This window comes from Micrasema longulum, unplaced genomic scaffold (genome assembly GCF_059751315.1).
Source record: "Micrasema longulum isolate JH-2025_06_02 unplaced genomic scaffold, ASM5975131v1 h1tg000831l, whole genome shotgun sequence".
NCBI lineage: Eukaryota > Metazoa > Arthropoda > Insecta > Trichoptera > Brachycentridae > Micrasema > Micrasema longulum.
Window position 1 is genome coordinate 843,280 of NW_028278023.1, and position 60,948 is coordinate 904,227.

General features: G+C 30.4%; 1 protein-coding gene across 2 annotated transcripts; it reads right to left on the bottom strand.

Moving 5' to 3' along the window:
* Nucleotides 1-20,920: 20,920 nt before the first annotated feature.
* Nucleotides 20,921-59,828, bottom strand: LOC148278755 (aldehyde dehydrogenase, dimeric NADP-preferring-like). 2 transcript variants are annotated; one of them, XM_088230913.1, is made up of 11 exons: nt 59,579-59,810; nt 48,379-48,416; nt 44,961-45,200; nt 41,639-41,860; nt 39,707-39,870; nt 36,427-36,657; nt 35,532-35,729; nt 30,838-30,953; nt 29,910-30,045; nt 29,020-29,170; nt 20,921-21,177 (listed from the first exon to the last, which is right to left on the bottom strand). In XM_088230913.1, exons 1-11 carry the CDS (start codon nt 59,580-59,582, stop codon nt 21,151-21,153), a joined length of 1,527 nt encoding a protein of 508 aa, XP_088087039.1. In that variant the 5' UTR covers nt 59,583-59,810; the 3' UTR covers nt 20,921-21,150. The 2 variants fall into 2 exon arrangements, with proteins under 2 accessions (XP_088087039.1, XP_088087038.1); XM_088230912.1 differs by lacking the exon at nt 20,921-21,177 and adding an exon at nt 24,747-25,064 and having other exon boundaries at nt 59,579-59,828.
* Nucleotides 59,829-60,948: the final 1,120 nt, after the last annotated feature.

Consider the following 60,948-nt stretch of genomic DNA (forward strand, 5'->3'; position numbering starts at 1 on the left):
AAAAACTGTTCGTACGCAATTAAAAAGCGGTTTATCTAGGACTAACGGAGAGAAGGTCGTTAACGTCACGTGATGTGCAGACTATGCAACCATAGTGGCATATTCAGAAGATAGTTTACAACGCATGTTGTTACACAAGTTTCATCTATCATCTCGGAAATTTAAGATGGACATTTATCCCGGTAAGTTTTTTATTTTACCTTTTTGTCTCGTAGATATCGCTTGATATTGTAATAATAGTGGATTGTTGAAGATTATACTCTCATGTAATTTTAAATGCCTAAATAAGGATGAAATGGCCAAAGCATAACAAGTCACTGAAAAAAAATATGTTTGTAAACTGACGAAAAAGGACAGGAAAATATAAAGAATGGAAGGTGTTGCAGGAAATAGAGTATCTTAAAAGTCTTTTAGAAGAGAAATATGAAAACTGTTTAAGGCTGTCGCAGGCTACAATCTTACTTCACTTATACTACATTTATCTACTTATCAGAAAGTAAGGAAATTATAAGATTTTATCATTTTAAATCGCCGTTCTTTCAAAATCGTACCGAATATAAAAGCGATAAAGTAAATAAACATTATTTTTAAAAATCCAAATTTAAGTTAGTTTATTTAACATCTTTCCTGTTCAATTCGGTGGTCTTTAAATCATTAAATCAAATTTTGCTTCAATACTTTGTCATTATATGAGTACCAATCGATGAAAAAAAAACCATTTATTTCCAAAGAACGCTTCATTATACAATTCCAAAAATGTTCAATAAGATTCCTAAGCAGACCTGAAAAAAAAATGTTGACAAAACATTTAAGAAAAAAATAACTCAATGGCTAATATGTAACAAGTCTTATTATTATAAGGCAATATTGATCATTAATTTATGTAAACATTCTACTATTTATATTATTATATATATATTGTGTGTGAAAAATACGTATGTTTATCCTTTAGTTCTTAATAATGTTTATATTACTTTTTAAATTTACATAATTTCTTTAACTTTTTTCTTTGTAAAAGAAAAGAAAAAAAACCTGCTTAGTAGCAGTATAGCGGTTTAATGGGTTTCATTATTTTTCCTTTTATATTTTCTGTTCATGTATATATCTTCTTAAATGAAAAAAAAAAACAAAATGCTACTTAACGTAATAAGATAGATAAAAAGGAATTAGATTTTAGTATATAAAACGGGTTTTTTTAGAAATACCTTAGAAACTGTTTTTATGTAAAGTTTATTAACTTGATTTTTTTAATGGCAAGATTTTGAAACGACTTTGAAAAAATGCAAAATCGTGTGATTTCCTTACTTTTTATCAGCCTACAGTCGACATAGAATAGGCCGAAATGGCGTTTATTCGTTCAGTATTTTCCGGAGGCAAAAACGCAGAATAATATTTACTATTGCAATCTTCAATAGGTTTCTTAAAAATGGCGCCTCTTCATTTTGGTTGATTTGATGAGCGATAATAATTAACAATAAGTATTTATGTAGTTTTCAACCAGTCTTATCCAAAGTGCATCATGACTTTTACTTTTATGTCAAGTTCCTGCTGTCAATAGACGATAATGGACGAAAAACCGGACTCTCGAAGATGGTATCGAGCGGGACAAGACGAAGTAAACTTTGGCCTACATACTCAAATAAACACTACCTGGAAATATGACATAACACTAACAGTAGGTACGAGAGGTTTCTTCGAATCTTCATCTCTGCGTATTAAAACTGTTGGTAAAATGTCAAGTGTCAGTGTTTGTGTGTTTGTGTGCCTGTGCATGCATTGCAGATTTCCTCTACTGTGCAATATAATACGATTGACCTCCGATCCCGTGTATTTAAATGGGTAGGCACTTGGATTTAGTGTTTTCTTAGAGTTTAACAATTTTACGTGAAGAAAATTGATTAGTCTTGCAGTGCCGAACTTTCGTTTTTATATTTAATATCTTCTAAGCATAAGTAGCTACGCATAAGAATAAAAAGATTTAAAAACGAGGCTTCCCACGCAAATCATAACATTAAGAGGAAACGAAGTCTGAATTTTCTTTATACAAACATATTCTCGTATTCTCTTCCTACCTAGAGCAGTGATTTTTTTAATCGAAATTCATTGGCGTGTCTCTATGGTTTTGTTTTTTTGATAAATTTATTTATTTATTTCGACGGGTTACGCCTTTAAAGTATAAAATAATATTGAAAAACAATTGTAATAAAACAGAACACCTGCACACAGTATACAAAATATAGATACATGAAATAAAATCAGCAGAAAATAAGGAAACAATAAAGAAAAATTAAATAAGAAATTATAACAAAGGTATGCAGCAAATGAACAATAAATAAAGGGTTTAAATAAAAAATCATTAAAGTAACAGAAGCAATGTATCATAGCATAAACAATAAAACAAGTGTAACACATTTTTATAATTTAGCAAAGAAGTGATTAAAAAGTAATGATTTTAATTGGTATAAAGATAAATAAAATAAATCTAAGTTTCCATGTTTGTTTGCTAACATGTGGAACCGTGGAATAGGAATAGAGTATTTGGCATAGTTTGAACTATGCAAATCAACAGCAAAAGAAGTATTTTGTCTCGTCCCACGCTGTCTCACATAAAAATTCACCCAATGTAAAAGCTCAGGAAATAGTTTCTTATGGCAGCTATAGAGCTCCCAGTTTTGTCTGCCGTCTTCAGACGTATGGCATACAATTGAAATTTTGAATAACGGTAATAACGAGTACCGACACAGAAAACTTCATCCGATTAACTAAGGTCCGTAGGGCCGAATTAATAAGGCCAAGAGGCCATATTCAATAAGGCTTTTGGGCCGATTTCAGTAGGCTTCAGTAGAATCTTAAGGCCCGCAGAGCAGATAAGAAGAGGCCCAAGGGGCCGAATTTACTAGCATGTTACAGTCGTCAACAGCTGATTGTTATTTTTTCAAATTACATATTCTTCAATACTCAATTTTATTCGCTTACTAACCGAACTTTTTACGTACATTTTCATACACAGGATGTTCTTTAAACCCTGTCACATCCGAAACCACGATGATCAGTATGGGCAAGAAGACACATAAGCATATTTTAAAAAGTATTTAGAACAAGGAAAAATTTGAAAAATAAAATATTAAAAAAAAAACAAATAGTTGCTTACTTCTGCAGGGGAGAAGTTAGGGAAGCGCGGCGCAGTATCAGACTCTCCCCTCCCCCCTCCTCGTTTCACCCCTGCAGAAGTAAGCAACCATTTGCTTTTTATGATATTTTATTTTTTTAAATTTAATTCGTTCTAAAAAAATATTTTAATGCGCCAATATGTCTTCTTGCTCATACTGATCATCGTGGTTTCGGATGTGACAGGGTTTACTGAACACCTGTATATATTTTTTTTATTAGTTATTTATTTTTTTATTGGCATTTTCACCTCCCAATGTTCATTTTATGTGGTGCGGTAGCATTATTTTGAGTGTTAGATTCTTCTTCATTACGATTGCTTAGAACAAAAAATTGTGAGGCCCACAGGGGCAAAATTTCCAGGTGGCTGAGATCTTAAACAACCGAAGACCGATGCAACATGGCCCGAAAATCCGTTTCAAATTTACTAGCACGTAACTGTTGCCTGCATATTCATCATCATCATCATAATTCACTTTTCGCACTTAATGGTGCATAGGGCACTGCATAGGTACACCAATGGCAGCCTATCTTGATCATTTTTGTTACACGAAGGTAAAATAATCAGTCTTACGCTTCAGGTACCAGTCCAGGGACTATGAAATATTCTAGTGTGAAAACACCCTTTTAAATAAATATTTCAGATCAACCACGTCGGGAATCGCATTCGAGACCTCTTGCATGGTAGGCAAACGCGTTAACCATTACACCACGAGGTCGACATATATTTGCCGATTTATATTACCTCTTCTTGATCACTGTAATCAAGGGTAATCGGTTTATTCAACTGGGTTTTCCAAACGGATACTAGATTTCGTGTACCATGATTTACAGTTTTGGTAGTTTTCATTTTAAAAGATATGTATCTACATTATTTTATGTGATGTAATGGACTCCCTAGACGTTTTTATAACTGTTCTTTTATTGATCACGTATTCATAAAATTAGCTGAGACTTTATCGATAGAGTGTAATTCAAAGATATCGGAAACAGAATCACGAAATAAAACCAAAATCTTATTTCAATTACGTAATACAATTGCCATAAAAGTTAATATTGTTATATAATTCCTTACACAATTTCTGATCTACATAAACATAAATAACGCATTCCATTTTATCGTGATACCTAAATTACACCTGCCGTGCCATTATTGATGTCTATCGGCGAACAATTCGATATTAACTCGGTTTTATAAAAAGCTTTAATTCTCATGATAACATGTTCCCGTATTCCCGAACGTGTTTCCGTATTCCCAAACGTGTTCCCGTATCCTGGCAGGATGAAAAACATAGATCTGTGGGTGAAATAGATCCAGAATCGTAAACAAGGTTTTTTTTTACTCAATGGCTTTTGTAAAAATCCTGAAGAAAGAGGAGAGATTATTCCGCCTTGTGATGTGTTGATGAATGCATTTGCATACCGTGTTTGAGGACCTGGGTTCGATTTTAAGCGAGATTTACGTTAAATATTTATTTCGAAGGCGTTTATTCTCTAGGTCATTGTTTCATAATGCATGTGGGGGCGCCTGAAGCGTAAGCCTTCGTGTATATTTCAAATGATCGCTGATCGCTGAATATAAATGTAATACCTTATGCACCATCAGTACAGATAAGGAATGATGATACTACAAAATGTCATATGAGTAAATCAATTTTGTCCAATGAAAAAATCGAATTGACTTTTTGATTCGTTTGTGATTAATGGCTATTTAGAGTAGCATAGTAACACAACACATAACACACAACACATTATGGGAGTCGAGATATTATGTGTGTACTATTTTCTGCATTGTTTTAAATCATGGAAAATATTTTATTTTATGGTTTTGTACTTTTTAAACCTCAACTGTTTGTGGCTTTTTTATAGCATTTATATTTCTATGGTGGGCGGACATCAGATTATAACGGCAAAAGTGAAACTTTTCAGGAGAGCAAAAAAACGTTATCATGAATTTAATTACTTAGCTGCAGAACTCATATTTTGCGAAACGGGTTATTATTTACAGATCATACGATCTGTGTTACCACATTAAAGTAATTTGTACAAATAAAATCGATATTCTAGATTTACTATTTGAACTATTAAAGACGGGACAGAAATGAGTCTACTTATACTACTAAAACTAACGTGTACTATTTGTACCAATCAATGAATGATAGAAATGGGTCTTATTATTGATCTCAGTAATATTACTGAGATCATCTTGCACTATTTGTGTCACTGAAAATATGATACCAATGCGCATACTTATTTGACATATTTTGAACGTTAATTAGGCACGTTGTTTATTTATTGTTTGAGTAGTCGTATAAGGGTCAGTTGTGTCATAAAAAGTAGAGTTAAACAAAATTTATCGTTTAATAATTGTTGCGTTTCCGTCAAAATGGACAAGATAAGTTACTTGAAAAAAGTGAGATAAAGCAGCTCATTTTTGCCCATTTCGAAGAAAATGCAATAATTGTTTGAACTACAACATTATGTTACTCAACTTTTTACAATGCAACTTATCTTAAGTGTACTGGTAAATACCATTGATGCGGGCATACACGAGAAACATTTTCTCATATAAATCGCGAAATAAACAAAAATGCAGTAATACTCTTATGTGCATCGTCCACCCATCAAAGATTTAAGTATTGCCACATTATAATGTTGATATACTTATTTTTTCATTTTACATCGATCCATTGTCCTGGGTTAAAATGAAATAATTGCCTTTTGGTAGATATTTTAAAACAGCAAAAAAAACATATTTAGGTATATGTTTCCATATCATCATAGCCCGGTCTCACATTTGATGGTGCATAGGGTACTGCATTGGTAAACCAAATGCAGCGTATTTCGATCATGTTACATGAAGGTAAGGTCAAGTCTTACGCTTCAGGTTCTAGAACAAGAACAATGAAATATTGGAGAGAAAACCTTTAAAATAAATTTTTCATGTCCTCCCTGCCAGGAATCTAACTAAGGGCCTGAAGAACGGTAGGCGAATGCGACAACCACTGCACAACGAGGCGGACTTATCTTCACTCAATTTCCTTATTCGGGACTTTTAACTGAGAGCAGCCATCGAGTCAAAAACACGGTTCTATTTTACACGCAGGAGTGTATCTGTTTCCAAGCGGATAAAGAATACCGCTTTGTGTATATTATTATAAATGTTCAAATATATAAAAAATAGTTTGTACAATGTTTTTTTGATACTTTATATTGCGTAGTTTATTAACAACGACCGGATTTATCGCTCTCACAACATCGTCAGTGTCAGCCTGACTTTACTTTACTTTATGTAACACATAAAAATACAAAAAACATAGCCGTTTCAAAATGGAACACAGAATATCAATTTTTATTCTTCCAAATACTACTGAATAGTATTTTTTTTTAAATTATGTTTTTTTTTTTTTAAAAAACGTAATAAAATAAATATGCATAAAAAGCAAAATGTAAAATTAAAAATCAAAATTCACTCCAAGTTTGGCTCTGAGTGTCGAAACGATCATCACCTTGGAACACAATAAATTAATTTTTGTTATTGAATTTTCAAAACGTGCTAAAATTCATTTCCACAAAGATCAATAATTACTTTTCCGCCGACATCACTACATTGGTAATAGACATAATAAGCACGTATAATATTTGTTCAATAATATTTCGCGGAATTCAAAAATGACGTTACGAAGTTGAGGTGGGAGTTTATATCGAAATTTAAATCCGGTTTAAGTTCGACGGTTTATTTATTTGACGGACTTTTGCAGTCCATTCTAACGATGGTAAATACAATTTCTTGTAAAAAATACAGGCACTAATAAAATAAAATACAACCAAATCAAATTAAAGCTAGGACAAAAAAAATAAAATTAAAAAAATTACTACCTCAATACAAGATCCGGTGAATTTTTAAATCTATAAGACTTACACCAAAAAAGTCCAGATCTCGTCTCGAGTTTACAACACGACACAATCGGGACATTGATGCACGCAAGCCATAGTTTGTGCTGTGTTGATTGAGGAACAGCACATTATTATTTCGCAACCGGCGGATCGGAACATTGAATGCCACTTGTTCCAGTAACGATGGTACATCAATTAAGCCATTCAGCAAATTGAACATAAATATGGAGTCAATGTTTATTTTATATCTCATTTTTTTTACAGACATGTTTCTTGCGAAAGGGAAAATATCACATACTACGAATACCGATAAAAACATGTGAAATGGATTTAGAAAAATTAACTGTATTTTCAAAATCAATATGGATATTGTGGAATTTTTTTTTTATACATGTTTTAAAAAATAAATTTGTAATAAAATATGTCTACGAAAACGAGACATTTTTGGCCTTGAAAATTGTGACGTCAAGTTTCGTAACGATGTTCTATTTAAATTTAAACTTTTGCTGACAACTGTCATTCTAATCAAGCTATATTTAAGGACTATAGTGCATATATATGTTTTTTTAAATATTATTTTATAAATATTTTTTATGTTTCTAATCCTATATTTGGGGTGATATACTCATGTGTCTGTGTCATATAATTGCTTGTCCCATCTCACAGGACACATGACTTTTAGTCTCATGGAGTTGGGACTTATTGTCTCAAATAATGTACAATAAACTTATGTATGACTTGACTATGCGGACTTATGTTATCCAGATGCTAACTCTGAATTACTTGATAAGTAAGGTCTTTTTCCTCTTATTCTTTTAAGGCTACCAGTGGTGTACCTCAAGGTTCTCATTTGGGTCCGGTGCTTTTTTTACTTTTTATCAACGATATTACAAAAAATTTTAATGACGTCATGTTTTTACTTTTTGCGGATGACCTTAAAATATATAAGGTGATAAAGACCTTTGAAGATTGCCTTTCCGTTCAACAGAACCTCAATTCTCTAGATGAGTGGTGTAAAGAAAATAAAATGTACTTAAACACTAAAAAATGACAGATCATTCGTTTTCATCGAATAAAAAAAACCGCTCATTTTTTGTTACAGTATTGGCGGTGTCAATCTTTCTACAGTATCAGTGATAAAGGATCTCGGGGTATTTTTTGATGAAAAATTGTCTTTTGTATATCATGTCAACGAAATGTTGGGCTTTATTTTGAGAAATACAAAAAATTTCAAGTCCATCCGATCATTTAAAATATTATACTGTTCTCTTGTAAGAAGTAATTTAGATTTTAATTCATCAATATGGTCACCCTGCTATAATGTTCATGTTTATAATATAGAAAACATTCAACATAAATTTCTACGATATATAAACTACAAACTAAACATTCCAATACAAAATGTGAATTATGACTATTTATTAACACTGCTTAACCTAACAACACTTTCTGAAAGAAGAACTATTGATGATCTCATTTTACTGTATAAAATTGTAAACTCTCTTTTTGACGCACCAAAAATACTTGAATTGATTAATTTTTGAGTACCTGCTGTCAACACTAGGAGTACTTTATTGTTTCATTGCTCCAGTACTTCTTCCAACCAACAAAACAACTCATTGATACCGAGACTGCATAGGTTAGGTAACACTTATGGAACGGCTGCAGACATTCTGTCCAATTCTTTACCATCTTATAAGTCCACAATATCAAGTTTATTTGTAGCTGCTCGTCAAACTATTATTGACAATTCAATTCCATAAATTAAAAATAAATACTTACTTGTTTATTTTTATTACCTTATACTTGTTTTTTATTTTTTACTATTATATCAAATTGCATTGTAGTATTGGCAAATACGCATTTCATAGATACATATTTTTATTTCTTATGTTTTCGTGATAATATATGCTTGCTTGTTTATTAATTTAATTTAAAAATGTCTTTCTTGCTTACCGTAACACTTTATTTATTGTTTGCTTTACAGAATTTATTTCATAAGCTTCTTCTTCTTCTAATCTTTACATTTTTTGTTTATATGTTTACTGTTTTTTTTTGCATACCTTGTTATTATTGTTTTTTTTTTTTTTTTTACTTTGTAAAACTTTTTATCATATCCTTTTTAACTAATTTTACATTTTTTTTCTGTATATTCTATGTTTATTATTTAGTATGTTAGCATGTATTTCATTTTTATTTTTTGTAAATGCCTTTTGGGCGTTAATGAACAAAATAAATAAATTAATTATATCTACCGAGGCTGATATTTTTTGTGACAATGTATGTAAATTTAGGTCAAAAATTACATTTTGAGAGAAGCAGACATTTAACTGTATTTTTATTATTATTATATACATATTTTTTCATTTCTTTTCTTTTACATTTATTATATTGAACATAATTTAAATTATTGTATTAAGTGTAAACATTTTTTTTGGTGTGTGCATGAGTTTCTCACTAGTGTGTTATTATTATATATTAGTATATACAAAGAAATTGGCAATATATGTGTACATACTGTTTGTTTACCTAATAAATAAATAAAGAATTTTATCATAATCATTAATTTGTTAGATACCTACTGACTAATGCCATCAATCGCTCAAATCATTTTGGAGGCAAGATGGGTCCTCGGCACTTTTAATAGATTTGAAAATCTTGATATCGCCAGTAAAAAGAAGGTAGTCTGAGCTTTTGATCGGGTCACCAATATTACTATGAGATTTTATCTTATCTTTGTTTCTCTCAATGCTATTATAACCTATTGATATATATATTTTTGATAAAATGGCGATGCATAATAAATTGTATGCTTTTGCCAATGTCATGTTGAATTATTTTATAAATAAACTGGTTCGCAGTACGCAACCAGCAACCAGGCCCAACCGTCGGGTCTGCAAGCAACAAAAACACAAGTAAGTCAGCTCAACAGTTCCGAGAAAGTTCTTTCCTTTCTCGTTTCAAAACTAAAAAGGAGAATCCCTCCACCAAACGATCGATCCTCCACCCATACTCATCCAACAACAGGCCACAAATCGATTCCGTTATTTTTTTTAAATTTAAGCAAAAGGATTGGATAGATGAATTCTGCTGACCTATAATTTTTAGCCAGGGGGGCGCGAGCCCCCCACCCTGCCCACCGTGGATACGTCTATGCCTAGGTACGAACTATGTACTTTGTATTATGATCAGTCCTTAAGACGGCTCCTAAATATGATGATTATAAATAATAATTCAAAAGAATTTTGATAAAATATTGAATATTTATTTTAAATAGTTTAATATTTTTAGATTACCTACTCGCCCTTTAAATCGAAACGATCTGTGGTTAGGTAATATTATAGTATTCGTACTTGGCTACGTTCTGAAAAACGCTAATACAAAATAGATATCTATAGACACATTGTACAGAAAAAATCCCATTAGAAAGAACATCGCTTCACATTAGAAATTATCTCTAAATAAATACACCCGACTAAAGTTTACCGTGACTGTAATATTTTCAAAATTAAGCCTGGAACACGTCTTAACACACCTACATAATATATCACTTGAAAAAATATATTTATCCAAAACGCACAATTATGTCTTATAAAGTTAATTTATAAGTATCTCATATAAAAATTTATTAACTTACGAATTTATTTATCTTTTCCTTACTAATATTTTTGGAAATTGATTTTAAAAACCTAATTTTCGAATATCTATTTCCTTGGTTCCTCATTAAATAAAATTAGGTATTTACGAAACATTAAATTTTGGTGGTATCATTGCCATTCGCAATCCTTTTGTGTGATTTAATTTAATTTTCGAATTCCATAGTTGAATTATTTTAGTTAATTTCTCCATTATGTATGTTAAAAAGCATTCCTCTGCTAACTAAAGCAATTTTGAAATATATTTTTAAATTAAGCTATTTTAATATTCTGTTTTTTTTTTAAATATTTATTATCTTATTTAGCTAGATATTAATAATATTATTTCCATACCATAATCCTTTTGATTTTTAAAATATTTTTTATTAATTAAGTCCAACCTTAATTAATATGGAAATTATATATTTTTTAAACTGCATAACAGGAAAATTCGCGAATAAAACAAGATTAAATATGAGGTCATGGTAATATTTTCTAGAAACGTTAACGAATTCTGAAATACCTACACTTAAAGTGTTTACAACATTTCATTTGAAATTAAATCTTTTAACCAAAACCAATTTGTTGCTGCATAATACGTAAGGATAACTGCTTATTTGTTTAATTTAACTGAAATAAATTCATAAATAAAAATATTTTGATGGCATTGAACATTATGTTGTCATAACGTACCTAACTAAAACTACAAAGATGGATCGTTCAACAGAACATTTGAATTAAACATTATTATATTATTGTTTTTATTTTATAAAAAATATAAATTTGCGTTCTTGCGTTCAAATATTAAAATTTTTGGGGCCATTTTCAACGAGTTGAAAATTGGACCCAAATATAACAAAGACAAAGCTCGAACATCTGATGCGTGAGTCCGCGACACCAACCACGGGAACACAACCCGGTTCGTTTACTGTTCTCTTATCTATAATAGGGTATTATCACGTTTTTTTTTATTTTGCAAAAAAATAGAGAAAAAAATTACGATGGTAACTGTACAGTTTTTTTTATGTCCACGTGTTAATTTTTCAGAGCGGTTTAAAAAAGTATACTTTGAATTGGCGCCAAAACGACCATTCGGATGCCGAATGGGCTTGTGACGTCACGCGTTACGAATCCGACTGACCGTTCAAACAAATTCATACGAATTTGTAGAGCCTACGTGTTGTTTTTGTAGTAATCGGTTGTTTTACACTGTTTTAACTAATTAACGCGCATAAAATGTTTTTAGTTACAAGATACAAGTACTGTTTAGTTCCGATGTGCACAAATACTACGGAGAAGACGCCAAATAAAGCTTTTTTGGCCATTCCTAGTACCTAATGAAAAAATGCGGAAAAAATGGTTGAACGCATTTGAACGTTATGAAACGAGATGTTAAAAAAAACAAACCCCTATACTTTTTTCCGTAGGTCTTGTTCAGTACAAAATATTAAATTTTATGATGTAGACTGTAGATTTAGATTATAAAAATTTACTAACAGTAGGTACTGAAATTAGCACTTGTAAAGCTTGACAGGTACTACAATACTAAAATAGTTTATTCTTTGAACGTTATTGTTTACATTTGTATTATATTTCTGTACTTATGTTACTAAGTTTAATTTGTAGAACTGTTGGTTTTCTAAATAAATAAAAAATAAAATTACTTAAAAATTGCTGTATGAAAACCTACCTTATTTATTTGTGAAAGTTATTGCATTTACAAAATGGCAACTAACCTTGAGATGCTGGACAGTCTTCACACTTGCAGGAGTCTATTATTTCCTAGACTTCATCGCAAATCAACGTCACCAAGTACGCTTTGTTTCTAACTTTAAATTCTGGGGTGACTCGACCTTTTACCATTCAAATATCACCTGTCCGTTTGACTTAAATTTAACCTATGGCATTGTCTCCGTAATTTTCCCTAACTGATATATTAATAAGTAAATCACATTTAATAAAAAAAGGCATTAACACGCACTCGAGCAACAGAGATGTTTACAAGCAATGGTATTTTATGGATTATGTTGTGTCAGTCACGTTACTTTCCTTATGCATTAAATGTACGCGAAACAATATATTTATAGTACATGCAAATAATACAACTATTCAAATGAATACATTCTGGAAGCAAACATTATATATTTCCTTATTTTGCGGCCTTTACATTTCTATACTCGGAACTTAAAAAGTTTGTATTGGATGAGAAAAAAATAATCATGATTATATTTATTTTGGGCAAGTTATCGGATTTTCCATGTAAAAAACCAATGCTGTCATAATGCTATAGATGTTTATAAATGAAAACAAAAAAAGCAAAGGAAAAGACGAATTTCAACTATAAAAAACAAATAAAAAGCCACAAGCCGCCCGCGTCTGAGTATCTCAGTATAGGATTTGAGTGAACGTAGGATTCATAAGTCACGCGTGACGTCATCAACCCTTTTGGCCAGTTACGGGCCGTTTTATTTCTATCAAACTTTAAATGGGAAATTATAAATGAAAACATTCTTTTCAGATTTTCATAGTAAAATGCTCGCAATCGTAAAAATATTCTTGAAATTTTACATAAATATTTATGTTTTATGTTATTGTTAATTATGTTAGTCTTTTTTGTTTATTCTCAAATGTAATTTTAAAAAACTAAATTGTTAAGTGTCCTCGGCACGGGAAACCCCAGTGAGGTCACATTATTTTTATTATTAATCATAGTTTATAAGCGAAAAATATGAATAAATAAATAAATAAATAATATCTACTACAAGTTCCATAGGTGTAGGAGAAAAAACAAAAGACCATTATCTTTCTTCAAGCTGGAGGTTGATGATAAGGAGATAATCCAAAGAAGAGGAAGTTTAATTTTTAGGTTAATAGAATTGATTAAATCGGGATCACTTAATAATTATTATATTTCAAAGATTGATAAAAACCTAGTTTTTGATTATTTCAAAAATATGTAAATGGGAACGGAGTAAGTACTTCTCCAAGTGGAGAAACTTGTTCTTCATTATATACTTTGCATCAGCGCCAGCGAAACTTGAGAGGAACATTCCTCATGGTAAACATGAAAAAAAACCGGAGACAATCTTCATCACGGACTAGCATTCTTTACACAAACCCCCACCCCTTTCCTACTCTACCCGGCCCCTTCGCTCGCTTCGGGTCTTCGGCTAACGCCGACTGTTGCCTGCTAGTTTTGATATTATTTTGGTATCTGAGTGACGTATTCATCTGAAATTTGTAATTTTTTTCTTCTTTGTGGTGGGGCCTATTCTCGGGGTCACCAATTGTGTTGGTCACCAATTGTCGACTCTACTATTGTCTCTGTAGGTAGGTCGACCAGCGTGTATACGCTACGAGATGTTTTTATTCCTGCACTGCAGGCTAAAATGTGGTGTAGGAAGTCACTTACTTTGCTCTTCAAAAGGTTGCTTCAAACTTCATAAATAAAAAGAAGTCGGTACGGTACTTACACAAGTTTTAACACTATTTATTAAAGTGAAAATACAATACAATAACATAAACGAGATATGTTTTGGAATATTCAACTAATAAAATTGAACATTGAAGTTCAGATTATATGAATATTTTCTACTACGCGGTGGACAATACTTTCGGAAGACGTAGATCTTGGATCTTGGTAGAAGGTGGCGGTCTGCAGAAGTAGAGAAGGAAGAGCGATTAGTGCGTCGGTGCTTTTATATGCTTACCTATATCACTGATCCTCTTGAGTTGCTAACCTGTCGTGTTTGTAGTCTATGCTCGACGGTTGGCGGTACCTACTTCTGAGGCACCACAATTTGTATAATTTAATTTATTTTGTAAATAGTTTTTTTTTTTTTTTTGATATATTTGGACCCCTGTATTTAGTAGCCTTACGTGTCATGTACAAGGCTAAGGTACTCGGAAAAAAAAGTTTTTGTTTGTCTTGGAAATGGGATGTTCGATCACTGGTTTTGGTTTATTACCTTTATGAGTCCAATCACCATTGTTGCAAAGTTCAAGAACAATGGCGCGTGATAACTACTTTTTACTACAGTGTGGATATCTGTTAAGGATATTCCATCTTTCCTGCATTCTGCTTCAAGATTATGGCGTTGCAAACTGAAAAATGGGCACTGAAATAACAGATGTTCTATACTCTGTGAAGAAATATCATCGCATGGACAATAGTCATCATTCCTTAATTTAAACCTATATAGATAACTTCTTATAGCTCCGTGTCCGGTAAAAATTTGGGTCGTTTCGAAAGTACTTTGGTGATGATGACGGAAGTTTGCTGCATCAGCCAGCGTTGGGAAAAACATTTTAGTGATTTTACCTGCAGAAGAAGCGCGGTAATGATCCTCCCAACGCTGCTGCATATTTTGTTTTATACAGCGTTTAGCAAAGCTAAGGGGAAATTCTGAGAAGAAAGGTGCCGTTCTTTTACAAGTTGCGGCTCTTGCTCGTTCATCCGCTCTCTCATTTCCTACGATACCAGCATGTCCTCTTATCCAGCATATTTAAATGGTTATCCCTCTTATTTTTAGATGCTTAATTTTACTTTGTAAATAGTGTTTACTGTATGAACTTTAAATAATTTATACAGATTTTCCGTGTTGAATGTTGAGGGTTTCTTTAAAATGACTTTGATAATTAATCTTTGTACTATTTTGAGAGGGTTTGATATATTGATCTAACAATGAAATCATTTTTTTTTTTTGACAATGTACTCATATTATATGTATATGATTGAGTGTATGTGTCACATTTGTAATTATTATAATTATACAAATATAACAACTGTAAGAGGTGTAAGAATTATGTTGAGGGCAACAACAAAATATATTATCTACAGTATTTGCATATCCACATATCTTTGCAAGCCCATTTTATGGTAGTCTCTCTTAGAGTCAACAGTTCAACATATCTGTACCTCAGAGGCAGACGAATGCAAATCAACAATAGCAAAGGAATCTACTTTCTCTAAGTGATTTCTAATAATTCAGAACATTCATTTGTGTTTTCAGTATTATACATTGGTTCTTTCATTTTAAGACTAACATTTCTTCAAAATCAATGGACATGATCATAAACTGGATTCGAAAATAGAAATTTCATTTCATCAAATTCTGTATTTGCAGCCGTCTGCCTCTGAGGTACAGATATATTCTCGTATACCGAATCTGGGGTTTTCACTCTAAAGCTACAAATATAAAAGTAGGTAACCCAACAATAACAAAGGTTTTAAGGTTTTATAGAAATATTATAATAAAAACCTGCAAACGAATTGCATGCTTACAATTCTACAGGACTTAGAACCAGATTTCTTGTTACTATTACTAATGTAATAAAATGTGTACTTTGAAAATTCAATGCAATAGTATATAATAACCCGCAATATTAAAAAAATATATATATATGAATAACTGTATTATATTTTTATCTCAAATTTAAATTAGAGACCCAAGTTAATCCCAGGACAATGGGACAACCAGGAAGATTGTAATGTAGGTACAGTAAAACTCTAATTGTTGTGCCAGATTTTATTGCTTTTGAAATAATACAGCTAATTGGAATCACATTAAAAACTCACCTAAACACGTCCAGCAAAGTTAATTGCACAATTAAATTAAAATTAAAAACTTTATTTTTATTTTCTTTTATTTTTTATTTTCTGATAACGATTAGGATATTTGGCAATCTGGATGACTGGAGTTCGGATAAACGGAGTTCTACTGTATTAATTTTCAACAATAAAATCATGATTACTGTTTTGTAAAAATATTTATTTATAACCTTTTCCATGATGGGTTTTTATTTTCTTTATTTTTATTTACTTCACTTATACCTTTAAAATTTAAAAAAATATATATTTATAAAACCAACACAGTATAAAATACCCATGTATTAAAAGTATTGAGTAGAAAAATAATATATTATGAGCTAAAAAAATTTTAATCAAAAATGCATACACATAAATACACATAAAAAAGAAAGTCATTTTTTATTTTGGAGAAAAATAAAAAACCTGTTATATTTTTCCCACTGGTTATCTGTTTTGAAAAAATACTATGTGAGATATTGAAATGTTAATTGCAACACAAAAATAATAGGTAAACAGTATACACTAATTAAAATGTAATATTCCAACAGAGATGGAGAAATGAATGTTACAAGTTAGGAAATTATCGTTGATTACATTTTTTCATGAATCTAACTAAAATAAATGTTTTAAAAGAACTAAAAATATGTTAATAAATGTACTTTAAAATGTACCTAGAATATTAAGTCAGAAGTCACTTCATTACAAGATAGCTCTTTTGTCAACTGTAAAACTGCCCGCTATCTGTCATGGCGCCGAAAACATCTATGTTACTGCGCATGCTTACGCGTAATTTTCGATTCCCAGAAACTACCCCGTATAAAACAGTAAATAGAATGACCCAAGATTTAGCACAAAAATTATTATTTTTTAAACTGCACAAGATCTTGTACCATTTTCTGAGCCACGTAACAAGACTGACCTAACTGACTGAATATGTATGGACCCATGTAATAAGAGCTTAACTGTACTAAAAAAAAACTATGATTCAGTAACAATAAAAAATACTTTTAAAATTGGATTTTATAAGCATATATATATTTTTATATTACACTAGCTTAAGTATTAATGTACTCGATTGTGATTAAGATAGATTTATGTAGCACTATTTACGTACAACATACCTCAAAATGCAGACATATTCCACGTATTGATTGAAATCGTACTTAGCTCTGCTAATATTTGTTTTAAAAACCGTGTAAATAAAGAAGAAAAAAACTCCATTTCATCTTGTGCATTACTTTTGAGCAAATAAAATATTATTGCGCATTTTAAAAAAGTGCTGTTTGTAAACATAATAGTATAAAACTCAGAGCAATAGATTTTGAGAAATCATTTATTATTAAATAGTATCTCAAATAAGAAAATAAAATTTATTCAAATGTGTTGGAAAGGCAAATATTACTAAAGGAAATAACTAGTACCTGCAAATCAAAATTATAGTTTAAAACCAAATTTAAGAATAAATTATTTTAAAACTATCTTAATTTTCTTTCCATCTTGTGAAACTTCTCGCAGAAAAAGTCCTGTAGAACATCTTGTAAGATGGACAGACTTGGTGAGAGAAGCGACTGGCGTCTCTCTTCAGGAGGAAGCGCTGAAGACAGAAGTGGTTGAAGGCAGACCCTAACGATGTGCTTTCCTCGTACCGACGTTATTACGATTGCTCTGTTAAGAGCAAACAACTAAGAATAGTGTTTGTTCTAATATAATATTAACTAGAAGAAGAACATAGGCTGAATGATTTCGAAATCTAATCAGGGACAAGCATTACCAACAAAATTAAGAAAAGGGTACTGTATTGGTTTAGACATGTAGAGCAAATGGACAGCCAACAAAAAAGATTTACAATGCGAATGTTGACTGATGCAGAATTCAACAAATAAATGTTGACATGTCAAAAGTTGAAACAATCAGCGTGTGTGCTGATGTATGAATGTAGAGGAAACGAGATTTGCAAGTACAGTGCTGTGGTGTTCTATCTTTTGTGCCTACCCCTACAGGAAAATAGCGTGATGGTTTGTTTGTTATTTGATTTATTTTATGTATACATTTGAAATCAAGAAATACTACTTATTTTGAACATTCTTTTCACTCACTTCCAATTTCAACTGTCGATATTTTATTTGATAACTCCAAAATATAATTGATTGAGTCAATGCCAAAATTGATCATTTACAGAAACGCCATGTTTAAAACTATTAAACTAAAAAAATATATTTATACATTTTACCATATATACATTTTTTTGTACACTTTGCCTGACATTTTTTGTACATTTTTGACCCGTTCAAAGCAAGGTAATTACATTTTAATACATAGTAATAATTTGAAAGTTAATAGAAAAAAAGAACAGACAAAAAAACATTTGCATTTCTATACAAAAATAACCATTTGTGCACATCTCCTGGCTAACAAGAATATGCTCATTTACAAAACTGCTCTAGACTTATTTTATTATAAATGTATATACATAATATATATTAGTAAACTTAATATTGTACAAATTTAAAAAACGTAAAAATAAACTATTTTTTTGGTACATTCAAAACTAGCGAAAATGCAGATTTACAATTATGGCATTGGACAATAAAACAAGGTGAATATAATTATATATTGTTTATATCTTAAAGATAATAATTTGGTAACTTTCATTTCAGAAATATTTTTTACTAGGCAACTTTGATTTATCACAAATATTTGTTAGTCACTTTATATTATTACAGCTATCAATAGAAGACATAAAAAATATGTAGATAAATCTGTGATATTTATTTGCCTCGTGGTGTAGTATTTAGCATCCATGAGGTCCCGGGTTCGATTTCGGATGAAGTCGAGATGAAATATTTTTGTTTAGGAATTTTTAATCTAAAATATTTCATCATTTGCCGGACTGGCACCTGTTTTTGCGCTCAAATAATTAATTCTTACACCAATGTGTTTAGTAAGAATATCGAGATGGGAAAAGTATCAATGCATAATATATTGACTATAAAATTATGTGCTTTATTGATCCTTATAAAAAAAACTAAGTAATAAAATACAATGAAAATTGTATGTTAGAATTGTGTGGATAATTGATTATTGTTATCATAATCAGTCAGTCTCTTTTTGCAAATGAAAAGCAAATGGTTTTTCATTTATATAAACATAATCCGCATATTGTGATAAAAATTCGCCTAATATATTTTACTTATAATATAACATATAATAATTATGCATGAATATAAAAAACAGAAATTGATAAGAATTTCTTTAAAATGATCATATTGTTCCAAAATGTCCAACTATATAATTCTCAGACAATAAGTAGTCACGTAAATGGGTTTTTACCTGAAGCATAACTATAAGACCATTTAAAGTGTGTTTTGTTGCTATATATCTAATTTATTTTGTGATCTGTGGACACAACCTGTTAAGTAAAGTTCACCATTAATAACCCTACGTATCATGGCAGGCAAAAAAAAAAACGTATGGATTTTAACTCCTTAAGAAAAGAGGAACATTTTAGAGTGATTTAATAAGATGCCTAATATGCATCAACGGAATTACTTAAATGCATTATTTAAAAATAGATTTTTTTACCATTTACTTATTGAAGACAACAAAATGGACATTTTGTTAGTGTTGCCACGGTAGTCAAATTGTTTACGCTACTTTGCTCATCCAATGAGAGAACTAATGAAAATTGGACCTCTCGGATTAAACAACGCCGTGGTGGAAATTTAACTGACATAATCTTTAAAGCATCAAATATTATTTGACATGACATAAAAATATCCGTTTTATGTCAAATAAAATAAAATAAAATTGGTTTTATTTTTTAAGTTCAAAGTTCATAAATAAAATTACTCTTATTAAATGACTCTTAACTTATCCATTCTGTTGTCGCAATCAATGTTTCCGCATTTACAATAAAATTATTGAGAAATTAACAAATTGCTTTTTTTTAAAAAATATATCGTACATTTGTGTTATGATTATATTTTTCGCGATCTGGCAACATTACGCGGCTACTTCACGCACGCGCGCGCGCGGCGAAAGTGGGGCAAAGTGGACACAGTCCGATGTATTCAAATATGATTCTAGGCTCCTGGACTATTCTTAATTCTATGAGAGCAAGTATAGTAATTTCTTAAATTTCTGATCAAAACACAGATTAAAAGAGAGATCGGTTTGGGAAAGACAATTAGGATGAGCAGGTATTCAAATTTTGGATTAGCAATGTTTGTGAATATTTTTTTAATCCTCTGCCTAATTTTATCCACCATTATATTTGATCAATGTTATCAAAAATTAAACATGCAATAGTGATCACATTAAGCGGATTCCACTGTACTGGGTAACAATTTTTATACAGTAAAAAATTATTGTTACAAAGTGTTTTATAATTTCCTTTCTTAAAAAGAGTTATTTTAAATGATTCAAATATTACATTATTGTCAAGGAATTTCAACCAACATTACTAATTTTTAAATATTTTTTATTTCAGGTAAAATTTATCTCAACTCGAGTACATTTTTATTACGTAGATTATATATTCAAAAATTCACTAATGTACACTAGAAGTTAAAATATAAACAATAATATAAAAATATGTCAAAAAAAATGATTATCACAATATTAAGAAATATTTTGCAAGAAATGGCCTTTTTGGTAATAATGTATTAAAAAACTATCAATTAAAATTATAGGTAACAAAATAGTAAAAAACTTTGATAAAAATGGTAACACAAATTTCAATAATGCATACTTTTAAAAATCACTTAAAAATATTTTTCTTTGTTACAAATAACAAATTAGGACATATACCACTAGACAAAAAAAAATATTTAAAAAATATATAAAACAGATTTTTTGACTTCAATGGTGATCATCACTTCCCAAAATCTGTAAACAAAGGTTTTTTTTTAATACGAATTAGTTCAAACAGAATTATATTATTTATCAAATTTAAAAAAAAAAATTGTTTATAAATATAATTTTATAATATAATAATTTTATATAAATGTTTCAAATATATTTCTAATGTGTAAAAAAACAGCTAAAATAAAATTATTATTCAAATAAAACATCAAATTAACAACTTTTTATAAGTCATAAAGGTATTTGAGTAGACAAATGATTTACATTTTTTATATTTTCAAAATCATTTTAATTTATTTTTTTTCATTACATCAGGCCAAGAAATTATTGTTAAATTATAGCATAGATCATGCAAGATTGAGAAAATAGGTATTTAAATTATTGTAATTACACAGGGAATCGAACCCGGAATTCCTGTGAATGAGGTAAGCATCTTAGTCATTACACCAAAAATAATATGTATCACATAGGTGACCTTCTATTCTGTATTATTTTATTTTGGCTGAATTGTGGATTTTAACAAAATGAATACAGGACAGGTCCCATATTTTTACCACAAATTCTGTCATTTTAGATCATTTTTACGGCAAAATAAGCACATACAACGGGGGTTACTCTGAGGTATGCAACGTGATTAGAAAGCAATTATAATATTCGCAGTAACTGCACAAAGGTAGACAAAGAGATTATAATGCATTTGGAATTTTCGCAGTAACTTTGCAGAAGTAAGCAAATAGATTAGAATGCAATTGAAATATTATACTTTGTTTATAATCACTTATTTATTTATCGAGTGATTTCAAACAACGTAAAATATAATAGTTTAATATAGAAAATGGCAAAGTTTTCTAATACGTATTTTAGAATAGAATGCCATTGTAAAGTGTTCATAAAAATCATGCCAAGTAATTGCCTTATTTTTTTTTTCCTTGGGATGAATTTGATAAATTGGATGATTTGAATTTTTTATAAAAACATGCAAATGTGGTGTTATTTACAAAACAGTGGATGAAATAAAAGCAAGGAAGTGAAATAAATGATTTTATTTACATAACAAGTTTGTTCACAAAAATAAATAAGAAAATAAACCTTTGAAAGTATTCCCCCATAGGGGCAGTACGTTTTCAATTACTAAACACATTTTATTGGATTAATTGGTTCATTTTATTTGAAATTGATGATATAGTTGTTAATGATTTTGAAAACAGTATTTTAAAAATGTAATTTATTAGTTCAATTCCTAAAAATTACTGTTTAACAAATGATGTTTTAAAATGCTTTTTTTACATAAAATAACTTTAAGTGATTTGGCAGAAAATAACATTTTGGAAAATCATTTTACATCATATTTCCACCATTCTTTGAAAAATCTCTGATAACTAAGAGGATTAGTTTTTATGTGTATTTGGACAACATTTATATCAATAGATGCAATCATATTTTCAAAACACAAAAAGAGGTTTGCATATTTAGAAAATGAAATTTTCTTTGAAAAAATTAACATTTGGTAGCTCAAGTTTCGCACAGATGGCGCTAAAATCAAATTCAGGTGAGAATTTTGACAATGACAAGAGTTCAAATTTTATTACGTAGTTTTCATATACTACTTACTTTATATTATGCAAAAAAACTGGTTTTCTGCCAGAACTTCTAATGTAAACCATACAAACACACACTTTTGCAAAAATGATAACTGCGAAAAATGTAAATAGTTACCGAGTAAATGAAAAAATCATCAAAATAAATAAAGATAATTAAACAAATGTAATTAAATAAGTAACTTATGTAGATAAATTTATTATTAAATTAACTTGGTGGAGAACAATATTCTGAGCTTGCCCAAATGTTTGTACACCACATCAATAATCATGCGAGTGAGATTCATCTGACTGAACTATTTCACCAACTAAGCAATACCTGAAAATATTTTTCAATTTTTATACTTCTTCTCCGACCAGTTTAGTTAACAATATTTTAAGTTTATCCAAATAAAGAAGTACAAAAATTTCAGTTTCGGCTCTTTGACTTCACAAAAATCAACATCTGTTGATTCATCCGGAAGAATCGAAGAAGATGGATGTTCAAACATAGACAAAATAGAAAATGTTAGCGTGTAAAGCGACAACTTAAACCAGCTGATGCCTAAACTTCTATATACGTCTAAAATGTTCTCCATCTCTGTTGTAATGTGTTAACTTGGTGGGCAACCGAATGAATTTATACTATGGTAAATATTTTATTGGCAAAAAATCTATGACACAGTAGGAAATTCAGTCTTTATATGGCCTCGGTCAAATAAGATATTACATATTCACCTCTAAATTAATTTACAGTAAGGTCTGTAATCCTAACCCACTATAAACCGAACCTTCATTCATTCCAACCATAGCACCGGTGTACCCGAGTGAAGGGCGAGGAAGTGAAAGAACTAGAGCTGCGTCCGAAAGCATTGTTACTCGATAATGCTTCTGGCCATCAAAATAGCACTGATTTGATGAGGCAATGATGGACAACTTACTAAACTATACTCCTCCGCTCATGCAGCTCATGAATCAAAATGTTATTCAGGCAGTGAAAATTTCACATCGTAAGAAACTTCTTTTGCAAATGTTGGTCAAGAAGAGAGCATCATAATATATAATCTATGCCCTTATCATGTGTATCACTGTTAAATAAAAAAATCTTATGGATGATAAATATGCAGAAAGTTTTATTATTAAAGATTCCAGTGATTCGAAAATTCGTGAAACCAAACAAGCTAATTGTTCGGATTATGATACCATTACGCTATTTCCGTAGGATAGCCATAATGGATGGACCGTACCACACATCTATCCTGACATACATTACTAACTTCTTCCACATTCATACATCTTGTCATACATGCCCTTCGGTTGCGTCTGCTTTTAAAATGACCAGACTTATACTTTTGGTTTATCTGATCGTGCCATGTCTTTCTTGATCGTCCTCGTCATGTGTTATCTGTTTTATCGTTTTTTCGTTATCCATTTGGTCTGCATGACCAAATCATCTAGGTGACCATTTCTTAATTTTATCAATTATACCGGTCTCAGATTTGCACTCTCGCCTGATTCCATTATTCGTTGTATGATCAATTTTTTTTGTAAACTTTTGTGTGTCAGTCATATTTTTGTAAAATATGACATACGCAACAGTTTAATGTGCAGAAAAATTATTCAACATTTTATTTATTACAAAAATCCTCAAAGAAAATTTTCTATTATTTCCATAAATATGAAAATTTTACTTAATTTTTAACAGTTTAAATTAAATAATTAAGTTTGATTTTTTTATTAAGATTGTAGACATTAGAATGTCCCTTATAAAATATCTCTTTAAGACTTTTTTAAAACTTTTCTCGCTCCTAGATAAGTTAGCAGTAATTATTATTCTACGAATAGTATAATTATATGTTTTGTATGTAAAGTACCTTCACCGACAAGCCATATAAATTGGTTTGGTGAGTCTTGTAATAAAAAAACTTTCTTTGAAAAACTTTTTTTCTGGTTCTTTGTGGACAAAACATCCGTAATAATTAAAAATATCAAAGCGGTTTAATAAAAACAATTAGGCAAAGTTAAAACATTTAATACAAAAGTTTGACCATTTTGTCAGTTGGTTCACCTCACCTGCAATGGACTCATTTATTTGTATTGAAACACGTTTAAGAATTAATAAAAACAACTTCTAATGTTGCAAATAAATTACCAAAAAAACAAGACTGTGGTGTACTTAAAATTAATAATACACTCAAAAATCTTTTCTAACAGATGGGAAACGTTTGAATTTTCATATTAAATTTAATGTCCCTGAATTTAAGACATCTCGATAGACTCAATAGTTGTTCCAAGTTTTGTGAAATAACTTAAAGCTTGTGCCAGGGTCAGGTTCTGTGAAAAGTTACTTGGTTAAAATAGCTGAACAAAATTTTATTTCAAATTCTTAGATATTTAATATAATATTATACATTCATTGCAGAATACATTTTCACAAATAAAAACTAATACATAACAAAATAAAAATAAACGAAAGCAGCAAAATAATATATAAATGCATAAAATCACATTTAAGCTTTAATTGGGAAAAAATCTAAGTTAAGAAACCAATTATTTAATTTACGGGTCCTCAAACTTATTTCGCTCACCGCCCACTTTGAGAGTGAAAGTTTTCTAGAGCCTCTAAAATATTTGAATCTACGATCTGCTGCGCATCATAATAACAGCTATTGCAATTATTATTTAAACAAGTGTCATATTCTATTTCCGAGTTCAAAGTTACATTTTAAAAGAGCCCTTTTAATAAGAGTAATTAAAGTGCATACTTAATCATATTTAGAAGTATTTTTATTGAAATTAAAATAAAGTATTTTAAAACAAATCTTATCTGAAGGATGAATCTGATACACTTTAGCGGGTTTGTTAATATCAATAAGTTTGACAAAAACTTGTTAGAATTTGATTGGTAAAAATACGGCGCAAGAGCTAAGAAAGCTGTTATAAATAAAACATAAACAGGGTGGAAATAAAAATTTAACTAATTTTAGTTTGAAATATCGGCAACATATTTTTTTTTCCCTTTTTTTTAAATCAGTCATCGCCCCCCAATTTTCTCTGGACCTTCTACCGCCCCCCCGAAGGCCATCAGCGCCCACTTTGATAAATAATTATTTAATATATCGTCTATGTAAGTTCAATACAGCAGATGAACCATTTGTCAAAATGTTCAGGGAGACAAAAAATTGCAATTTTGTAAAAGATAAATTCAAATACAGTTTTTTTGTGTTGTTGATTTACATTAGAAAATTTATTTTTACTAAAGTATTCATCTATCCAAAGTTAATTGTGAAAATTAAACTGGCAGTTACGTATGGCGGCTTATTCGCTGTATTGCCCACACGCTAATCGAGTACATCTCATCTGCTGTATTGCTTTGCTTCTTTAATATGGAGGATTCATTCGCGGAACCGAATTTAATCAAATACAAACAGTCTATACAAAATATACCAATCAATGTGGCTTGTCCCATTGAATCAAAAATGCCCAAAAAACTTTTGTTTTTGGCTCATACTTGAAGGGTTAAAATGGGCTAATTGAATTTTTTTGATTATTGAGATATTAATGCCATTTTTTCCCCCGATTGAATACCATAGCACGGAATATTAAAAGCTAACAAAGTGTGACTCCCTGTCTTATAAATTGTAGGAAATAAATATGGGGTCACAGCTGGCAAAAAGACAGTCAAAATGTGACAATTGCTGTAACGAGCTCGTTTTTGTCAGTTCAAGAAAAGAGTTTTAAAAGAAATTAAAAGCAGATGTTTTCATGTATTTTTTCTGTGATTGTATGTAAAAACATATATTTCATTAATTGAAAACCTATTTTATAAAATACACGAATGCAGTTTCCCAGAAATAAGGTTTTTACTGGCTTGTAAAATTAATCATCTGTTAATGAGCCCGTTACCTAATAACCTTAAAAAATCATCATTCATTCATGTAAGATTTAATCTAACTAAAAATCACATCCTGGCCAATAAGTAATGGAATATAGAAGTTGAAAAAAGGGAAGTTTTGTTTGTGTGCAGATTATGCGATCCTGACTTTGAACCCTAAAAAAGTATCAACTTAAAAACATTCATAAATAATTATCATGTAAAATGTGTCCTTGACATGGGACATACAAAAAAGTAATGACAAAAAATATGTAATGACCCGCTTTAAATGAATAGATAAATATTGGAAAAGCAATGTTATTTTTAGAAACACGTTTTTTAATACTTCTTATCCCATATTAACAGTATTATAACCTACAAAATGCGATTAAACTTATAATAACATGTTTGTATTTATCATATTCAAATGAGATTTCATGTCTAAAAATATTTGTGTGCAATGAATGCACTCTGTTTTCTTTTTACATTTCCAAGACTCATAAAATTATTGTCACCTTAAACCCGAGTACTCAAAAAATCAAGTAGAATTTATATATTTAAAAAAGTTATAATTCTTATAGAATAACTTTTAGATGCTACGTAAAACTAAAACGTAATGCACACACAACATTTATTACCTAATACTTTATGAATATTCTTATCACATTAAGATTCCCTAAAATAACGGCAACTTAAAATAACTTTTTTTGTGGTCAAATTTGCAAAAAACAAAAATAAAATTAATTTGAGAAATATTTATTATGTCTCAAAACTACAATTTAAATAACTGGATGAAGAATTTAAGGAAACACAATATAAATACAGAAAGAACTTTGTTAATTCTACATTATAGATCTCTAAAATTTATGTTGCATGTCAAATATTAAAAAATCTTTTATATCTTTACATATTTCAAATTTGATCAGGCTAAACTGAGTTGATACAATATTTTCTAGTAGTTTTTCTTTGAAAAAGGGGCAAATCTGTTTTTAATGTAAGTAAAATATAAACAAATTCGAAATTTTAGTGAATTGAATTAAAAGGTTTCACGTCTTTTTATTATTAATGACTTGAGCCACTGGACAAAAAGTTAAGTTTGTTTTGTTAATATGTAGATAGATGGTAGAATCAAACAACATTCAAATAAAGCACCTCCAAACAAAAGCATTCAATATACATAATCATAGAATGTCATGTATTTGTATTTGAGGGATAACATGATACAACAGCGTAACTTTAGATGGAGCCACATTCCTTTGGGTTTTTAAAAATTCTAAAATCCACTATTTTTATTTGCGTTATTGTTGCAGTACATGCAATATAATTTGCTAAGAAATAAAAATATTTCAGGCCGTTCAATCACAAACAACTTTGTAATAATTACACATACGCATATAGCGCAATAGATAAAAGATACGTAAATATCACACTCGAGCATTGATATACACTAGATGCAGCACTAAGCACCCGTCTTGTGTTCCATTCAACTTGAGTTCCAGAACTGAACTTGTAGTCAGTAAATGTAAAGCAGTCAACAGCTTTGAATTCACAGAAAACTGGCATAGACATTTGGTCATTTTTACTCTACTACGTGTTTTGCATGGCAATGTTAACGCGACAATGCTCATTTTTCCAAACATAATCTTTTGTTCTATGAAGCGTCATCTCTATTTAATCATAGCTCAGAGCACTCGAGCCATTTTTTTATTTTTCGAGGCATGTATGAAATCGTCAAATCTAATCAACCAAAAAATTGTTTATACTTTGATTGTATGAAACTATATTATATACTGTGTCTTATTTTGTCGTACTTTAATTCTTTTTAAATATAAAATAATGATTGGACAATTAGACGATTTTCCACATCCCAAAAGTAAAGATTACATTGATATAAAGACATGCATTATACACATTAAACAATGAATATTACATATACATACTATAATTGAAAACAAACTCTTACACTTCCAAGAGAATTACTAAAAGTACTAAACTTACAACTGTTGCTTTTATTCCTCCACCATATAAAAAATGTGGATGAAACAGTAAGAAATAGATATACCAGTCGAAGTTAAGAGCCAGATAAGAAAAATCGTTAACCTTTAGTGCCATAACGGAATTAGTGATAAGAATGGAAACTGATTCAACAATAATCCATTTGCAATTGGAATTTGAGGGCATAATAGATAAACTCACAAAGATGAGTCATTTGTAAATTTGCAATTATCAACATTTATTTCTGCATTCCTGTGCCATTTAATCAACTCTTGATATAGACTGGTATACCCATAAATGAGCAATGTGCGTGTATATATGGAGGGTGTGAAATTCACAAACGATGGATGGTTTGTTTAGGCAGCATTAACAATTAAATTTTTGGCGCAAGTTGGTTACTTTGGAGGCGATGGTTCGTACCTTTGGTAATGTCACGGCCGCATACGTGATGGCCGCTCCGAGGGCAAACATAGCAATGTGAGGGAGGTACTTAAAGGACAACCCAGCATGGTTCTTGGCGAAGAACACCAGCATTCTAGCCTTCTTCGTAGAGTAAGGAGGGTAACGGCACCTGATATACGGTTTAATTGATTTACATACATAAAAAAAATCTCATGGCAAAAGATACTGAACAATATAATTAAAATAAAAACACTTTATTATCTATTTCATCAATTATTTTATAATTTTAACAGTGCCTTAAGACTGATGAAAAATACGAAAATCATACAATTATTTCATTTTAAAACCTGTTCTTTAAAATAGCGTAATAAAAAGAATTAAGTAAATAAACATTAGACAAGAAAATTTTCTAAGATATTTCTGATTTTGCTTATCTGATTTGCTTAAAAGTTTTATGTAACAAAAATATAATTACTTTTCAACTGGCAGATAACGCCTTTTGAAATTAACACTAAACTTTGGTACCTTGGTACTCATATAAAGACAAAGTATTTAAGTAAAATTTGTTCTAATGATTTAAAGATTATAAATTGAACAAAAAAGTTATTGGAGAAAAAAAAACATTTTCAAAATTATATACAAGCATTTAAATAACCCATTTGTTTGTTACATATTTTTTTGAAAATTGTATGTTAAATTATGGCGTTAATAATCTTAATTTAAAAAAAAAAAAACAGTTAAAATAGTTTAGTTCAAATTATTTTTTCTGGAAATACGATTTGTCTTTTTTATGAAGAATATTTTGGATGTAAATATTTAATTTCTAAAGAATGTTTATAGCAAAATGTTAATGCCATCAAATGGCTGATATGAATATTTTTAACAGTTCTCAATGGTGTAATACGTACGACGCAATCTTTTCTGCAATTTTGTTGAAGTCCTTCACTAAACAGCTCTTTCTATGGGAGAATGTATCAAAGGTGGTTTTACCATGATAAGCTCCCATGCCACTTTCCCCTACACCTCCAAATGGCAAAGATAACACTGAAAAAATCAAACAAAAACAAAATTGAAAATCGTTTGAGTCCCACATTAAAAAATGGGATCTTTGTAACAAGCCGGAAACATTAAGAAGATTTTTTCGTGGTGATAATTTTACATTAAAAAAAATTAAATTTTTTCATGTCTCATTCATCTTATCATGATACACCAAACGAATCAACTTTAATAAATCAATAATATTATTTCTTTAAAAAATGCAACAAATATTCATGGATTCATAGTAAGTTTAAAATATTAAAAAGCGAGGATTTAAATGTTTTTTGATTGGACAAATGATATTGTCAAATGCTAATTCTCAAATTGCAAAATGACGAAGTCCATTTTATAAAAAATAAAACAGCTATAATTTGAAAACAAATACGCATATTTCAGTGGTGCATAGGGCACTGCATTGGTAAACCAAATGCAGCATAGTTCGATCATCTGTTACAAGGTGATCAGTCTTACGCTTTAGGTGTCAGTACAGAACAAATAAGTACTGCAGTTTATAAAACCTTAGGATAGACGTGAAATATTGAATTTAAAGGTTTTTTGAATTACAATATTTCATTGTTTCTGGACTGGCATCTGAAGCGTAACACTGAACACCTTACCTTCACATGACAGATGATCGAACTTCACAACATTTGGTTTAGCAATGTAGTGCCATATTCACAACTGGGTGAGACATGATTAATTTTTATCTAATTTCTAAATGGATTAGTGTAATTGCAAACTGTAACTCATTTACAGATTTAATTGTATAAAAAGCATAAATTTTCACACTAATCATACCTGCCATTTGCATCATAGTGTCATTGATACACATTCCACCGGATGATGTGTTCTGAATAATGAGGTCGACATCTTTCTTGATGAGAGAAAATACATAAATGACTAGCGGTTTTTCCCTGCGTAAGAAAATAAATAAGAATTATATAAATATTTACAATTACCATCACCCAAACATAAGAAGGGTACACGGTTAAAACGGGTTAATTGCATTTCTCTGATTTTCGAAACATCATTGCTATTTTTTTCTCCTGAATGAGTTCAATAAAACGGAATATTAAAAACTAACAAATGTGGCTCCCTGTCTAAACATTATATCATATCTAATGGCAAAAAAAAAACAGTCAAAATGTGACGATTGCAAACAAAAAGTTTTAAAAAAATATAAGGTAGACATTTTTGTTTGTTCTTTTCGGTAAAAGATAAATCTACTACATTAATTGAAAACCAATACATGATCCCAGAGTCGCACAAATTTTTTTTTTATTCTTTGTTTTTGTACTAATTATGCCACTGAAAATAAGACACAAATACGCATACTTATTTTATTAAAACCAAAGTTTAACAGGCACAAAGTTGTTTATTTATGTTCGGAGTAGTCGTATACGTGTACTGTTAATACCATTGATGTAGGCATACACAAGGAACATTTTCTAATATAAATTGTAAAATGATAAAAAATGCAGAACTGCAATACTGTTATGTCCGCATATCAAAGATACGCAATAATTACAAACATATCAATTTTTAAAAATGAAGGATCAATTTCATAAGCAGTATTAAATTTATGTTTAAATTCTGAGCTTTTGACTGTGCATCGATCTTAACTGTATATTGATCCATAAACTAACGTGTGTTGTTTTTATTGTGATAGAACATTTGATTTGTAATATTGTCACTTGTCAAACTAATGACGACCGTTATTCTTTACATTAATTTGTGCTCTGCAACAATACTCAAATTAATAATGAAACACCTCACACTCAAACACCATTGAAAATTGTGGACATTTACTTTTAAAATCAGCGTTCAATTATCTTCTGCGTAGCAAGTTACATCTGATTACATATTTCCTATGGGACTACGTTAAGTCCATGATCTATGGAAACAAACAAACAACTCTTGAAACCAATATAACATGCACCATTTCGGAAATAATGCCGGAATATAATGCATAATTTACAGTCCAAATTTTTATCATAGAATTAAAAATAGTTTGATTACAATTTTTTGGGTGTGCATAAAATTTATTGCAGTTTTTTTATTTAATTTTATAGATAATATAAGCATTGTTATTATTTTATTGTTCTATAGATTTATCTTTAGTTAAATGCAATTCTTCACTGATTTGAATAATTTAATATTTTAAAACTGGTACGTATGTACATTTAAAAAATATAATACAAGTAAAAGAATAAAGATTTGTGCGGCTTTAATAACAATCAAGTACTGAACACGATTATATACATATTTACATTTTTCTACCACATACCATACTCTATTTTCGTCTTATTAATTTATTTTTAAAAATGAAATATTATTTATTCACAATTAAGAATGTTTGTACCCATATCCAGAGAAAAACAATGAGGAAGTTCAGTGTTTTTTTAAAATTATTATAGACTATTAAACTAAGCAAAAAAAATAATTCAAAAATATTTTTTTTTTTTTATACATCGTATTATCAGCGCTATGATTCCTTTAAGTTTTGTATTTCTGAAAGAACTCCGCGTGTGACGTCAGAGGTTCTCTTTAGCTTATTCTCGATCAGTTTTGCCCATTGGTCCATTCACGGCAAGCAAATTGGAAATCGTCCAGAACTCTCTTTTCATTGGTTGATTCATATGAACCAGTGACGTTGTTCAAAGTACATAGTTAGTTTTTATTAAAATGATTTTTATTATTATTTTGGTACATTTTCAGGAAACTATGTATCCAATTTCCTGTAGGGCTGAAGTTCCTCATTTATATAAAAAAAGAAATCTGAAAAAGTACCCTTGAATTATTGCAGAGATGCATAGTACATTCTAGAATTAAAAATATATTTTACCTTTGAAAATTGTGTATTTATTTTAAAGCAGTGTTTTATAGATTTTTTAGGTGATTCTGTGAAAAATTTTGGACCCAACACCATCTTTATGAAGATCCTCATTCTCCACATACTAATTATTTATCCTTTCAATATGGAATAGTTCCTATTGGCTTACCATTAAATTGTAATATTGTGTCGTTTACGCAAATATTTCCGGAAGATGTCTGCTTGATAAATTGGTCCGAAACCAATTTCTGGGTTGTGAAAACATACAGTGATAATGGTCGTGTCCTGTGATTATTTGATAGAAAAAAAAGGGGATAAAATTACGTGAAATGACTATTAATATTATAAATAAGATTGTTTTTTTCACCATAAGATGCCGAATTATAGTTGTGAATCGGCTTGAGAAAAATCACTGCATTATTTACGGATTTTAGGCAAGCAGCTTTTGTCGATGCGCCTTTTTTTTACAGAGATAGCAATCTCTCTCCACATATCTGAAAACTGTTTGAAAGACCGAGGGTTTTTCTATCAGTTTCGCTCAAACTAAAAAAAAAACTTTGTTTTTGTCAAAAATCTAGTAACTTAATTTTTTTAAATTAAAATTTCTTTTAATAAAACTACTGCTATCACTGCCCCGTACACTGTGAGTTTGGAAAGTTAAATGGAGGGCTTATGTCGGATATTATTGCCATTCATCCTCACAACCAAATTGCAATTACACAAACATTAGCAAAACTGTTGATTCACTCGTATAATTTAGTTACAAAAAACCATTACCATTATGGTAGTTAATATCATCAATTTAGAATATTGTCACCAAAAGATTAATTCCATAATCAAGCAATTAACACCGCTTATTTCAAAGTTATTAACTACTTTAATTTAATTTAGTCACAGTGAAAGGATTTTTTTTTTTAAGCCAATCAACAGGTTTGTGAAAGCCCTAACAGATTGGCATTATTTAGTATATATTATATAATAACACTTAATCTAATCAATTTTAAAGTCTATTTAAATTTATAAAGATACAATTATGGCATAATCTAGGCTGTCATGGCAAGTTTGTTATAGCGAATCAGGAGTGACAACACCGCTTGCTTCTTGAATGCTTACCTTTGCTGTAGGAACACATCGACAATACCGTTTAATGAGATTTTATTCAGAGTTCTGAGGATCCTTGGCAGAGGGGAAAAGAATCCGATGTTGGTTTTATAATTTCCCACAGCGAAGACAGCATCGGTACGCAAGTTACGGTGAGGTACATTAAGGTTAATCTGAGCAAGGATATCATGGGCATCTATACAGTTAGATATTAATTTGTGCAAGAATATCAAACCAGCCAAAATCCTTCTGAATTCTAAACTGAAGATATGAAAGTACTCTAGACGATCATAATAGTTAATTATGAAAATTTTTGATCCAATTATAAATATTAACAATTTTAAAAATTTACATTGCACCAATTCAATCCGCGTAATATGAATATAATTAAGAGACCATATTATAGAATTAAATTTAAGCAAGCTATGGACAAATGGTTTATACAATGTTATTGCAATTTTTGGGCTTTTGAATGGCTTCATATTAAATTAAAGAATTGTTCATATTACATTTGACAATTATTATATCGTGGGTATACCTGGCAAAACAATTTTACTCTCAAATCCCTGTTTTGAGAAATCAAGCATTTAAGTTTTGTTCCAATTTTACTCTTTTATATCTTATTTCAATATAGAAAGATGTAAAGTGCTCATTTAAGAACATGTTTTTAATTTTTCCGTTTCTTAATTTTATATCAAGTAAATATTAAGTTATTTAAAGCTTTTAGCCTGAATAAAATACCCGGTATACAACTTAACCTTAAATTTATTTTTAAAACAACAGATATATGAAATTTAATATGACTTAGTGTATTTTTCCAGTTTGTAGAGCGTTAAAAACTTAACAAAACTGCATCATTAAGTCAAATCTGAATATTTTCGTGTTAACGTTTTTTGCCAGTATGCTCACGATATTTTAACATGTATAAATTATATCGGAAACACTACTTCCCTTTAATGGGAAAGGTCAGCACATAAATATTATTTCAGTTTATACCCAGAGACATTGGACTCTGTTGACAAAATATGATTTACCAACTATTCTATGAAATCTAAAGACAAGAGTTTTCTACTTCTCAACCCGAGAGCTAACAAACTGAGTAAATAATCTGGCATTCGTACCATTCTTTACCAAATCTGGATTCCAGACTGGTCTAATAACATCTATCAGGCCATTTGACATATTATGTACTTATCTCTAGCACGCATTAGTATGATCTCAGTTGAAATTGAACCTGGAATCTCTTTTTGAAAGGCAAGCATATTAGCTAGTACATCATAGGAGCCGTCGAAAATATTTATTTAAAACACTATTAAATAAAAAAACAACATTTTTACATTAAAGTGATAAAAACCGTAAAAAAAATGATGATCTTCTTTTCTTATTATTATTATACATTAAAAACACAAAACAATTCATTTACATAGGATGTGCAATGATAATTTTTAAGAAAAAATATTGTCTTAAAAACACAGTTTTTATTCAATAACAAATAAAACGAAACAGAAAAAGACACTAACTAAAGAAACACGTAAAATGATCAATTCAAATTATTTACCTGCTATTGATGAATTTGATGGCCTCAAATGCGTTATCAATGGGCACTATTGGTAGAATGGGGCCAAAAATTTCTTGGGCCATAATTTTATCCGTGGGGTTTACATTGGCTAAGATTGTTGGCTGGATGTATTTTTCATTGGCGTCAGATTTACCTCCGTAAACCACTTTTTTTTCATCGATCAATGATGTCAGTCGGCTGAAATTAATACATAATAAATATTAAATAAAAAAAGAAATGGGTTTCAAATGTGGCCCCGTGGTAGTATTGTGAACTCACGGACCAAAGAATTGGGTTGTGGTCCCGTGGCTAGTGTTGCGGACTCACGGATCAGAAGTCCGAGGTTTGAGCCCCACTCTACCCCAACTATATACAACTCGTTTAAAATAGCCACCAAAATTTAAATATTTGGTTAATTATAAGAACGCAAATATTTCTTTAAAAAAAAAACCCACTCTACCGCAACCTGATTACTTATATTTAGGACTTTCAGGAAATGATCTGAAAATTAAAATATTTGACATATTACAACAGAGATGAAGAACATTTAAGAGAAGGTAATACAGAAGTCTAGGCATCTACTGGGCTTATGACCTGTCAATGGCTGGTTTAAGTGGCCACTTTACACACTGTGTAACATTCACCATTCTGCCTATATTTGAACATCTATATTCCTTCAATTCTTTCATCTGTTGATGTTTGTGAAGTTAAAGAGCTGAAACTTTTATTGTGAGATTCATCTCATTGAATTATTTCACCTGCATACTAGGCAACGCCTGAAAATGTTATTTTTTCAATTTCTATACTTCTTCATGGACCAGGTAATTTATCAACAATATTTTGAATTTGTCCAAATTTTTCAGTTGTATCAATCAAATAATATGATTGTTCTTACTTGAAATGCTGTTCATTGATAATCCTGCAGAAGTCAGGCGACTGTTGTGGATTGTCAGTGTACCAGGTGTCTAAAACTTCCTTGGCTTTCTTGATGAATTCACTCTGCACCTCCTTGGTGCACAGAATATAGTCGGGAGCGATGCACGTCTGGCCGCCATTTATCAACTTACCCCACAAAATTCTCTTCACGGTAATATCCATGTTGGCAGAGCTGTCTATGTACACGGGGCTAGAATAATAACATAAAAAATAATATATCAATAAATAAATTTAAAGTTAATCTAAAGAAATTTTTTGAACACGTGTAAAAACAACATTAAATTTTAAATGTATTATTGTTTTATGTTTTTTCTTTATATGTCCTATGTTTTTATTTATTTTTCTTTCTCATGTACTCGTATAAATTATATAAACTATAAATAAACAACTAAAACAGTGTAAGTCACTCTCCAAGCACAAGAGTTAGTCTCTTTTTTTGGAGTTACAGTGATAACATTTACTAGATGTGTAAAAGTAGATATGTTTAGAATTTTACAAAAACATGTACTTTTTATGAAATGTATTAATAATAAAAAAATATTTTTTTTTATATATACATATTAATTGGACGTAGTTATGCAGAAAGCGTCCAACCCTCAAAATGCTAAAAATGATTGAATGGCGGTTTCAATAGTATACTATAATATATTTATGTGCTGAAAACATCCAAGCTCCAAGTGTTATACTTTTTTTTGCCGATTAACGAAATTTCTAACCCACATCACGGTTATCACTGTTATATTAACTTTAATAACGTCCAAGTGGTTTGACTGTTTTCTGCAGCTCTTTTTTTTATTTTAATTTTAATTTTTTTATTTGGCAAAAAAGTAAAGCACTTGGAGCTTGTACGTTTTCAGCACATAAAGATATCGTAGTATGCTATTGAAATCGGCATTAAACTCATTTTTAGCATTTTGAGGGTTAAACGCTTTCTGTATAACTACGTCCAATTATGATCCAAATTATCAAACTTCTTGGTATAGTATTACTCATTTCTTTATTGACCATCGGGCAATTTTGCCTGAGCAAGCATCTTAAAGAATTGGGAACACAAATTAAGAATCAAGTAAAACCACTGAATAGATAATACACTAGAAGTGCCGTAAGTAAGTTTTACCAAGAGAACCGCTGTGGCCAGTTTACAAAAGACCTTTTGGATTTGGAACGTAAATAACCAATAAGAATAGTCAGTCTTCCATCTCGTTTATACTTGCGGTTATTATATTGATAACCTTTTCTAATAGTGCTGTCCCAAAACAATCGATATTTCTATTTTTTAAATTCCGAATAATGACCATTTAATTAGTAATATTTTATTTTGTATGTAGTTTTCGAGTGCTTTGAAAATCAGAAATAATTTGAATTAGGTTTACTATATTATTTAGAGGGAAAATAAACATATACCATTTTATCATAAAACATATTTATTAAAAACAAAAAATACTATTTAAAAAAACACAATAATTGCAAAATACAGAAACTGCATCAGGAAAGGAATCAGTGTATTTTGACTGAATGCAATTTTAAATATATACATATAAATTAATATCTAGATTTTATTATGTTTTTACTTACTAGATAACCTTAGGTAGGTTTACCTGATGTATAGGAGTAAAATATGGAATTGAAAAAACAAGGATAAAAGAAGGCTAAATGCTGTCAGAATGCGATTTCTCAGGCAAATGTGTAGCAAAACTATGAATGATAAGTGCACAAATGTCGAGATCCATACTTAACGCAATCAAGAAAAGAGTTTAGCGTTTATTTGAACATGTAGAGCGAATGAACAATGATTGAATACCTAAAAAAAAATATGATAAAATGTTGACGGATGCAGAAATCGAGGAAGACCGAGAAAGATACGACATGACCAAATCCAACAAATACTTGAAGATGGACATATCAGAAGTTAAAATAATCCGGATGATACGGAAAGAGTACCACTTCACTATTTAGGGTGGCAGTTAAGGTGGAGATAGCCATGATGATCGCCAATTTTTGCAGAGGAGACGGCACTTGAAGAAGAAGAAAAACACAACTACCCTAGTGGTCACGAATAGGTGAAAAAAGTCAAGTTAAATTGAATTGAAATTGCGATACATGAAATTGATTATTTTAAAGAGTATATCGTTTAATGAGAAAAAAATCATTGCATTTTGTAAAAGTAAAACTGACAAAAAGACGCCGAGGTCTTTAAAATGGTTTCCAATATATAGAGTAAGAACGGCCGTTTTTAAAAATTTTTAAAGTGTGAGTAGGAAAACTACTGGCCAGTAAAATGAAGATATTTCTTTAACGCCTGACGTTTTGACAAAACTGGCATTGAGGTTTTTGTTAAATAGTATCCATATATTTTTCCATTACGGCTTTAGTGAGCTCAACTATGTGGCTATTCATTGGGAGTTGCTCGTATTCGTGAAAACGAATTCTATCAAATATTCCGATGCCAATATTGCTTAGTTCTTTGGTTGCATTTTTTTTAATAATAGCCTGACTTTAGCTCAGCTAGAAGATTTTGCAAAAAACATATTTTTCAAATACTAAATAATAATGTTCATAAAAATAAAATTTGATCTGCAGTAGGTTTAGAAACTCATTTTTATCATTTATTTATACTAATCAATATTTTAAAAACACAAGCTAAAAACGAAATTGCAAATTAAGTTTGAAATATAACATTATCGATCAATCAACTTATTTTAAAATAAAATACTGATGTTCAAATCACTATTTTTTTTAAACAATCGCATGCTAATGTCAGTTTCAATGGCGGCCTTTGCTTATCATTTTTGACTTATTTAATACAATAAACATATATATCACGGCGTCATTATGCACTAACCGATGGAATGAGATGCCAAATTTCGGGATATTTTTATTTTGGGTTGAATTTGTGCACGGTTTCACTGTACAACTTGGAATTTACAAAATTTATAGGAGCTCTGCACACGGTTACGAGTTCGAAGCGATTGTTGTGCCGGGCTCAATCAAATTTCGTATTAGCTAAATTTTGACTAATGTTTGACACGAGACCACGCCCACTTTACAAATCTAGGTATTTAATATATCTGTGAGTAAAACTAAACTAAGAACATTCAAGTTAGTTAGTGAAAATTCTTTGTACATAGTTTCAAAATAACACGGTACAGAATGTTTTGACTTTTGGCCAATGCGTTAACCTGTTACACTGTAGTGAAGCAGGCATAACATGTGTTAAGATTATTTATGAGTATACACACCTCTTTCCTCCTAATTCAAGTGTGACAGGAGTCAGGTGCTTGGAGGCAGCAGCGTGAACTATCTTTCCTACTTCTGTCGAACCCGTGAAGAATATATAATCGTACCTCTGCTTCAATAGTTCTGTTGTCACATCGACACCTCCCAGTATAACTTGAACCACATCCTGAAAGGAAGATTTTTATTTAGTTACTATGCAACTAGACTATTATGTAACTAGACTAGTTATTATGTAATAGAGACATCCATCAGTACAGTACTCGATCAAAAAATAATATTTATATTGGATCTGTGAAGTCTACGAAGTTTGGTACTAGATCTTTACAATACATAGGTTTCAAGGAATTTAATAAATTGCCACAAAAATTTAAAGTACCAATTTCAAAATACACAACAATTATTTTTTCCAGAAGTACTTCGAATAGATAATGTTAGTAGTTGATCCAGAGAATGCGCATCTTGAACATACAACTTTTAATATTTTACCGTTTTTGCTTGTATATGTAATTTTTAATACTATTAAAAAAATAGTATTTATGCTTTTTCATACTTTTGCTTGTATTATGTATATGTAACTTTAATACGCTTTTGATATTTTTTAAACCTGTATTGGGTTCAAATATTTTGTTAATTTTAAAAACTTTTTCATTCATGTAATTTTTTTAACATTGGCACTCTCATACTCGTTCAGCTTGTATATATATATATACATGTAATTTTTAAAGTTTTTATATTTTTTAATTTTTCTTTTACAGATTGTATTATGTCTATATCATTTTGAATTTATTTCCATACCTTGTATTATGTTTATTTTGTACATTTTCAAACTTTTTTATACCCTTTTAATTTGTAGTGTATCATAATTTTTAATTTGCTTTTGTAAATGATATTATAGTTTAAAATATAAAAACGTCTGTAAATAAATATTGTTATCTCCGTGTCCCTAAATGTGTTTTTTACAAAAACTCCTTGGGAATATTATACAAAATTATGTATAATATGTTTTCAATTTAAATAAAAAAAAATTTAAAAAGGAATTAATAGAGGAATTTTTCCCATTATCCTTCTTTGATAATAAATTGTCTTTCTTTGCGCAACCATTGAATATCATTCAACTACGACCATTTCCCTCTGCCTCCTTTAGCAATGTTCAACTCTAACCTTTTTCACATCCCCCTCTAGAGGGTTCAAGTGATCATGCAGAGAGGTAAGATGCTGTGAGAATAAATATTATCATGATAATATGATACACATTTTTTTTTGTATAGTCTATAAACAAATAAAAATTTTTAAAAAACCACCGATCTTCCTCATTACTTTTTGTTTATGTCTCTTCTATCAGTTTTTTTTCTATTACCTTACATATGTTTAAATACCTACATTATTTTTAATAAATTTCAATGCAATAAATAAAAAAAGTAAGAAAGCGAAAATATCATAATGATCCGTAATTAATAAAATAAGATTCTAGATGTACCTAAAAAACTAAGTGGATTGATATATCCACCTGTCATTTGACTAAATTAATATTATTAATAACATTGATCATTCACTAAGAAATTTAAGGAAATTTTTCTATTGTTTTTGTTTAAAACTGTAATATAATGTGTATTAATTATATTATAAAAATTATAAAAATATAATTTGCCTTAAAAAATGATTGATTTTTCTCATAATTCCAAAATATATTTAAAACATTTACAAACAGAGCTGCTTATTGCCATTGATATTTGCAGAACTAAGAACTGCCTTCATAATACAATTTATAAGTAGCCTAACTTCACACAACACAATCATGTCAGAGCTATTTGCATTTCTTATAAGTTAAGCAACTGTAACACCACTGTCAGATTTCTATTGTTTTGATCTGCCATATTAGTTCTTTTATTATTTTTAATTATGCCTGCAAAACTGAAACATGATAATTAACTTACGTTATCCAAGTACTTTGGTACAAGTTCAGCAACTAGATTGGCGCAGTTCACAGCCAGCTCCGAGGGCTTGAGAATGACCGTATTTCCAGAGGCAATGGCTCCCGCCATGGGCAGGAGCACGAGCTGGATCGGGTAATTCCATGGTCCTATAGAGAGGACTACTCCGTGAGGCTCATTGTAAATCAGAACACCATCCATAGTATTTATCAGACCCTTTTCCGGCTGAAAAAAGGGGTTATTCTTTATCATTTAAAAAAAAAAAAGTTATAATTTTCTTTTTTAAATGACAAGTGAGCAAATTTTCAAATACTATTTCTTTTTTTATACCAAAACAATGATTTAAGAAAATTCCTAACCTGTCCAAAGCAAAGGTTGAGAATTAAAATGAATTAAAACCATCGATACCAGCGATAATGCCCGCGTTTATTATATTAAACTCTAAATATATGTAAATAAATAATTACAGGGGATTTAGGTATTATTTTTGTTAAAAGTAGAGCTTTTAACAATTATTCTTTATACTCATAAAACAGTGACACATACTATTTATAGTTCACAGTACTAAACATAAATAGAACCTTGAAGAAATCTGTGTTATGGCATAATGCTTACAATGTCAACAACTTGAGTTATTTTATACTCATTACAGTTTTATCAACTACATTAACTGGTTGGATTTGTTTTTAGATAAATCACAATTCAAAATGACTCCTATTACAGCTAAAGATATGCTTATTTGCCGATAAACACGATACATATTATACAAATACGTATATGTCTTAGGTCTACATAGAAATAATATGATTAGATTTCGAAAAACACATAGAAATACAGTAACTTTATGAATACATACTTTATTCTGACAGAGATTATTATTATTTTATGTTTTTTAAACTTAGTTTACATTACATTCTGGACTATTTTAAATAACTACAGTAAACATGACTTTGAATTCTTTCATATTATTTTCATAATTTTTATTATTATCAAAGGATTTTGTGAGATTATTTTTTTCCCGATTTTATCCTAGTGATAAGTAATATATCCTAGTGATTAGATTTCGATTTGATTTGATTAGTAATTATGTATGACATATTTTTATAAAATTAATATTTGAAGCATTGACTTTGTGATTTTCCTTGTTCAAAAATATTACTACGAATTTAGTTTGTGTAAAATCACTAAAATAAATTTAATATTCCGACGGGCTTGAGAACACAACCGTTCCTTTGACAAGGCTTAAATAAAAACTAACTCTTACTGTTATTATTAAGTATTACTAAGTAAATAATTTATCTGAAGTACCATCTGTTAACATGTATTCAGTGTTTTATGTCCAGGCTCACAGATTCACAGAAAAGGAATCATTCAATTCAATAATACAAATACAGGTACTACCTAAGTATTGAATTGAATGATATTTTGACATCAATCAATGCATTCACTGATGTGTTACGATATACCCAATTCATAAAATTTTGACGCTATTTTCAAATCTTTGTCAATAACTGTACTAGAAAATAAAAATCAAGCTATGGTCAAGTGTGGATCGAACCTTGGACCCCTTGTTGAATTATTCAATACAACACCTAATCAATATTTCTTGGTGTTCTTTTGTTTATTGCTGTTGTTTTCAGTTGGTCAATCAGTAACCGCGTGCCAAGAAACTATTGCATCAGCAATCAGATGACAATGCACACTAATTGTGAATTGCTAAAATTATCAAATATAGATTTATAATTATGAAAATCGTATCATTGACAGTAATAAACGTGTTTTATTTATATTGTTTCCAAATTAATCAGCAATTTGCTAAAACAATTTATTTATTCATTAAAAAAATACTTACATATTTACATTTATTGAGACACAAGTCCAAACTCCGTGGGACTAAAGTCCTGCGTGGAGTTGGGATGAGTAATATATTACAATAATATAATACAACAATTTATAGTATAACAAGAACATCATTGAAAAAATAACAATAGTTAATAACAATAAAAATAATAAATAGTTTTTTAATACATCTGAAGATATAAAATACTTAATTTGCTAAACTTATCTTGTTTTTATTGAAAAACAACTGGTGTGTGATCTTAAATAATCAAGAAATCAATCTCATATTAATGGATTACGTATCTTTAGTTTTTGAATTTCCAAATTATTTATATAAAAAACTTGATCCCATTTGCTGTAAGTCCCTTTGATTTTTTTTTTAAGCCAATCAACAGGCTTAAGTAAGCCCTAATAGATTGGCATTAATGAGGAATACTTAATCAAAACATTTTAAAAATCTACTAAAATTAACAAAGTGAATAATTAACAAAATGTATATATATAGCATAATCTAGGCGTAAATGGCAAGTGTGACATCGCGAGTCAGGAGAGACAACACCGCTTGCTTCTTAAATGCCTGCCCTTGCTGTAGGAACACATCGACAATACCGTTTAGTGAGATTTCATTCACTGTTCTGAGAATTCTTGGCAGAGGGGAAAGAATCTGTTTTCAGATTTAGTGCGAAACGCATGAAATCTATTGTTTATTTTTAAATTTTATAAATCTATTGTTTGTTACATTATGTTCTTGTTATTATTTTTAGTTTTGATCTTTTAAATCTCAGCCTTTATTTTTTTACTTGTGACATTACTGTATGAAATCTGTGGAATTTTTCAGGCGTTCAACATAAATTTTTATAACCGTTGGCTGTTTCTTAGTATGTGCATAAGTGCAGTGCACTGTCAAGTAAAAATATAAATAAATAATTGATAGTAAAAATACACAGAAACGGGGATTTTTTAAAAGATTATATGTGTATATTTTATTCTATACTAGAACCAAAAGATCTAGTGAGATCGACTTTAGCGCACAACCTTTTTATCTTGTCAGTGCATGCATGCTCAAATCACATGTTGTGTTTTACATAAGTGCAGTGTTAAATTTGTATGAAGAACACGAGATCTGGTAAAACCGTGGCTTGAGCGAGATAGATGGGCTATGATTCCAAGTAGTAAATTATACGTTAGTGGGAGAATACAATATACATAATCTGTGCAGGGCCAGCGCATGCGCAGATAATGTAGTTCGCTTGTAACCTCACTATGAACAAGCATACTAACAGAATACTGGTTACAATTGATGTGTTTTAGTTATGTACAATGTGTGTATAAAACAGTATGCAAACAAAAACAACAACAGATTTAGCGATCCGATGTGCAAGCTGTCATTGCAACTATAAAAATACAATTTCAGGTATAATCATAATAAACTTTCTTAATGTTATTCTAATTTAGAAAAGGGTTTTAATATTTTAGTACCGCTCACCCTTTCTGGCTCCATCCATTTCCTCAAGTTTTGAAGAGTGTATTCCAGATCATTCTTGAGGTATTCAACTTCGAGGACCAAGGACTCTGTCCAACATCTTCCCAGGTCCTTTTTGATAGCATCTATAATGGCCTCTGTATTTTCGGCATAAAGCCTCATCAGAGCATTGAGTTGCTTTTCTCTGAATTCGACTGGTCTGGTGACTCCTCGGTTGAAGGCGTCTCTGGAACGTTGCACTATCTAGGGAAGAATAAACAAAAGTATTATAATTCACCGATGCAGGCATGTACAATCACAGGTTATCTAGATCATTTTTGTTACATGGAAAATAAGGCGATCAGTTTTATGATTCAGGTACCAGTCACGGAATAGTGAAATATTGGAGTGTTAAACCACCATCAACGCAAATATTTTACGTCGACCCTGCCAGGAATTGAACCCAGGACCTCAAGAATGATAAGTGAATGAACCAACCACTACAGTACAAGATTTTATTTACGAGTTATTATTACTTATTTTTATTACTTTACTTTCTATGCAGTATTTATCAGATATAACAATAATAAATTACGTTCAAATGTTTTCTTTTTTGCTTTTTCATATTTATGTATATATTTTGTTAATATTTTTCAAAATGTCGGCTAACGTAAAGGATAAACACAGCCGGACTTTGGGATCGGATTATGTTTATGATAGCTATGTAAGTGTCCAAGTACCTAATTGGATTTTTCGCCGACAATATTGAAAAATAAACACACATCTTTTTTAAAATCCAAGCTTTGTGAACTTAGTAAGTGCCAGTTTGGCACATTGCTACAATTTACAGCTGCTTTTGTAGTTTATGAATGACATGCTTGTTTTAGGGGTTTTTACGGGTTTTTTTAGATTTTTTAATGTTCTATGCTTATTTCAATACACAGTAAACATTACAAGTGGGTGATGTCAAATGAGTTCTAGACCAGATCAGTTAAAACTTAACCCCTGAATTATAAACATGTCTACTGACAAGAGGAAGTGTCTCTCAATTCGTGAAAAAGTGGCAATTATTCGTGAAATCGAACGTGGCGCGAAAAATGTGGAATTGTGTACAAAGTTTTCTCTATCTTCATCCACAGTGTCAACATTGTGAAAAAATAAGGATATTTATTTGTCTGCATTTGAAAAGAATATCACGGGCACAAAAAAGTTTAGAAAGTACTCGAAGAAACGCAGGATTTTCCATCAATGTACCATATTTACTTGTTTACTTAGTGACAATGTGCAATAGCGATTGTATAAAAAAAACATTTCTCTGGTATCACGAGTAACGTTTATAACGAGCAAATTCAATCGGTCCCATCTTCCCAAGTTCAACTGTAGTTTAAATTTTCGTTGCTTTGTTCTAGTATAATTAGTGAATGCATATTATTGGATAGCAGGCCCTTCTATTAAATATATACATTTTTTATAGTTTCTATCTATAACCATTTAACCTGTACATCTATTTGTATTAGAAGTAAATAAAATAAAATAAAGTCAAAATAATGTATATAAGTAGGGGAAGAAAAGGCTTGTGGGACTTATGGTTAGCGCGTTCACGTACCATGCAAGAGACCTAGGGATCTATTCCCAGTATGGTTGACATGAAATATTTATTTAAAAGGTGTTTTTACACTGTAATATTTCATAATCCCTGGACTGGCACCTGAACCGTAAGACTGATCATCTCACCTTCATGCAACAAAAAATATCAATATATGCTGCGATTGGTGTACCAATGCAGTGCCCTATCCACCATTAGATGGGGAAAGGAGAATGATGATGACAGAAAAAAAATATTTGGATATTTATTTTACATTATGTATACGTTTAAATCCAATGGGAGGAGTTTACAATATTGCATTCATAATTTGATTTTGCGCTAGTAGGTAAATAGGTATGTGTTTTGACGGATGAAGATTACAGTTATGTGTGTGAAATAGAACCATAATCCTGGATAGGTGTTTTTGACGCGATGGTAAACACCTAAAAAAGTAAAAATCCTGAAAAAGAAATTCGAGTGGAGAAAAGTCCGCCTCGTAGTGTAGTGTTTGGCGCAGTCGCCTACAATGCTTAAGGTCCTGAGTTCGATTCCTGGGAGGGTCGACATGCAATATTTTTTTATAAAGTGGTTTTGCACTGAAATATTTCACTGTCCCTGTTCCGGTACCCGAAGAGTTAGATTGATCATCATGATCATGGCAGTGCCCTATGCATCACCAGGTGCGGATAAGGGTTTGATGTTGACGAGGTAAATAAGTGCTAATGTTTTATTTCCCGATAAATTCACGCGCCTTCCTACGCGTAGTAACTTTGACCTTATCCAAATCCAATGACGCGGGTGCTATTCATTAGCAAATAAGCAATAAGTGGAATATAAAAAATCAGTAAGTTGCAAGTAACGAAGTTTTTTCTCAAATGTCATCAAGAATCGCCAAAAAATGTCACAAATAAGACGCGGTGTTACCCACGTAATTTATATTTATGTACATAAGGTATTTTTATTCAGTATCAAAACAACGTAAGAAAAGGTTGTATAAAGCCGTACAAAGTTCAGCCATATTATTTATATCTCTTGTAAAATGGCGATAAAAATGACAAATTATTTTTCGTATCGCTTTTGTCTATAGTAACGGAGCTATCGAAAAGATGATGATTTAGCAAAAAAAAATCTAATTACAAAATTGGATATTTTTCAGAAATATCGAGCAATTTAAATGTTAACGATTCGGGTTGTGGTCTTGTGGTAAAGTTGCAAACATCGCAACAGAGGTCTGAGATCTGAGGTTCAATCCCCGCTTTACACATTTCAATTTTTAGCACAGTTAATTATTGATGCGAAAACAGCTCCAAAACTAAAATATTACAGTAAATCGGAGGATTTAAATTTATTTTTAAAAATATAAAATTAAATCAACAATATTTTGGGTGTGTCCAAATGTTTATAAACAAGGCTGGATTTCACTCCCTAGGGAGTTGTTAACTACGATTTTTTTTTAATCTATTTAATTTAGCTAATTAATCACTTCATAATATTATTTATTATGAAAGCATAAATTATTTTAATAATGTACCTAATGCGCCACGATAAATAAAAAAATATTTTAAAAAATCATTCCCTTTCCGCACCTTATGGTGCATAGGGCACTGCATAAGGACACCAATCTCAGCATATCTTGATCATTTTTTGTTACATGAAGGTAAGATGTTCAGTCTTACGCTTCAGGTACCAGTCCATGGACTATGAAATATTCTGGTTTGAAAACACCCTTTTCAATAAATATTTCATTTCAACCATGTCGGAAGTCGAACCCGAGACCTCTCGCATGGTAGGCAAACGCGCTGACCATTACACCACGAGGCTGACGATAAATAAAAAATACATAAAAATGATCCTCACCCCTGCAATTTCCGAAAGCTTTACGTTTGCAGGCGAACCTAAAAAAAAACATAAATAAATATTAATTTATAAAGTACTTCACATTACATATTTTTGTAAACAAAATTAAAAATACATTGAAATACAAGCATTTTAAATATACTATAAAATGTAATATATATCACGGGGATCATTTTAAATTGTGGTCAAAATCACATTTTTAAGAGTAATTACTTTTCTCGAGATTAGAAATTTAATGTTTTTTCGTGTATTTGTCATTTTAATATTTTCTGACACAAAAAATCAAAATCGGTAAAAACATTTATAGAAAACAAAATAAAGTAAACAAAAATAAAAATCGGTAAAAGCATTCATCGAAAACAAAATAAAGTGAACAAAAATAACATTTTTGTCCATACACTGGAAACTTTTTGACTATTTATTGGACGTAAATTTTTATTTTTTAGATATAATAAGACATCAAAATACTTTAAAATATCGTAACCAAAATTATTCGCTATCATTAATATTATAATACGCCAAGTAGAAGAGCAATGCGGGCATTCCCGTTACTATTATTACGCATTGTTAATTAATGTTAATTTTTTTATATATTTTTAAATTTAGTTTCATGATTAACATACTCTTATTTTGAATTTTGTTATTTCAAAACCGTGGAATACGAGGTTTTAATGTATTTGTAAAATATACTACAAACATAAAAATGTTTATTTAAAATATTGGAATATTGCCCTGATTTTTAAATATTTTTTGTATCGGGAATTGTTATTTAATAAATAGAAATAATAAACAAATCAATATATATATATATATTTTTTAAATAAAAACCTTTATTAGCATAAATAAACAATTAACAATACATTCAGTAAAAAAATGGGACACGTAAGGTTGAACTTGCCAAAAAAGAGTCTGGCTCTTGTGTTTGGCAAGTTAACAAAATAACATAAAAAAGAAACAAAAAATGCAAAACAATTGAACAATTTTTTAAAAATTGAGAAAATATGACACTAAAAAATATTAAATAAAAACACAAAATGTATAAACACAGGCACATATTAAACATACATCTCCATTTTCAAAATACAGTTGTATCAATACATCATTTAATTACTTGAGTAATTATTCAGGCATGTGATTTAGATAATTATCTTACAGGTAAGTCATTCGATATAATTATCGTATTTAATTGTATGCAATCTTGGCGACCTCAGCTTCATACTAACGATAGGTAGGTAAAATAAAATGAATATAATATTATGATGTATTAAACACAAAATTATACATTTTATGACCTAACTAGTGTCTGGTTTTCTGCTACATTTATTAGAAAATTAATTCTAAGGTACTTCAGATGCGAGAAAAAATCCTTCGAGCGTATTTGTAGAAAAACTTGAATAGCCTGGGCCCCCGATTACAATGGGAAGTTAACAGAGTTATTTTCGACTGTCTATAAAGAGAAATCGATTTTTGTGTGCGAAAATGAGTATATTTGTACGAACATTTAATGCTGTAGTCTGGTAAAACGAACGCAAAATTAGGAAATCATACGATTTTCGATTTTACCGAAAACGATAAGGGCAGGTCTGAAGGTCATATAAAAACGTAAATAAGATGTTGTTATAAATTAAAGATTACAACCAGAATTATCTTATTTTTTTAAAAAATATAATACAATTTTATAAAAAAAGGTTTCAAACAAAGTATTCAATTTTTTAAAGTATTACCGAAGGCATATTTTTACGTAGAATTAAAGGAAAATGTCACAAAAATGTATGCGATTTAAAATGCTTGTATTTCTTATCAAAATCAAGAAAGTAAAATTTGGTTTCGGCCACTTTTATGTTTAATTTATTACCTTTAAATTATTACGACAAATTTTAGTTCAATACTTAGTCTTTATTGAGATCCCAGATACTAAACTTATTCGTCTAAATTTGAAATGGCGTAATGTGCCGGTCTAAAAGTAATTATATTTTAGTTACATAAAACTTTTAAGTACATGTTTTTAACAGAAATACCTTTAAAAAATATTGTTTTTATCTAATGTATGTTTTTTTATTTTTTTATTATTGCGTGATTAAAAGAAACATTCGTTTTAATATGGCAAAATCGCATGATTTCCAAATTTTGCGTTCGTTTTACCAGACTACAGCCTTAAAGTATATTTTATGGTAACCTATAATTGGCATGTTTAAAAGAAAAAATGTATGCATATTCTGCTTTTCATGCATAAAACGTTATTTTACTTTGTAGATAAAATTGAAGATAAATGTTAACTTTTCATTGCAATCGGGGCCCTGGAATGGTCGTTCTCATAGCAAAATAGATTTAAAAAATATCGACAAAAAACTTTGAGAGGGGAAACTGTTTCTTACGAAGTTATTAATACAAATAAAAAGTTTAAAAAAATAATGATAGTTCTTACACTATTTTGAGAAATCGTTGGATTTTAGTAAATCGTGGGAATTAAAAAGTTTTATTTTTTATTGCATGTTTTAACTATTAAAAGCAAAAACAACCAAAAATAAAAAAGGTTTTTGGAAGAAAAAAAATAAACAAAAACTTTAAATTTTTTCTCACCTAAATATCGATTTAATTATAAAAACGCCCCGATAAGTAATGTTATTATTATTGATATTCATTCTACTAAAGACACCCTACAATACAATAAAACAATGTTTTTTTATCTGAAGGTACATTCCTCCACATACCCGAAACAGTTTTGAAGACTGTGGGTCTTCCTATTGATTTCACTCATACAAAAAAACTTTTTTTTTTATCAATTAACGAGTTACTCTTTTAGTTCAATTTCAAATATCGCGATTTTAGCGCGCGGTAAAAATTGGTGCATTAAATTGTACGGCAAAAATTCTTGAAAATGTACGAAAAAAATAATAAAAAATATTTTAATAAAAACTAACTACTTTGAACGACGTCGTTGATTTATATGAATCGACCAATGATAAGAGAGCTGTGAAAGATACCCGGTTTGTTAACCGTAAACGGATTAATCTGCAGAACTGACAGATAATAAACGGAAGAGAAACCCGGCGCCACAAGCGGAGTTATTTCAGAAAAGCAAAACTTAAAAAACCATAGCGCTGATACGATATATAAAATTTTAAAAAAAAACTTTTGGCTTAGTTTAATAGTCTGTGGAGGACATCACCCTCAAGCCATAAAGTAGACAGGGTCGAACACCGTTTTGGCCCGCAACGCGTAACCCGATGCAACGTCAGCTCGGACAAGTAATGAAACGTCGTGCAGCGAAAGAATATGCACATTTCATCCTGGCATTTCATGTCGCCCGTCCACCAGCTCCTCGCCAGCGTTCGCTTTTGTAAATTCCTTGTGTACAAATCGTAAGAATGTAACTCGTGTGTATACTCAATAAATAACTTCAATTGTAATCCATCTTTCTCATTTAACCTCAAATCAATTTACGCGCGCCCATCCATACAGTCTATCAAAACAAAAAACCCCAGAACTTTCTCATTGTATATTTTAGAAATAATGGCAAGTTGACCGATTTATGATTCGAGGAAACAAACTGAAGCAAACATTATTTATTATCGAATCTCCGAAGAGACTCGAGAAACGACGAATGCCATGAAATCGTATTGACCTATGAACAATGGAATATACTATGCATAAAGCCCGTGAACATAACGAGCCGTGGTCGCCAAAACATCGTAAACGACAGGAGCAATATTTTACGGTAGAATATTTCTGTGGCATTTGGGTAAACAGGTACAAGGCACTATTAGCTGACTGTGCAGGGAAGCCATTTAAAGTGTCTTATTGGTTTATTTCTTTAACATATAATTTAGGGTGCTATCTTAGAATCAACTTTAAATGCGGAAACTTAAGAATGAAATTCATTTGTGAATCTGCACGTCATATCGATTGCGTGTACCATCGTATATATGAACTAAAATTACGAATTTCGTTTTTTAACAGTAACGTGTAGACAATTTCCAAACCCCTTTATTCAGAATCTTAATATCTCTAAAAACCTAATAGTGACGCCCATATGGAGAAAAATCATTATATGATTATTGACCACGAAGTTAGCTGCAGATTACAGCAATACAAGTGGGTACTTGGGTTGAGAATTGGGAGTACAGGCCGACATTGTCCGTTATACATTTACCGTTATACATTTTACGTTATACTAAAAACCAAACAGAAAATTTGTAACGCTTTTGTTTTATGCAATAGAGCTTAAGGGCCTCTCTAGAGAATTATTACTCCGAGCTGAAAACAACGTTTTTTTTAAACCATAAATTTGCGAACATGCGTCGGAAACTATGGTATTAACATTAACACAAACGACTGTGCGGACGCGTAGTGGAGGCGCACGTGACGCCGCCTATCCTTCTCAATAATGTTTTCCCTTTCTTTTGCAATAAATTTAAATATGAACAACTCCCTAGGGAGGAAATCCAGCCAGTCTGCAAGCATTTGGACATAATCAAACACTGTTAAACACAAACCACTTTAAACAGTTCTCCTGAAAAGTTGATGTTTTCAAAATACGATAGTTTACGTAGCCTCCATCGATATTGTGTTTCTTCTCTTTTCTATGATGTTAAATGTAATTTTCATACAAATATTTATACGAAGTTAACCGATTTTATTATTTAAATATTGGAACGAATAAATTTTCCCTAACTTGTACCTCTTCACCCAACCTTCCGTAAACCTTATAGAGTGGAACTGCATACTTTTCCCGTTTTCTAAATTTTAGTGACATGTCTCATAACTCTTTGCCTAATTACCACAGATTTTTTTCATATTAATTATTAGGAAATATATTTTGAAAACCGAGTTCTGTTTCGAATATTGATAAAATAAAGTCGACACAGAGTTTGATTCTTGTTAATCGAGAGGAAGAAGTGTTCTGTAAAATATTGTGCTTGTCGGTTACGATGTTTTGGCGATCATGGCTCGATAATATATGAATAAGAACGTTCCAGTTATAATAAACTGTAAGGACTACTGTTCGAAATTATCATAAAATACGAAAGTACTTCATTTGCTTCGTGACGCCAGAAATAGCGGCGGGTTCACGCAGAGGCCAAATAATGATATCGCGTAGAGGCTAAAATCTGATTTATTTATTTATATAACGCCCGATGGGCATTTTTAAGGACATGTTTATACATATAAAATTATTATTTAAAAAAAATAGAAAGACACAATGGTATATAGTAGACTTGGTGGGAATGGAAGCGGGAGAGAGGTGTTTATAATTGAATTTGATTTAGTGATCGTATGAAAGAAGACAACTTGTTATCAAAGAAATCAAGACTGGTATGTTTGTTGGAAGACCTAATAATTCTGGGCACAGGGGAATGAAAATAGTTAGATCTATGGTTATCGCCGTTATCGGTATGAAATAGTAAGTTTTATCGGAGGTTTCTAGTTGGGATATTTTATTTTATTGATCTCAGTAGTTCAGGCGCATCAAAGAGTGAGTTAAATTTTTAAAATAGGACTAGAAGGTCGGGTTTATTTCGGCGATCTTGAAGATATTATATTATAAATTAATTTCATTAATTATTTCCTATCCGCACCTAATGGTGTATAGGGCAACTCAGGCGCCAGAGTCGCTGAGCAGAAGCGCGGAGTCTTAATCTTCAGGGCTGCGATTAGGAAGTTTGGTGGTTTTTCTTTATATTTTGATTATTTGTTAAAAGACGATCAAACTGAGCCAAAAAACATTAAAAATATATATTGTATCGTATTATCAGCGCTATGATTTTTTATAGTTTTGTGATTTTGAAATTACTCCGCCTGTGGAGTCTCAAGCTTCAAGCTCTCTCCAGTGAGTTGTCCTGATTGGTGGATTGGCTTTCCGGTAACCGGAAATGTATCACAACACTCTGTCATTGCTTGATTTCGGAGAACTAGTGACGTCGTTCAAAGTAGTTAATTTTTATCAAAATCGTTTTTTTTTTTTTTTTCATACATTTTCAAGAAACGTCGATGCACAATTTAATGCTCTTATTTTTACCGCGAGAAAGAAAACATTTTTGATTTCCAATTTTCCGTTGTGCTGAATTTCCTCGTAACAATGGGAAGTAATCTCCAATTGAGTTGATAAATATCAAACGCGGGTATGTCCACAACGATCCACCACAGTGTCCATTAGCTCAACCACAAATAACTACCGACGTGCTTAAAAACATGTAAGCATTTGAGCGATCACAATAAACAATAATAAACATGCTTAAGTTATCGCAGTCATAAGTCAACGCGTGTGTAATCTCTAAGTCAACGCTCGTGTCGGTTTGTTTTTTTGGTTTCCTCGTAAATAAATACAGTACACTGGCGAAAAATCAGCGTTTACTATAAAAAAATAATACAATATATTGCATTTGCAAAATAGTAAGGAGTATCTAATACAAAAAAGTGACATGGCGACTGCTTTTCTTAATATTTAGCTTGCCAACTGCCGGCTAAATGCTATAAATAGCATGATAAGTAATAAATAAATAAATAAAAATAGCTGTTTTGGAATACATTCCACATTTTTACCGGTGAAATTAAAGTTTGCGATTGCGCAGCAGGATTATACGTCGTGAAATCGTCATTTAATATTAGGTGTTCACGGATGTTCGATTGTGATCGCGAATACGATACACAACCATGGTGAGAAATTGTTATCACGTCGCTTATTAGCACGTCTATTTTAATTCTGAATTAAAACAGAGTTTTTTCACAGTGTTTTATTGTTATAATGAGGACATGTTTTAATTTGAACAGTACTGAAACGATAATATATTTTTTTACTACATTGTGTAGAACAAAATTATTAAAAAATAAATTGGGTGGACATACTGGCGTTTGATATCCATCAACTCAATTGTCTATAACAATCAAAATTCAAATCACATCTGAAGAAACATATCTCTTTCTCTCTTCTTTTATCCTCCTTTCCTCTTTATTCATATTACCGTCGAGTATTGAATTAAGGTAATTTACATACAAATACAGTTATTTCTATTTTTGTATATCTTTAGCTTTTTATTTTTTATTGAATACGTTTGGTAACTTAAATGATATAAATAACATTTTTACTATATTGGTTAGTTGGAACAAATTTGACGATAAGGCCGCCAATGTACAATTTACATTATGTATATTATTTATTTATTTGACGGACTTATGCAGTCCATTCTAGCGATGGTAAATACAGTTTCTTATAATAAATACAGGTACTAATAAAATATGATACAATTAATTTAAATTAAAGCTAGGCCAAAAAATAAATTGAAATTACTACCTCAAGACGGCCTGGCCTATCTTAGTGATTTTTTAAATCTATAAGACTTACACCAAAAAAGTCCAGATCTTGTCTCGAGTTTAAAATACGACACAATCGGGACATTGGTGCATGCAAGCCATAGTTTGTACTGTGTTGATCGAGGAACAGCACATTATTATTTCGCCACCGGCGGATTGGAACATTGAATGCCACTTGTTCCAGTAACGATGGTACATCAATAATTAAGCCATTCAGCAAATTAAACATAAATATGGAGTCAATGTTATTTCTACGTTTTTGTAGACTTAAGAATTTTAATATTGACTCCATTTCTCCGTAAGTGTAGTCTCCCCTCTCGAGGCTTCTTTCATTCATGCTACTTTTCTTAGCAAACGATGTTGCACCGGTTCGATATAATTATCCGGCCTACATAGAAGGGAGACCAGATCACGGATTCATATTCTAAAACAGGACGAACAAGTGAGCGATATAGTGTTTTAACCGTGAACATATTAGTAAAGTCACTAGATGTCCTGCTAACAAAATCCAAGAGTTTTAGTGACTTGTTAATCATAGTATCAATATGTTCATTAAATGTAAGTTTGCAGTCCATGATAACATAAAAAGTTAAATAAATAAAAAGATAACTCTGTTAAGTTCCCGTTGCAATCGGGGCCCAGGTGGCAGTTCCATGTAATATTGTCATGAAAAACCACCTTTAAAATCAATATTTCACGTCCATCCTCCCAGGAATCGAACCCAGGACCTTACGTATGGTAAGTGAACACGCCAACCACTGCACTAAGAGGCGCACTATCTCACACACTCGATTTCCTTTTTCTGGATTTTTACCCGAGATATAATATCGAGTCAAAATCGCTCGTCCAGGGTTCTGGTTCCACTTCTCACATACAGAATTGTATTCTTCATACACCCGGACACGGACAAAATTATGTGTATATTAAATAATTTCTTACCGAATGAACTTATGAAATAGAAAAATTGGGTGTGAAATTATGGTCACATGAATTGCACATTGGCATAATGGAAAAAAAAATCCGGATTTTTATGAAACGACCTTGGTTGGACCAACAACGTAACAAATATGTTTATAAAAAAATGGGTATATTTTTTGTAAACATATTATTTGATACTGTTATTTTTAAGAAAGGTTTTGTGTTTGAACGTAATATTGTGAGTCAAGTTGTGGCGGAAGGCGGTTTTGATTTTTATCTAAACATCACACGACGCAAAATGAGCTGCGTTTGCTATATAATTATCATGTAGAAGACCGCGGAAGTATAATATACCAAAAACATTTTTTCCCCTAAATTAAAATTACAATTAATATAAAATAAAGTCGATATAAATATCGACTTTACTTTATACATAAATGTAAGGAAATGTGTATATTTGTATGAAAATTCAAAGTATCTTTGTCGGTAACCTGTAATTGAACATGTTTAGAAAAAGAATGTATACATATTCAATTTTTCTTGCAGAAAACTTACTTTTATTTTACTTAGTAGAAAAAAATGCCCTGGGCCCCGATTACATTGGGAAGTTAACAGAGTTATCTTCGACTATAAAGAAAAACCTATAATTGTGTACGAAAATGAGTATATTTGCATGAACATTTAAAGTATCTTCGTCGGTAACCTATAATTGAACATGTTTAAAAGAAAAAAATGTATGCATATTCTGCTTTTCATACAGAAAACATAATTTTATTTTGAAGATAAAATTGAAGATAAATGATAACTTCCCATTGTATTCGGGGCCCTGGTTAGAGAACGTACATTTTTTTATTTATATTTTTTTTAAAGATGAAAACAAATGAGAATATTTTTAAAAGTAAAGTATTTTTATAAAGCAGTAATATAAGTTTTTATTTAACATTTACTGTGTTGGTAGGTTTGTTAGGATGGGTTTTTTCTATGTCCGGGCGGGGCAGTTCTATATGTGAAATAGGAACAGAATACTGCAGTGTGATTCTGAACGCTCTCTAGGGGGTAGAGAAAGCGTAATTAGTACAGAATCGCACTGTTGGACGAGTGTTTTTGAATCGGTGGTTACTCTCAGGCAAAAATCCGAGAAAAGATAATCGAGTGGTGATAAATCCTCCTCGTTGTGTAGTGGTTGGCGCATCCGACTACCACGCTTGATGTTCGGGGTTCGATTCCTGAAGACGACCCACGTCATGATATTTTTTAAAGGTGGTTTAACACTGCAACATTTCACTAGCTGACCGCAGTAACTTTTTGTAACAGTTGATAGATATATGCTGCATTTACTTTAACAATGCAGCGCCCTATGCATCATCATGTGCAGATAAGGGATTGATGATGAACAAGATGGCCAGACTTATAAATAACTTATTTTGTGAATTCATAAAAATTGATGATAATAAACAAGATGGTCAGTCTTATAAATAACTTTTTTTTGTAAATTCATAAATATTCATATCTACTTTAGTCTACGTTTTTAAGCGTAAGGTTAATCACCTTATCGCTAGCTCAAAGCAACACAGAGATACATATCGATGGTATTAGGTCAAAACCATGTTAACTGAAATTTTGGCGTGTGAATTTTACCTACTTTATACCAATATATTCATTTGATCAAATGAGAATATATTGATATAAAGTAGGTAAAATTCACACATAACATGAAATCGACAAAATTTCACTCAATATGTTTTGACCTAGTATCATTGGTATATTATCTCTGAGGAACATTTTCTGAAATAATCGGACTTGAGGTTTGAAAACGGTCTGACTGAATCTCAGAGTAATAATTGGCGTGTTATAACTTATAACATAAATTAAATTATTTGAAGTAGATTATGAAAACTACATTTTCAAATAGATTAACTATCTAACTTCAATACTTTATTATTAAAAAAAAAAACATCATCATTCCCTTTCCGCACACAATGGTGAATAGGGCACTGCATTGGTACACCAATCGCAGCGTATCTTGATAATGTTTTGTGTTACATGAAGATAAGATGATCAGTCTTACGCTTCAGGTACCAGTCCAGGGCCTATGAAATATTCTGGTGTGAAAACACCCTTTTAGATAAATATTTTAATATCAACCATGTCGGGAATCGAGCTCGAGACCATTACACCACGAGGCCGTCAATCGCTCGTTTAATTTAATTTAAAAAAAAAAACATATTATAAAATTTATTAACATACATTTTTTATTTGCATACTATTTCAAAATCGGAAATATGGGGTCTATCTCGCTATTGCTTTGGACTAACGTTTTGTTTGCGCTGTTTTACAATCAACGTGCTCTTGGCCTCAGTTAAATATTTATAGAAATAATTAAAAAATTAAATTGTGGATTTCAGTATGTATTTATTATTTCTTTCGGACGATCGTTTCACGTTCCGACAATTTTTTTTCCTAGTAAATTAATTTATTCGTGCTAACGTAATTTAATTCATTGTGTTTTTTTTTATAAATACGCGTTACTTTGTACCCGAATAATGAAATGATGACAATCAAAAATAATTATTATTCTAGGTATGTATGTCCCTCGCGTTACGCGGCGTCGTTAGATATTAGAAAAAAAATGCTATTTCGATTATTAAGTTTAACAGTTGGATAGCAACATAAAACTTCGATAACATGTACTAAGGTATTATAATGATACAAGTTTATCTTTAAAGATATTATCCTAAAAATAACTTAACATAACCGAGTGTTTTAAAAAGAAATGACTAATTGATAACTTAGTTTAAAAGGAGCACTGTTATATTTTAACACCAATACTGATGAGAAAGACACCACTGACAAATTAATACTTAAGTTGCATTGTATTTTTGAATAACAACAAAGAAATAATATGGCAATAAATGATTTGCAGGCCGGATAATCATTTTTAAACTACTATAAAGTGAATCAAACTACTTACTCATTTTTCTGCCTTAGTTAAATCCAAAGTACACGAAACGATAAAGAAAATTGGCTTATTGAGTAGCACAGAACAAACCCACCATCAGCAACAGAAAACAGATAACATAATGGATTTATAATAATTACAATATTATGAAATACGAACGATAAGGCGATTAATTCACAAACGTCACTTCTACTCAGGTTTGCATAAAAAACAAATGTTCTTGCGGCTCGCGGTCAAGTGCAACTACGTTCACACATATTATGACTTAAGAGCTCTTCTTTACCTCTTGTGCAATAGTGGAGATCATCGTTAAAATGGTTTGGATATTAGATAAACGCAACAATTTTTTTTATGAACAGCGTTACGTACATAATATTTATTTACGTGGTTTATCACTTGTTTTCTATTTTTTTTCTCATTTTCAAAAAAAATATGTACATCGATGATTATACATCTTACAGGTTTACTATTCTTTAATTGTAAAAAATGACGATAGATGGCTATATACGTTATTTTTTCTCCTTTCAATAGTTCTAATAGGACTCAATAGTCCTTCTATCAAAACATGTTACCAGCCGAAAACAAGTTGCATATTATATTTACAATTTTTACAATAAGCGTAATATAATAAACAACAAAATCAGATAAGACAACGATTAAAATTAATCAAGTTTACAAAATTAATTTAAAAATCCTAACGCATAAAAAATAAGGGTATTAATTTGATGAACTAAAGTTCTCCATTTATGTTGTTTTTAAAAGTAAGTTTTTAATAGGTGACCATTTTTTGTTTTGCATTATAACCATATTAATTTACCTATCTCCATTAGTCAATAGCCATGTGTTAATTTAGTTGTTTGCTTTTGGTACATGCTAACATATACATCGGCGGGCTTATTGTCAAAATGTTAATTTCCCCCAACCACCAAATAAAATAGATCACACATTAAAAAATGGCCGGCTTCACATCGATTGCGGTCGTACAAATTAATCCACAAGATCACGACCGAGTAAAATTACGGTAAACTATTAAAAATAAGATCAGGACGTGTCGAATTTAATAATTAATTTCGAGAAGTACTTTAAATGAACAATATTGCTTATTTCTTGAATTTTAAGAAAAAACCCGAATGTAAATAAATTTTGTTTTGTCGCTTTGTGTTATTCGAAAAAATCCTTGGAAATATAATATAAAATTAAATATCATATGTTTTCGAAATAAATATTATCTAATAAAAAAGGTCATCGAATGAAGATAGTCGACATCATGATGAATTGGTTAATGCATTTGCTTGTCACTGAATAGATAAATAAAAAATAATTAATCAATTTCAATCATAATATGATGTAACTTAATCGCGCCGTTTGAGTTTTCACAGTCC

What these genes read in the sequence shown, in the direction of transcription:
- LOC148278755 (XM_088230912.1), bottom strand. An exon ending in CACTATGATGCAAATGGCAG is followed by an intron (nt 30,046 to 30,837) that starts GTATGATTAGTG and finishes TGATTTTTTCAG; the next exon opens with TGTTATCTTTGCCATTTGGA. An exon ending in ATTGCAGAAAAGATTGCGTC is followed by an intron (nt 29,171 to 29,909) that starts GTACGTATTACA and finishes ACCGTATATCAG; the next exon opens with GTGCCGTTACCCTCCTTACT.